Source organism: Pituophis catenifer, unplaced genomic scaffold, assembly GCF_029215685.1.
Source record: "Pituophis catenifer annectens isolate HBS135680 unplaced genomic scaffold, rPitCat1.0.hap2 SCAF_8, whole genome shotgun sequence".
Classification (NCBI taxonomy): domain Eukaryota; kingdom Metazoa; phylum Chordata; class Lepidosauria; order Squamata; family Colubridae; genus Pituophis; species Pituophis catenifer.
The window spans coordinates 38492633-38564721 of record NW_027256888.1 but is presented as its reverse complement, the minus strand read 5'-3'; the positions used below and the strand labels follow the sequence as shown (position 1 = coordinate 38564721).

General features: G+C 37.8%; 2 protein-coding genes across 5 annotated transcripts; one reads left to right on the top strand and one right to left on the bottom strand.

The window, feature by feature from the left end:
- Positions 1 to 26012: 26012 nt before the first annotated feature.
- On the bottom strand, positions 26013 to 60732 carry TRAPPC11 (trafficking protein particle complex subunit 11). Its single transcript, XM_070948381.1, has 30 exons — positions 60652 to 60732; positions 59518 to 59748; positions 58763 to 58932; positions 58344 to 58414; positions 56530 to 56644; positions 56107 to 56206; positions 55361 to 55434; positions 54750 to 54846; positions 52720 to 52853; positions 51712 to 51859; positions 50577 to 50670; positions 49207 to 49286; positions 49053 to 49131; positions 48918 to 48972; positions 47575 to 47720; positions 46881 to 46942; positions 46650 to 46782; positions 45125 to 45255; positions 42711 to 42866; positions 39277 to 39464; positions 38394 to 38542; positions 37372 to 37493; positions 36816 to 36935; positions 36271 to 36336; positions 36034 to 36190; positions 31869 to 31980; positions 30292 to 30383; positions 29105 to 29238; positions 28536 to 28703; positions 26013 to 27189 (listed from the first exon to the last, which is right to left on the bottom strand). The coding sequence occupies exons 1-30, from the start codon at positions 60658 to 60660 to the stop codon at positions 27145 to 27147; spliced, it is 3438 nt and encodes a 1145-aa protein (XP_070804482.1). The 5' UTR covers positions 60661 to 60732; the 3' UTR covers positions 26013 to 27144.
- A 620-nt stretch (positions 60733 to 61352) lies between these two features.
- Positions 61353 to 69886, top strand: RWDD4 (RWD domain containing 4). 4 transcript variants are annotated; one of them, XM_070948422.1, is made up of 7 exons: positions 61353 to 61409; positions 62752 to 62832; positions 63748 to 63857; positions 63940 to 64084; positions 64407 to 64524; positions 65415 to 65464; positions 68256 to 69886. In XM_070948422.1, the coding sequence occupies exons 2-7, from the start codon at positions 62752 to 62754 to the stop codon at positions 68286 to 68288; spliced, it is 537 nt and encodes a 178-aa protein (XP_070804523.1). In that variant the 5' UTR covers positions 61353 to 61409; the 3' UTR covers positions 68289 to 69886. The 4 variants fall into 4 exon arrangements, with proteins under 4 accessions (XP_070804523.1, XP_070804522.1, XP_070804521.1 ...); XM_070948421.1 differs by lacking the exon at positions 61353 to 61409 and adding an exon at positions 61585 to 61640; XM_070948424.1 differs by lacking the exon at positions 61353 to 61409 and adding an exon at positions 61963 to 62027.
- Positions 69887 to 72089: the final 2203 nt, after the last annotated feature.

The following is a 72089-nucleotide window of genomic DNA, read 5'->3' as shown; positions in this document are numbered from 1 at the left end:
CCACATTAGAGGGAGTCTAAGAGAAATATTGGAGTGATGGGAAGTTGAGCATCTGACTCTGTAAGTGAGCCATTCTTGGGGGTGGGGGGCAAACCTGTTATTGGAAAAAAAGATTGAAGACTGGTGATCCATTTAGAGGAAAAGAATTGTGAAGATCATTAACTCAGTGTTGGACTGGTGCTTCTGCTGGAGGGGCAGAGACTAGTAAAATGGATTAAATTATACGCCAAAAATTATGAACTGGTGTCATTTAGGTTATTGTGGATAGAGGAAAATAGAAATCTCTTAATGACAGTTGCATGTCACATTCCAGAAAACATGTTTTTTTGGGGGGGAGGGGAGGGAATTGTAACATTCTGAATAAATATAACCCAATTTTTTTAAAAAAAATTAGATTTGACATTAAGGGGTGAGCAAATAGGGTTAAAGGACACACGATAATAAATGAGAATGATCATTGGGGTATGAGTGTCTTCAAAAATGTCTGTTTCTTTCAAGTACATGGTTTAAATACAGGATATTTATATGTACTATACATACAACAGTGTTGAATATGAGCCTAAAAGCATGATTGATCTGCTGACTTGTGATGAAAGATGAAGAGAATCAGTGAAAGATTCAAGGGTGATAAGAGTTTTGGATCTGGGACATACCATGAGATGATGACAGAAACGTATTGCATAATGTTTACAGAAAAGGAAAAGACTGTAAAGATTTAAGCGAAGCATACAATAAAATGAATACTTTTGAATTATGTAATGTTTTGTATGAATGTGTAGTTATTATTAGTATTATTATATTTATTTGCTGCCTATCTTGCCATGGGGCTACTCCAGGTGACTTGCAACAAAAAACAAAAACAAAGAAATAAAAAGGAAGTTTAAGCAAAACAAAATAATGGAACAATAAAACAAACAAGGAAAAAGAAAACAAGAAAAAACATTGATAAAAATGTAAACATAAAAATGTAAAAAAAAAAAAAAACGGACGTTGCTTACCTGAACGTCCCTTCTCGACGCGCTGCTGGAGAATCCAAAGCTTCGGGTTATTCAATAGTCGAGTAGCCTACACTGAGTGTGTTCCTTTAAATTTCTTCTTCAGACACGCCCACTTGCTTGACAGAGCCTCAGTTTTGTTCACGAAGGAGGTAGTCGTAAGTCGTCAGGGAAGAGTCCACAGCAGCCAGGCTGGGTGGGTTGGATTCTCCAGCAGCGCGTCGAGAAGGGACGTTCAGGTAAGCAACGTCCGTTCTCCAACGTGCTGCTTGGAGAATCCAAAGCTTCGGGATGTACCCAAGCAAGTTCAGATAGGGGGGGTTGGCTGCTGAATGGCGTCTGAAGAAGTACACACAGATTGGAGAACACGGCAACCAAAGGACGCCTCCGCTGAGGCGAAGGAGTCTACTTTGTAGTGCCTGATGAAGGAATTCAATGAGGACCAGGTAGCCGCTCTGCAGATATCAGCAACAGAAGCATTAGTGGCCCAAGCGGCCGTAGTGGCGGCGCTTCTGGTGGAGTGAGGGAGGATCCTTGGAGGAACCGGTCTGTTCTTAGAGGAATATGCCCGGGAGATGCAAGACTTAATCCATCTCCCGATAGTCGTAGAGGAGACCTTTCGGCCCATAGAGGAGGGCAGAAAGGAAACAAAGAGCGCCTCCGATTTGCGGAAGTGCTCTGTCCGTTTAATGTATCTGCGAAGGGCTCGGCGGACATCCAGAAGGTGCCAGTCAGCTTCCAGGGGATGCCGAGGATCCGGGCAGAAGTCCGGGAGGATCAATTCCTGGGCCCGATGGAAGGCAGAATTTATTTTAGGTAGAAACGAAGGGTCCAGTCTCAGCACAACGTGGTTCGTGTGAAAAACACAGAGGTCCTGTCGCACAGACAAGGCCGCAAGTTCGGATATGCGGCGAGCGGACGTAATTGCAACCAGAAAGGCTACCTTGAGTGTCAGGAATCTGAGGCTGACGGAGGCAAGGGGCTCGAATGGAGGATGTAAAAGGGCCTGCAGGACTAAGGTCAGGTCCCAGGACGGGTAGCGATGGACGGCTGGTGGACGTAGGTTGGCTGCTCCTCGTAAAAACGCGCGAATCGCCGGATCTTGTGAGAGAGGAAGATTTGCGAGAGTCGATAGAACAGTACTCAGCGCGGCAACTTGTCTCCGAAGCGTGTTGGGAGCGAGGCGCTTATCGAAACCGTCCTGTAGGAACCCCAGAACCTCAGGAACGGAGGCAGACGTAGGGTCCAGGTGGGACTTTGCGCACCAGGCACAGAAGGAAGTCCAAGACGCGTCGTAAATCCGGCAAGTAGACGGTCGTCTGGAGGCCTGAATAGTGGGAATAGCGCTTTTGGGCACATTGCGTTTCCTCAGTCGGATCCTCTCAAGCGCCAGGCGGTCAACTGCAACCACTGGGGTTCTGGGTGCAGTATGACCCCCTGGCTGAGAGAGATCCTGTTGTCTGGTATCCGCCACGGAGGCGCCGCCGATAGGTCCACCAAGTCCGCAAACCAGGTCCTTCGAGGCCAGTGGGGTGCGATCAGAATAACGTTTGCCCTTTCTGCTACTATCCTGTGAATCAGGCAGGGAAGGAGAGGCAGGGGGGGAAGGCGTAGAGGAGACCCGTCGGCCAGGGAGACGTGAGAGCGTTGACCCCTTCTGCTTGAGGACATGGGTACCTGGTGAAGAACCTGGGAAGATGTGCATTCTCTCGGCTGGCAAACAGGTCGACCAGAGGCATGCCGAACCGGCGAACGAGTTCGGCGAACAGGGCCGGATGGAGACGCCATTCAGCGTGGTCCAGATGCTGCCTGCTGAGCCAGTCCGCCTCGATATTCGATGACCCTGCGATGTGTTCTGCTGCCAGAGATAGAACATGCTGTTCTGCCCAGGTCAGTAGAAGAGTCGCCTCCTCCATAAGTAGCCTCGAGCGTGTTCCTCCTTGGCGGTTCACATGCGCCTTTGCGGTCACATTGTCCGTGCGTATCAAGACATGATGCCCCGCCACCCTCTGCTGGAACCGAAGGAGAGATAGACGGACCGCACGCAGTTCCAGCCAGTTGATCCCTTTGAGGCGCTCCTCTGGTGACCAGGTGCCCTGAGCAATGTGATGGCGAAGGTGACCTCCCCAACCTGAGAGGCTGGCATCCGTTGTTACTACAAGTCTCTGCAGATTCTGAAAGAAACAGCCGCGCATCAGGCTCGGAGAAGTCCACCAGTGGAGGGTCAGAGTGACTTCCGGCGGAAGGGACACCCGAGCGGATGAGTTGCTCCGTCTGGCTTTCTGAAAGGGCAGGAGGAACCACTGTAGCTGGCGAGAGTGGAACCTCGCCCAAGGAACGACCAGCAGACAGGAGATCATTTTCCCGAGAAGGCGGGACAGGAGAAGCAATGCCACACGTCGGGAAGACAGAACTTGAGATGCCAAGGACTGGAGACTGGAGCATCGATCTGCCGACAAGAATACCTGGCCCTTCACCGAATCTATTACAGTTCCCAGGTGAAGGATTCGTGTAGTGGGTTGCAATTGGCTCTTCGGGATGTTGAGAGAGAAGCCGTGTTGGCGAAGGCAACGGCACACTATCTGCAGGTCCCGGGAGGCCCGGGTCGGGGTGGGAGAGAGAACCAGGATGTCATCCAAGTAGCAGTGGAGCCGCACTGGCTGTTGACGTAGGTGGGCCGCTACTGCTGCCAGGAGCTTCGTAAAGGTTCTGGGGGCCGAGGAGAGGCCGAAGGGCATAGCTCTGTATTGGAAATGCCTGTTGTCGTAGGCAAAGCGGAGAAAGCGACGATGTGAAGGTCGAATGGGCACGTGGAGGTACGCTTCTTTCAAATCTATGGACGTCATCCAGTCCGAAGGTCGAATGGACGCCAGAATTGAGCGTAAAGACTCCATCTTGAACTGGTGATAGATGATAAACTCGTTCAGCCTCTTGAGATCTAATATGCCCCTGTAACCCCCTGATGCTTTGGGGACCAGGAAAAATATTGAATAGAATCCGGTCCCCCGATGTTGAGGGGGAACCGGTTCTATGGCCCGTATTTGGAGGAGGTGGTGGATTTCCGCCTCCATCAATTGACGCTTGGGTAGATTGGATGGAAGAGGGCACTGTATAAAGTGAGAAGGGGGACGAGAATGGAACTCCAGGGTAAGTCCAAGGCAGATAGTTTGCAGAACCCAGGCGTCCGTCGTTGAGGCCTCCCATTGGGTGAGGAAGTGTCGCAGACGGCTGCCGATGGGAAGATGAACGTAGTCACTTTCCCCTTCTGAAGGAACGGGCTCCCGTTCCGCGGAAAGGTCTTTTGGTCGTTGGAGGCTTCCGGCCGCGGTCCCTGAAGGAGGGCCTGTCGAAGGAACGATCAAATCCTTGAGGGTAAGATCTGGAGGAAAAGGCAAAGGACCCTGAGGGTCCGGCTTCTGCTCGAAAGGGCTGCCTGGTAGAGTATGTTGAGGTTTTGCGATCGACTCTCCGATAAGAAGATGGCATGACCTTCCTCTTATCCTTGTCCTCGACAAGGATGGGGTCTAAGGCGTCTCCAAAAAGACGAGATCCCTTGTACGGTGTGGAGGCCAGGCGCCATCTGGACTTTGCGTCAGCTCTCCAATTTTTTAGCCATAGTAAGCGGCGCGAAGTAACCGAGGACACGAGGGCCCTAGATGCAAATTTAGCTGCATTAAGTGAGGCATCCGCCGTATACTCAGTAGCCGCCACCAGTTTGTTAACGTCCTTATGGAGGCGGGAGTCCTCTGGCGGAAGACGCTCCTGAAGTTGACGGAGCCATGTTAACGTAGCTCGGCTGAAGAAGGAGGCCGAGGTAGCCGCCCTGACAGCCCATGCAGCAGCATTATGTGTGCGTCGGAAGGTGAACTCCGCCTTACGATCTTCCGAGCGCAGACCATCAGCCACGTCACCAGAGATGACAGACGAGGAGGTGAGATTGGCAACCAGAGCATCTACGGTTGGTAGCTGAAGGATGTCCTGCAAGCTAAGTGCCGAGCAATATAGTTTCTTGTCAAGACCTGTAGGTGCCGGCAGAGACGCAGGAGAAACCCAGGAACGCTGAACCACGTCCGAGAATAGTTGCGGACACGGGATGAAATCTGCCTCAGCCTTTGGCGCCGTAAACAGGGCCTCATGATGGGAAGGGGGCTCCTGTTGATCTACCTGCGTCGATGGATCTGCCAGTTTAGTTGCTAACTTAGCCTTATGTAGAAGGGACTTAAATAGCAACGGTCGGAAGAGGCCAGAAAATGAGGGCTTGTCGGGAGGCATATCCTCGTCCTCCGATAGCTCCATGTCTTGAAGCTCCGCATCACCTTCTTCCGAGGACGACTCGCCGCTGCACCCGTAATCATGATGGGATGAGTCCGGACGCAAGGTGGACTGGTAATGACTGGTCGCCTGATGAGCTAAGAGAGGAGGTGGGGGAGGCGGAAGAAATTGCGCCTGGGGCCAGTTCACATAGTGAGTTGGTTGCTGAGCGGTTGCCGCTAAGGTTTTGGAAACGGTGTCAGAAATTAGATGTTGAATGTCATACGCAGGGGGTGGTGGAGGTGCTGCGACCACAGCGCGTAATCCGGCTGCAGTTGGAGTAAATGTCGCCTCAGGTTGTCTTCTTTGGGTACTAGAGGCCTTGTAAGAAAGGTCAACGGGTCCCATAGGCAGGGCCGAAGCTGTCTCCTGTGAAGGGAGAGCCTCAGCCTCTGCCACAGGTAAGGAAGTAAAAGGCAGGTTCGTGGCCTGGGACCTGTGGGACTGCTTACGTGCCTTTTCAAATTGTCTCTCCAGAGCCCTGTGTCTCCTGGAAGCGTCCCTGTCAGATGCAGTAGAAGATTTCGACCTTTTAGAGGAAGTAGCTGCAGAAGAGGACGATTGATGATGAGAACGCTTCTTAGTTGCCTTGCGCGTCCTCTCTGGAAGTGGTCTTTCTGGAGAGCACTGACCATCTTCAAAATCAGAAGAGAGCTCATGCTCCGCCATCGCAATCAGGTGAGCCTTATATAATTCAGTAGTTGAGTATTTACTTCTATATATATAGTTCTTATTTTTTTTTTAAAGTAATCCAACAGTAACAGTCAGCAAACAAGAAGGTAAGTAAAGAAGGTCAGTCTTGGAACCGCCAGTAACAAGAAGGTAAGTAGAAAGGTCAGGCTTGAAACTTTGTTTCAGAGTTGGAAGAAACAGCAGAAGAAAAAGTCCATTTAAATTTAACAGTGAGGCTGAAGCGACGAACTGCGCCTGTGTAATCAGTTGCCGGGCAGAATAGGAAGCGCCTGTGTAATCAGTTGCCGGGCAGAATAGGAAGCCGTTGGCGCGCCAGAAGCTCTGACAGGGGAAAAATGGCGCGAACCCTCTATGATACAAAAGGCCGGTCGCCTGGAGAAGGCTTGCGATCCCTTGCTAGGCGATCGGCAATGAGCAGTCCAGCAGCGTAGGTTGGCTTAGAGAAGGGGCGCGAGCTGTCAGGTCTCCGCTCTCAGCGCCCGAAGGAAAACAGGGCGCGCGAGTCCCAAAGGCACTCCCGGCGCCGCCCGCAATCCAGATGAGGCGACGGAGGAACGTTCGCTGGGCGCCGCCAAAGCGTGCGAACGTAGCGGCGGGCGAAAGACCAATTCTGCGGTTGAATTTAATGCGCACAATGCCTCAGAAGTGAATTCAGCGCGTCGAGAGATCACTTGGAAAGGAGTGTGCCGCTGAGAGCAGGGCCTTAACTCCGCGCCGCCCAGGGAGGCGAGACAATGGCGGGGGCGGTATTGCCGGTAGGCCGGGGAACCAACCCTCACGCCGGCGGCAAGCAGGGGAGGAAACGGGCTCTCTCTAAGAAGGAGATGATCTTCCTGTCTATGTAGTCCCAATCCACTCACCGCTGCTGCTATTAGGAAAGAATCCAAAGCTTCAGAAGAAACAATAGTCAAGTCACTAAGTGGAGAAAAATTCAGACAGTGTCACAGGCTCGACTGAGTGAACTAAACTGAGGCTCTGTCAAGCAAGTGGGCGTGTCTGAAGAAGAAATTTAAAGGAACACACTCAGTGTAGGCTACTCGACTATTGAATAACCCGAAGCTTTGGATTCTCCAAGCAGCGCGTTGGAGAAAAGATGGGTGAGTGGGGAACAGAGACCGAAGGAAGGGAAGTAGAGTCTGCTTTCAATTTAGCAGCTACCTCCAGAGTAGAATTCCCCCATTGGGTCAAATTGGTAGTTGAAGATTGGTTGCTAAATGCAAGAAGAAAACACATGATAATAAATAGAAAACTTAATGAGAGACTCTACACTGAGCAAGATAAGATTGTATGACATTTCCATAGTGCATATATTTATCCATAAATGAAAGCATGCCTGTGCTGACATCAGGGGTGTGTTGACTGGGGACAGGAAAGTACATGCACTTTCGTATGCAGATGATATCATGTTGCTGGCTAGAAACCTGCATGATTTGTAGCAAACACCAGAAGGTGTTATACTATGAATATGGATGTGTAAATCAATGTACTAAAAAAATTGCCTGACACAAAAAAAAAAAAAATCTACAAACAATGGTAGAAAAATAGTGGGTGGTTTGTAATCTGTTCTGAGATGTGAATGTCAACAAATAACACAAATAGCTGAACATTATGAAGTACAAATCATTGAATTTAAGTAAAAATAGCTATTTCAATCAGATCAGAGGCCATTCTACCAAACTATAAATGGGAATAGAAGTTCTGAAAATGGAAAATCAAACAAAAAGGAAACAATCCAATTTTGGAAAGGTCTATGAGAAACTCAAAAAAACTATAATAAAATGCTGTACAGATAAAAGAATTTGAAGATGAATTTAGTAAAAAATCAAATGGAATTAATAATAATAACAGAAATAGTTAAAAATGGAGTAAAAAGGAATTAAAAACTGGACATTTCCTGGAAATCATCAATTGTGTGGCTTGGGTTCAAATATCTGACTAGTTTACATCCAATTGTAGCTATAAATTATATCTGCTCCGCAAAAATGGAAGAAAAGATCTACTTCAAGTCAAAAACTGTCAAACACGGATTGGCTGATGACATAAAAGACAGCCAAGAACAAGCATTGATACAAGTTAAAAATTGGGATTTATTGAATGTACAGGAAATGAAACATGAATATCGAAACAACATAATAAAAACATGGACAGAATGCTGGCAAGAAAAAGTATCACATGGTCAATTTCTATAAAAGACTAAGGGGAAAGTGGATAAAGATAATCTGGCAAAGGCTTACAACTGGAACATTAAAAAAAGAAACTAAAGCCTTGATTTTGGCTTAAGAGCAAACTGTTCAAACTAATGCAATCAAGGCCAGAATTGAGAACTTATCAACTGATTCAAAGTGCAGATTGTGCAAAGGAATGGAAGATACAGTAGACAATACATTAGGCTCAAGCAAAGAGATCACAAATTGAATATAACCGTGATGGCGAACCTATGGCACGCATGCCAGAGGTGGCACACAGAGCCCTCTCTGCGGGCATGCGAGCCGTTGCCGAACTTAGCTCCATGTGCATGCACCTCCTGCCGGCCAGCTGATTTTCAGGATGTGTAGGAGACAGGGTGCATGCAGGAGACGCATGCGATGCAGGAAGCGGCAGGGGTCATGCGCGCATGCGCCGGGTAGGTGTGAGCATGGCGTCAGCCCCCCATGGCCCATTTTTGGGCCCAGGAGGCTCCCAGGAGTCTCCACGTAGCCTATTATGGATGCTAGGTAAGTGCAGGGCCCGTGCAGAGCCTGAGAAGGGTGAAAAACTGGCCTCCCAGAAGTCCTCTGGAGGGCATGCGTGGGGGGGTCATGCGCACATGCATGGGGGCGCACGCATTCCATTATGGGTGCCGGCACGCACGCACACTGCCACGCACGAGTATGAGCACTTTTGGCACACAAAGAGAAAAAGGTTAGCCATCACTGGAATATAAACAACATAACACAGTTGCCAAAATGATTCACTGAAAAATCTGTAAAATAATTGTGTCTAATTTGAAAAATTAGTGGAAACATATAATTGAAAAACGAATAAAAGCTGAGCAGGTTAAATATTGTGGGATTTCTGAATACAAGTATATAAAGTCTTGGCTCATCATACATCAGATTTAACTGTGATTAAAAAGAAGGAGGTTTAGATAATTTATGTGGCAATACAAAGGGGTAGTTGAGTAAAAGACAAAGAATTGGATAAGTATCAAAATGTGAAAATCAAAGTTGAAAGATTATGGCACAAACTGACTATGTTGGTCCCAGTGGTTATTGGCACTAGGTACCATACCAAAAAATCTTGGAAAGCACTTAAAAATCTGTGCATTGGCAAAATTCCCATCTGTCAATTAAAATGGCCACACTGGATCTGCACATATACAGTACTATGCAGATTTGTTAGAACTCGATACATATGAAAACCAACACCAGCTAAAGAACTGGCATCTGTGACCTCATATGTTATGTATATAATAAAAACTGGAACACCACTTGAATACCATTGTAATCAGTCAATTGCAAAAGGCAACTTTACTCGGAACAGCTTACGTCCTGCAATACAGGTAATCCTTGACTTACAACAGTTTATTTAGGGACCATTCAAAGTTACAATGGCACTGAAAAAAGTGACTTATGACTGCTTTTCACATCTGATCAAACTTCAGATGCTTGGCTAATTTCTATCTATAGTTATGACGTTGCTGTGTCCCAAGGTCATGTGATCACCTTTTGCAACCTTCTGACAACCAAAGTAAATGGAGAAGCCAGATTCACTTAACAACCAGGTTACTAACTTATCAACCACAGTGATTCACTTAGCAACTATGGAAAAAAAGTCATAAAATGGGGCAAAACTCACTTAACAGGAATTTTGGGCTCCATTGGGGTCATTAATTTGGGCTCCATTGGGGTCATAAATTGAGTACTACCTGTACTACCTGTACTTTAACACCATCCAACATCAACATCTACCTATTCCAGATCCTTGAGAAAGACTCAACAAAAATGCCAAATCTAGTCTTAATCTCTGGCTAATTGCAACAAATCATAATTTTTAAACTTGTATGTCATCTGAGTCCCAATGACCCTCTATGGCTCTAATTACAATTTCTTTCAGACCAAAAAATATTTTAGCACAAGATTTGAATGCTAATTAAGATTTATATCATAAAATAGATCCCTTAAGAAATTGATGTTTGAGGATATTAAACATCCTATAGACTTCCAAGTCTGACAGTATAAAAATAACTGGTAGAATAATCAGTTTTTCTTAGCAATCCTAAAACAGATGCAAAAGATAAATACCTTATCAAGATCTACTATTACTATGAAATAATATATATTATTACTTCCTCAGTGAAAGTAAGATTCCGTGGTTCAAGAAACTATTAGAACATGACAGTAACCATTTGTAATTGTTTTTAATGTGATATATCTAATGGACATTTCTACAATGACCATCTTATGACTAGAAAAGTATCACGAAGACCATTCACAAGAGAGAAGATTAGTGGAAAGTTAATTTAATTTGAAGAAGAGGAGAGTGCAGAAAGTGAAAAATGTGCACACTCAGCTTCAGCTCAGAGTGTTGTTTAATAGCTCCTCTCCTCTCACGCTTGGTGGCTTATGAACAATGGACAATATTCCAGCCAAGCTCACTCTGAAGAACTATTTTGGGACCCGTTGAGTTCAATTATTGAACAGACGTCTCTTGAAAATGGATTGTTTGGGAAAGAAAATAATCTTCTAATTGAGGAAACTGGCTTCTGAACTATAGCAGTCATTTACCATAGAATTTGTTAACTTTTCCAGCCTTTCATACCATCCTAGGCTTTAATATTGATATTTTCCAGTAAGTCTATTTCTTTGCATCAAGTGCTAAGCCTTTTAGAAATGTTTGCAATTGGGCACTTGATTCAGTGAGCCACTAAAAGCATCTGTGGGGAGTTAAGTTTTCCAATAAAGGAGAAGAAATCACTTATTATTTCTTATGTCATCCCATGATATGTTTCTGGTTAAGTGCTCCAACCTGGCCAACTGCATATGGTAGATTTGAGATACATCAAAACATCAATCTGGGGTTAGAATATGGCCCATCAAACACCTTTTCTTTATTTTCCTGTCACCGCTTCTTTTTGCATGCAGGTCTCAACATTCTTTTTTTTTTAAGTCAAGTTTTTTATTTATATATAAATATTTTGAAGACAGTGTATTGTCCAGGCATTTCATTTTACAAAAAAAGGAAAAAATAACAGATATACTTATAGTAATAATGGTAATACATGTAATAATTACAACCATATTTATAATTATATTAGATTATTTATGATCATATTAATTGTACTAGCATACTTATAATTAAAAACATTCATATTTTACTTATAACAATAATCTTTCTTCATCTAATTTCTACCTCTTATCTCTAACCATTGATAAAATCTATTCCACATTGAATAGTACTCTGTATTTCCTTTATCTTTTATTTTCAATGTCAATCTATCCATCTCTGCACAGTGCATAATTTTCCAAATTATGTTTTCATCTGGTGTAAAGTTTTCATTTTTCCAGTATTGTGCAAATATAATTCTCCCTGCTGTTAATACATGTAGCATTAAGTATATAGTCCCTGTATCATAGCTTTCTGGTATTATGCCTAACAAAAATATTTCTGGCTTTAAATCTATATGCTGCTTAAACGTCTTTTCCAGCCATGTGTGCAGTGGTGGGATTCTGCCGGTTCTAGGGGGTTCGGCCGAACCCTTTGTTAAATTGCTGGCTCGCCCCGCCCCTTGCCCCGCTCCTCCGCACCACTATTTATTGCCAATAAATAGTGGTGGGCGAGGGGTGGGCGAGCCAGCAATTTAACAAATGGTTCGGTGTTTTTTTGTAATTTTATTGGCCCGCCGAGCTTCACCATAGGCTAATTAGCCCTTGCTTAGATCGGCTCCCGACTCTCAGCTGATTTGCTCTCAGCTGTTTTGCTCAGGGCTCTGCTGCTTGCTTGCAAAGAGTGCTGGTTTTTTTTCCCCTAGCTATGCTGAAAAACAAAACTGAAAGTAAAGCAGGCTGTTGGCTTTGCTGTTGCTGCAACGTTGGAAAATTAGGCAGGCAGATTTCTTTTCTTTTTCCTCACCAAAAAAGGTAGGTGCAAACAATGGGAAATTTAGGGGAAAAGAGGAGAGTTCAAGATTTTAAAACACAAAAGAAAAAAAGCTCTATTTAACTAGGGAATTGTAATAATTGAGATACTATTAATTGTATATTGTGTTGAAAGAAGAAATGGTTAGCTTGTGGTTTGGAGGAATATATGGGGGAAATTATTTGGTTTATTATTGGTAAATATAATTAATTGATTTGTAAGAAATTGGATTGCATGGAAATAATTGGAATATTCATGTTCATATTGATTAATATACAAAAAAGGTAGTTATATAACTAATTGATTTATATTAAAATGTTGAATTTATATTAAACAACTGTAATAATACATAATTAACCAATGTGAGGATGGATATAAAAATAGATGACAATGGGAAGGGGTATAATATAGAATAGAAGGGAAAAATTGAATTTGATTAAGATTAGAGATGAAGATGAAGGGTAATATTGGTTTTTTACAAAAATAGATGAGGAATAAATATGGCAAAAAGGAAATATAGAAATTGTAAATTTAATTGAAATGACTAAACACTGTTTAAATTTGTAAACCGGCCAAATACTCTGTTCAAAGAAAATGCATTGTATGTTTGTATGTGTGTTTCTAATTATTGTTATTTATTCATATTTCTTCTCTTTTATTCTTTAAAGTTTAACAATTCATTCTTTATCTTAATATCTTTATATTTGTTTGGGGTTGGCTTTCTTCCCTTTCATCTTTTTTATTGTACAGCAATCTTTCTCCTCAAACCTACCACCTCTCTCTTTTCTTTCCTTCTTACTTTCTCTTCCTCCCCTTCTTCTTCTCCTCCCTACTTCCTCTTCCTTTCTTCTTCTCCTCCTCTCTTCCTCCCTCTCTTACCCTCACTCCTACTCTAATTTCCCTTCCCTTCCTTCATCCCTCTCTATTGCTGTATCCTTTTATGCATATGGACTACTCAGAGGGCTGAAAAAGTTATTTTTGACTGATCCTCACACTTTTGACCAGTCCTCGAACTTACGACAGTCCTCACATTTTACGTTTTTGCCCTATCTTGTCACCATGGTGAAGAGAAGCAGTTGTGAAATGAGTGACACGGTTGTTAAGAATGCTACAATAGGCATAAATGTGAGGATAAATGTGAGGTGGTCATAAGTGCGAGGACCGGTCAAAAGTGCGAGGACCAGTCAGAAATGACTTTTTTCAGCCGTCTGTAGTCCCTATGCAGATAGCCACGCCCACAGGTCACATGACCAGCTAGCCACGCCCACCCGGTCACGTGACCAGCTAGCCACGCCACCAACTAAGCCACGCCCACAGAACCGGTTGTTAAAAAAAATGAATCCCACCACTGCATGTGTGTATTGTTGTCCAATAATTTCTTGCTTTCATACATGTCCACCACATATGATAATAAGTACTGATTACATTTCCAACATTTGGCGGACATGTTGTTAAACATTTTTGCTAGTCTTGCTGAGGGCAAATGCCACTTCTAAAACATTTTATAAAGATTTTCCTCATGTGCAGTAGCCATTGTGAGTTTGTAATTTCTATCCCAAAATTTTTGCCACTAATTTAGTTCTATAGTATAAGACAAAGTTTTTTGCCCATACTGTTGTCATTCTTTCTTTTACTTGTTCATTTTCCATTTTAAAGCTTAATAGGCAATTATATAGTTTTCTTATCATTTTTTCATCTGTCCCTAATAATATCTTATCAAGTGTTGTTGATTCTTTATAGAAACCCCACATTTTCACATCTTTCTCATATCTCAATTGTATTTGCAGGTATGGCCACCATGGACTCTCAACATTCTTGAATTATGGATATCTATGCCCACAAAATGTACACTGCTCCATCTCCAGGCAACTCTGACCTGTAGACCTGCTCTCCAAGTTCCTAACACTTTAAGAGTTCAGATAATTACAAGGTACTAAAATAGGTTTACTAGCAAGCATGAAGAGAGAGGGACAGACAGAGAAAACCTAAATGGTACTCATTAAGACAAGGAATATTAAAGCTTCATTCCCAGATTTTCTGTAAGCCTTCCTTGTTTTGCTCAAAAAATCTTGCTATTTAGAATTATTGACCAGTCTTAGCTTACTGACCATTTATACTGTAGCTCTCCAGATAGAAATTAGCCACTGTAACATTTTTCCTATATATACAATTAAATATAATTATGTATATACACATACACACACATTCTTACTTCACTGCTACAAATTTCAAAAAGCATGATGATTCCAAGATTAGAAGCAAAGATCATTCTCGACTGCAGAAAGATTTCCCCTTTGGGGACTGTACAATTACTTAAATCTTTCACTCAGAGAAACATGATTGACTCACTAATTACTGTGCAGAAACATTTTTTGCTTAAGGTTCTAATACTTCAACTTGATTATTCTACTTCTATGTATTCTGAATTGCTGGTGTTGCTTCTCTGATTGCCAATTATGTTTATTTTATATAAGCTTTTACTATATAACTTAAATGTATTATATCTTAAAGTAATATGGATTTTCAGTACAAGATGATGAAAAATGCCTCATGTCTTGTATTGTCTTGGGTTCTGATGTAATATCTGGCCATAATTCAGTAATCCAAGTTTCAAACATGGGCACACTATGCCATATCCTGTCATTATGCTCTTTGTTCTTCTGTACTTTTACTAATTCAGCTAAACTGGCATGCTATGGTTTCTACTTGCCCTCAAGTCTAAAATGTAAATCTGATTATGAGTTGCAATTCTTCTTTTGAAGTTAGATGTAATAGCAAACTGTTTTCTGCAAAGGAGACAAGGGAGGGTTCAAGGAGGAAATGATGGTTTGGAGCTCACTTGTTTACGTCAACTCATGGGTCAATGTTCCATTTGAACAAAATCATTGTGAAGATATTTTACAGATAATGAAGAATTTTAAAAAAATTAAAAAGTTAAAACTATGAAGAGGTATAACTTGGCAAATTATTTCTCAGTAATTATCTTTCTATCCTTATTCTTCCATTCATTTGGCCCAATACATATTTTCTATGCAAGAGAATATGTGCCTGTCAACCAATTTCCAGCAGTCCCAGCTGGATTGGCCAGTAATAGGATCTTCTATTCAACTTCTACAAAATCTTAAAGAGACATGGATTTTTTTTACCTCAATCTACATTACAAATAGTATTTTAAAATATATAATTTACAAATTTTGCATTTTGTTTTCATGACAAAATAAACTTAAAAGAGACTTTCAAGCAAAATATATTTCAAAGCACACAAAAAAATCAACTAGGAAAACCACAGTAATAAAAGCCAGCACCTTCCCAAAAAAATTGAAGAAATAGAATGATTCCTCTGTTAGTATTTTATATCAGATATTTAACATGACTCTTCTTGCAGGTCTAAAATAAATATGCCAAGTACTGAAGGAAATAGGATGCTTTACTAATAAAGAACTACTAAGAGATGGATTTGTGACAAGACTAAAGAGAAGCAGAATATCTGAGACATGGAATATGCTTCCTATGTAACCCATTAAAAGGCTCAAATTAAAAAAATAAAATAAAAAAAAGGCTCAAATTCAATTTATACGATGGAGCTGAACTTCCAAAGAGCCTCAACCATTCAGAGAAGACATTTCTACGTTATATGATTTAATACAAAGGAATTTGTTCTGTCTGTACATGTTAGATCTCTGTATAGATTTCTTATTGTCTGACTTCCATATTAGAAAAATCATTATGTGAAAAATCATTGTTGTATAAATGCAGGTGGCAGAAGGTCAATCAGATATGTAAATCCAAAAGCCAGAAAAAACAACTTACAGAAGGCATACCTTGTGTTTACCATCAAAGCTGACACCAGCCAAAGTATAGAAAAACTTAAATAGTGCAAGATCGGAAGATGTGGAAAGAATATGATTTCAGCAATAGAATGGTCAATGCCTGGAATGTTCTACCTGACTCTGTGGTTTCTTCCCCAAACCCCCAGAACTTTAAGTTTAGACTATCTACTGTTGAGCTGACCCCATTCTTAAGAGGTGTTTAAGGGGCATAAATAAGCGCACCAGCGTGCCTACCATCCCTGTCATAATGTTCCCTTTTATTTGTATCCATCTCATGTATTCATAATTATGTCTATACTTATATCTGTTATCCAATACATGCTTGATGAAATAAAATAAATAAATAAACATACAATTTTAGTCCTCATCAAATAGGGCCATTATGGTAATAAAAATGACAAACTAATAACAGACTATTGGGAGAAATGTCTTGATAAATACGGATCACGATGGCAATGCTGGAAAAAAGTTTATAATAGATTTCTAAAAGTATGTTTGAGAAAGTATTGCAGGTACTCTTTTTTTCCTATTTGCTCTCACATTAGGAAGTGTTTTGTAATTTTATTATTATGGGCCTCCCATTAGAGGCCTCAAGATTGCCTTCCCTTAAGGGGAGGAGTGATGTAACTTTAAACATATTAGCTACTGACCATTAGGAGGCACTACATGGGGGTCATTGTTTTGTTCCAGACACTGTGTGAAAACCATTTGATGCAGTAGTTAAGCCATCAAGTCTAGAAGCCAGGAAAGTCAGCTGGCCTAATGACTCTTCCCCAGCCCTAGGAAAAGGCAAGAGTAAGCTATTTTTGAAATTTTGCCAAGAAAACTCTCCAGGTAGTCTCCATTAAAAGGCTTTACCAACCTTCAAAGTTATGCGGGACTGAAAAAAATAACTTTACAGCCCATTTACAACCTTCACAGCTTTCTTCAGTCAAATGATCATTATTACAGTCAGTACACCTTGACCTCTATGGTTCTTTTCTTTTTCCATCCTACATCCTTCCCATCCTACAGAACAGAGAGACTGGAGAGGAAGAGATTGCAAGAGACTAAGGTGTTTGCACTTCAGCACATTGAAAGCAATGGAATGGTGGTAGTGAAAAAAGATCAGGCAAAGGAGAGATTACCTACAGAAATCATCTGCTTTTTCTGAGATTTCAAGAGTTAGCTGTTTGTGTAGGACTCTGGCAGCTTCCAGCCTTGGACTGGTGGTATGATGGCATTGCTTTCAATGTGTACAAGATAAGAAAAAGGATCTCAAGCATTCCAAGAGGTGAAGTGGTTAGGAGGCAAACAAAAACCAAAGGTGTAAAACTGATTAATCTTGTGTCTTTCTAGACAGAAAGCACAGCTGCCATCAAGTTATTTCCTACTTAGATACCACTTTGCTTAGAGGCAGAGTTGTCAGGTCCAATTAGGGTTCTTAAGTGAGGATTAGCTGTAGTGTCTCCTACTGATCAGTAAATAACAAAAAATATATTAACTTGGACTGTTGACTCTACATCCCAAAGAGTATCAATATCAATTCAATATTGCTACTTTGGTTAATTAGGGAAATGCAAATACCAATATGCTGTTAGGCATAACAATAAAAGTTGTAAGCAGCCAAAACCAAATCTGTTCAGTCATCTTCATGCCACATTACTTAATAAAGGGCACTGTGTGAGGGGAGAGAATTATAGTCTTTGTTCTATTCACAATACAATCCTAAAATTTTTTACTCAGAAGTCAGCACTTCTGGAAGTCAAGATAATTTATACCAGACTCTAACCTCAAACCTATTCAATGCAAAAATGCTCAGTGACTGCTAATTTTTAAAATCAGAATTCTCAGCCATTTATTCTGTTTCACTCAAGAGAACCAAGCTAGCAAGTTAGACAAGAAAGAAAAGATAAGTCTATTATCTGAGGTGAACTCCAGAATTACAAGGACACATTTCATGTGCTTTTCTTGGCAATAATCCAGTTTGCTTAATGCCTTCTTCCAAGATGTTTTCCCACCATTTCAATCTTGCCTACGGCTCCTGAAAGTATACCATAATGTGCACACACCACTAAAAAAAAATTGAGCAACATAAAATACTTTTTTACTAACAGCAAAAAATGTAACATTTTCCGAAACAACCTGAGAAAACCACTTATGAAACCTGGTATACAAATTATACCAGATAGGGTATAGTTTATAGATAGGGTTTTGCAAAGAAATCAGCGTTATCTCATTACAAGAAAAAAAAAACCAGTGAAATTTCCAAATCCGGATGGCACTCAGGTACCAGCTCATATCTACCTTTGCAAACACAAGCTCAGGATGCAGTTTTACTATAGCAGATTGTCCTAATGCAAAAAAGTCAGCTTTCGCCTTAGTGCAGGGGGTTGAAAGGGGTTTGGAAACAGGCCGCAAAAATGTGTGTGTAATTTGCCAACCATTCAATTAAAGAGTTAGCTGAAGAGAAGCTTGATAAGCGAAGGGCTACCAGACCTGCCGAAACCTCCCTCAAGTTATGCTTTCTGCTGAAGCTGGAAGGGGGGACAAAAGTAGGCGAGAGTTCGCACTAGTGTGATGGCTAAAAAGGTTAAAAACTTGCACTGTTCCCTTTAGACCACGAAGCGCGCGCGTACAGTACCGCATCCGCCAAAAGCCTCCCCAAAAGTCCACAGAGAGCCACGGAAGAGCAGGGCAGCCAGCGCAAAGAGGAGGAGGAAACCCGGCTCCGGGTTTGCTCACCAGGCCGAGCCAGAGCGCCTCCCTGCCTTCCAACCGGCCAGGAAGGAGCGCGGCGGTTGCCTCCAACGGCAGCGGGAAACGTTAGCGCCCCCGGCGCAGGGAAGCGCGTGGCGCCGGCCCCCGCCTCTCCACGGGGACGCAGCTGCTCCCCCTGTCCTGCCCCGGCTTGTCCCGGCGCCGCCTCCGACTCGGCGCGCTCTTACCCAGGCACTTGATCTGGAAGCCGGCGGGGGGCTTGAGAGCCCTGCGCATCCAACCCTCGCGCAGCACCTCCAGGTGCTCCTCCTTGCCCTGGATCAGCAGCACCTGCTCGTCGATCCAGCCCAGGAAGAAGGTCTCGGCCACGGCCGCCGTCACCTTCTTGTTCCAGAAGTGCTGCATGTTGCCCTGCTTGAAGTCGGCGAAGAGCTCGTAGCCGATGTGGTGCCGCCCCAGCTCGCTGTCCGCCGCCGCCGCGGGCTCGCCTTCCGCTCGGCTTCCCTGTCCCGCTTCCCCGCCGGCGTCGCCTTCTCTCTGCGCTCGGGCTGCTGCTTGTTCGGGCGGCGCGGCTTCATCCCCGCCGCAGGGGCTCAGCACGATAGCCAAGGAATGCGGGGCAATTTGCAAAAATTTATCCAGCCTGCGCGGCATGTCGGCCCCGGAGGAGATTTAAGGGGAGCCGCTCAGCGCCTCAGCAAAGGCGAACAGCCGCCGCCAACTTGGGACGGCCATGAGCCCGGGACAGAGCCCGTTGAAGCCGCTCTGCCGGTCGGGCGCGACTTCCAGCTCAGCCAGAACCTCTCCCGCCGGGCCGGCCGCAGGTACAGCGCCTCCCCGCCCGGCCCGCCTTCTCCCAGCCACACGTGCGGCGCCCGCCCGCCTCCGGGCCAGTGGGCTCTCTGCGACTCCGCCTCCGCCTCCGCCTCCTCGGCGGCCCTCGGAGCATGCCTGGCCGGTCCGGCGCGCTACTCGCCTTCCGCGAGTTTCTTTGCTCTCTTTTAACGTGACGCGCTCGATGTTATGACGTAAACCCTTAATTAAAAGCTTTCCTTAAAGAGTTTCGCAGTACGGCCAACTTTTCTCCCGGAATTAAGTGAACTAGCTTAACAAACATTGGAGCCTAATTAAAAATGCTGATCATGAGCCATTGTCTAAAGACCCTGGCTTGAAAAGTATCTCTGACCATTGCCACTTCATTAAAAACAAGGTATAAATATAATGTCCGCTTCCTGTAGCGTATCAAGGAGCTAAATTCTAGCAAAAAGAATATTTAGACCCCCATAAGTTAATTTTTAGAAGCCAGACTGGAAAAGTTCATTTACAGAATCAGGTGCAACACTCTGCTCTGTAGAACTCCAAATTATTTATTTACTTATTTATTTTATTTCTATTATTAAAGCATTTGGCTCTATCCTCTACCTGAGCATAACCAAACAAGTGGATCTTTCTGAGTAATTGATTCTTATTCTTAACTGCGAGAACTTTTTCCCCCTCACATTCAGTTAGAATGTATCTATCTATAACCTACATTTTGCAACAATGGTTCTATGATAAGCTGCAGAAAATGTCAGTTCTATCACCAAGTTCCATTGTTGGCTCCTTGCTATTCAACATATAAATGACCTTGGTGAGAGGTTAGAAGATGTAATTTTTCACATTTCAGAGAACTTATATACGTGAGTTAGGAAACATCTTGACAAGTTGGCACAACCAGCAAGGAGAATTTAAACCAGAAAAAAGTAAGCTTATATCGGGGTTTGAAAAATAAAAATAGGAATATAACATGGGGAACGTGATATAGGGCAGTAATATATATGAAAAGAGCCTAAATGCTTTGGTGATTACAAATAGTTTGCAATTAATTATTCCAACTTATTTACAAGCAGCATTTCCAAATCAGGTATTCCCTATGCCACAGGTGTCAAACTCACAGTGTCACATTGCCGTTACGTGAAATTTGTGACATTTTGTGACCCTTCACTGAGGTGGGGTGGGCATGGCCTGCACATGATGCATCTGGCCTGTGGGCTGCCAGTTTGACCCCCCGTCAAACTGAGGTGCAGATACTTGTGCATTTGTTTTTGTTTCTTTGTTAACATTTTTATATGAAATATAAAATATGAAAACATTCATATTTTAGCCCATTTCTCTAGCCCAGGGCTGTCAATGTCACATCATCATGTTGTCATCACGTGACATATCTTGACACTCTTCCCTTTCACTAAAATGGGGGTGGGGTGGCCAGCACGTGACACATCCAGCCCACAGGCCACGAGTTTGGCATCCCTGCTCTAGCCTATCAAACTTATTTTGCATTTTGTTACTTTATGTTACTAGGTACCTCAGTTCATTTTGTTTTATCTGCAAATCCAGTAAGAATTCCTTTTTAATTGTTTCATCAATGCCATGAATATGGAGATATCAGATTTACTTCTCTCCAATTTGATGAGAAACCATTCATGAGCACTCTTTGAGCATAATGTTCAAGCTAGCTATGTAGCTAATTTCATGCTGTCCAGCCAACACTAAACTAGTTTACTTTGTCAAATGCTTTGATAAAGCCAACATATACCTACTGCATTCCTAAAATCAATTACGGAAGTTATCAAAACATAAGAGTAAATCTGAGTCTAACTTTACAAATCCATTCTGATTTCTGGGAATTAAACACTGTTTTTCTAAGACTTATGCCCACCTAGCAATTCAAAAACATGGAAATGCCAGTAGATTAATAGGTACCACTTCAGTGGGAAGATAATGCCTTTAGCATATAGCTATGCTGGGCACATGACCACGAAAATTGTCTTCAGGTACCCCTGGCTCCCTCAGCCAAGAAACAGATGAGCACTCTGCCCCGGAGTTTGACATGACTGACAGGGAAACATTTACCTTTACTTTCCTAAGACTTATAACTTATCTTTTTATGATATACTCTTCCTAGTATCTACATAAAAGTTATTGGTCTGTGGTAGCCTGGATGCTATTTTTTTCTCCTTTGGCAGTAACAGACATTTGATCTGTTCCAATAATCTTGCACTCTTCAAGTCCCATAATTTATTTATTTATTGATTTATTGATTGATTTGATTTGATTTGATTTGATTTTTATACTGCCCTTCTCCAGCAGGACTCAGGGCGGTGAACACCGAGATAAAACAGAGCATACAAAATTTAAAAAAAAGTTTAAAAGGTCATTAAATAATTTCGGCCCAGTCTCAAAGAGTCTCAAAGACTCTTGTTTACTCACATTTGTATGCCACCTAGTCTTTGCAATTCTAAATAGCATGTAGACAGATGCAATTTGTCTGGTTTTGGAGTTTATTCAATGTATTCCTGACAAAGTTTCAATCAATCTCCAGCTTCAAACCTGACCCTTACACAGCACACCTTGCAGTAATTTATAAGCTGCAGTCATATGTCATGCATAACGACTGCACCAGAATTGATGAAAGTATGACAGTCATGCTTTTCACTTAATAAACACATCACTTAGCAATGGGCCATTAAGTGAGGATTATCTGTTTTGTTGAAGAACTGAAATAGGAATTGTCTTAACACTGTTAGTTTTTACCCATTAGCCAATAATAAAAAAAGTCTGTTTATTATTCTTGCCATCTTTAACTCTATTGTTTCCTTTATGACCTGGCTTTTTATGTTTCCTCTATGTGTTCTCAGTATGGGTGAGTACACTGAATACACCTCCTACTTGGTGGGATGCAGGCAACAGTATGATAGTAGTATGCTGAAGAGTGAAAAAATGCTATATTGTCCGAGAAAAAAAACTTAAGACACCCAATGGAGAATCTTTCATTCTTATTTTTCTGCGACAATCATTCTCTTGTATATATATTCAACTAGTGTTACAGTCAACAATTCCAGAATTACATAGTCTCTTTCCTCCAATATTTTTGATGGCTCAAGTGTTTGAGGTTAAGTGAAGTAGTGATTGTCTTCAAAAGATAGGCCAGTTAAAATTAATTTTAAAAAGATGTTTCAGTGATCTTGTTTAGCTTGAGTAAGAAAATGAAATTATTAAATAAAAATGTTAGTTTAGTTGGATATTGGTGAAAATAAAGTTGTAATGTTTTCCCATCCAGGTTCATGGACTGTTAAATCTGTCTATGCCCCATCCTTCATGTCAAGGGATCCTGCAGGTCTTGGTATCTCATCTTTGTATTTTCTCATCTTTCCCATACAATGCCTACATTTTTATATATTTTTTTTGTTGAAACTAGACTAAATTAAAGAAATTAGGTGGCAAGAACACTTGAATAAACATTGAAAGGTAATTGTAATTTTTTAAAAATTCAAGATTTTTTTTTTTGCTTAGGATAGTATTTATCCCTGAGGACAAGCTGACATACTTTGAAGATACTACCTAATTTCAGATCTTTTTGTTAACTAACACTAAATCATGTCACTTATTTATTTATTGTATTTATATGGCCACAATCTCACAAGTGTGACTATCATCATACTCAGCAAGATTTATTGTTAAATCAAGTGATATTCATCATTACTTCATTTTGTTCTGTTAGGAAATTTCTCCTTATTTCTAGGTTGGTTCTCTCCATTAGTTCCATCCATTCCTTCCTGTTCTGCCTTCATTTTCTTCATTTCTAAATTTTCCTTTATTTAGATCAGTGTTTCTTAAGTGGGATGCAAGAAACCCCTGGGGGTCCCCCAAGACTCGGGTCCACAGAGTCAAAATATTTGCCAGATACTGAAGATATTTGCAAAAATTTAAAATTATTTCACTCTTCTCATTATGTTTTGTTTAAATTATCATTTTCAGTAACAATGCTAGTATCTAATGGGTTTAGTATTGTTAATTTTATGTCATTAAATAAATATTGTACAAATGTGATTTTAATTTTTAATATGGTAAATATTTATAAATAAAACCAATACAACAAAAGCTGCTTTGTAAAGTGTTAAAAAGTGGGAAGATGTCCTAAGAGTAAAAAGTTTAAGAAACACTGATTTTGATTATTGTTGACTCATATGAACATTAGATTGCTCATTTGTACATTTACAAGGATAATTAGTTGGCATCATGCTTGAGCCTTGACTGAAGCTATTTCAATGTGAGTTTTTAATATACTGGGTGGCTCCCCAGAATGCAGAAACATTAGCATTATAACGTCAGCCAAAATGTCTCACCCCCACACATGTTACTCATCTCTTCCAAACAAAGCAAAAAAGCAAATACTGACAAAATCTTCCTATACAACTTCTTCATTCTTACAATAGTAATTAAAATAGATGCAAATTTAAAATGAAGAGATTAAAAATACTTAATGTCTCTCTAATCTATGAGGTTTATGCTAACCATATTCTTGCTGGGCAAAAAACTAAGATTTAATCTTTTGCAAACTAAGTGGAAAAAATAAGAGTGGAGAGAACAGAGCAATGAATGCTTACATGTCTTACATGTCATCTATTTCTAGACATATGCTTAAAGGAATTTGGAATTGAAGAATACGATCAGGAATGAGAAACCTGTGGTTTTCTAATGCCGAACTGCAATACGCATTGCTGTACAATTAATGTTCCTAAGATATATTGGAAAGAGTAGACAACCATGTGATTGGTTACATATTTTCAACTTGCATTAGACCAGCCAATATGACCAAGAGCAAGGAACTATAATTTAGGTCATCTGGAGAGCACTAAATTGCCTATTTTACCTTAGGTTAAGTGATGTGATGGTTATGATTTGTATGAATACTGTAAAACATTAAGAATCAGGTATTATATTATAGTATAAGAGGTCTAATAAGAACTTTAAGACTTGAGAAACATAAAAATCTTTTTGGGAAAATAACCTTTTGCTGATCCCAATTACATTTAAAAATATAGATGTACTTTAGATGTAAATTAAATATAGATGACGCAGATAGTACAAAAATATTTTTCAAATAAATTAGGAAAATAATTTTGAATGAAATACTTAGCATAAACTAAAGATGTAAAGAAAAGTTAAAAAGCAGCATTTCCAAAGAATGTTATATTTAAAATAGTTTTTTTAAAAAATGGAATGCAAAAGGCTAGAGCTAGGTACCCTAATTGCATTTCTGTTTAGATTATAGCCTTTCACTGAAGATAGACAGCTCGATTGTACTAGTGTCTCAGGTCTCAACACATCCTATAACATCCTGCCATCACTCTGAGAAGATAGAGAAAAAAAGTGGCACAACACAAATAAAATGGAAAAATCAAGTGGATCTTAATTCACTTTCTCAATAGTCTTTTAAAAACTGTAGGCATATATTTTTAAACAAAGTATCAAAAGTTTGCTCATACCTAATAAAATTTCTGAAAATCACCGTTCTACTACGCCTAATGAAATCTCATCAACTGTTCGAAAATTAATGACACATTTTTAACTTAAAAAATATCATTGCTTATTCTTGTTCATTTTCAGATTATTTTTTTTTACCCTTCCTTTGTACTAGTAAATTTTTCAATACTTTTGTTTTCTTCTTTAATGTTAATCTGACATGCCACTGATGTCCTAGTATAGAACAGAGCAAATATTACAAATAGACCTTTTGACCTTACAATTTTTTAAAAAAATGACAAGAAAAGGGAGGCAAAACATAGGCAAGGTAAGAAGCTTGTATTTCAATAATGGATAATGCCCAAGGCTTGAACAAAAAGATGATTTTTCTCAGGGAGGATTAGAAGAGTTTTCAAATGGACTTCTGGGTATTAAGGGCCTCAACAGTAGAGTGCTATTTTCTCTAAGAAGGGCTTTTGATGCCCTTCTTTTGAACCTTTTAAAAGCAATTGGCTGATTACTGCTAGAAGGAAATATCTTGTATGGTATTTGCTTGGCTATTTAAATATTAATTTAAACATATTTAAAATTTAAAAATTAAAGATGGACCATTTCCATCTTTTTGTCCACATGCATTTTTTAATGCATGAAACTCCACAAAAAATCCAAGATGTTCTTTAGCATAAGAATGATTGCTCATATGAATTATATCATTGTATGTTAGTATTGGTAGATATTTATTTACTTATTTATGTAATTGTAGAGCATCATCCAATGACCTCAGTTGTAACTGTTTAGTGGTAACTAAATTTTTAGGATCTTACTCTTAATATTTAGATGGCATTTTGGATATGAAAATGTTTTCCATTTAATATCCTAGCAGTTCTTCATAGACCTGGAATTTACTGTATTTCTTACCTGCATATTACAAAAAAGGAAAAAGAACCAAAATACCATCCATTTATTTAAGGTGGCACAGAAAGTTCATTATTCTGAACTATGAACTATCCCAGTTCACACAATTTGGATATACTGTATCACTTTGGAAAAGGAGAAATGTCATGAGACCAGAAACTAAAGCTTAAATTAATTTATTAAACAATAGAAAATCATTCACAAAACAGGTATTTACATGATTTAATATGAATATTAAGAAGCCATCTTATATCAACATTGATAGGATGAATTTCTCTTATCTGATACGGTATTTGAAAAAACTGATAAAGGAATGAGTACTGATTAGGCAAAAGCTTTAAGACTGAATGCTGTTGAATATTCCTATAGCATACAAACCTTTTCCATAAAATGATCTCCAATTCATATTTAGCAGCCCAGGGTTGTACACTTTTTTGAAACATTCCATGGTACGCTTGCTGTAAATTATTTTAAAAAATATTGACAACTTCAGCCTACTCCAAAAAATCTGGCAGTGGCTTTATGGGATAGTTCCACAAGGATGATCAGCATTTCTTATATACAAGTGGCTTTGTAACAATATTTAATGGCAACATATATAGTTTGTTTCTTCCTATGGCAAGCTTTATTATATTTTTTCTAAAGCACCATAAGCTTCTCAGTATTTTACAGAGTAATTTCTTTATACTAAATAGTATCACTGCCTCTTCCTAACTATGGAAGAGAAAATGTGTCAAAAGCAGTTTCACACAGAGCCAACAAGTATTAACTGGTCTCTCAAATGTAGAAAATGACCATGCTGATGATTAAACACAGCAACTCATCATATGAAAAGCCAGAGCCTACTAAGAAGGAAGAAAGTGTATAAATACTGTTATTTCAAATATATGAATATATTTGATATTCATAATATATAAAATTAGGTTCTGTAAGCATAAAAATGTCAATGCTAAAATATTTGTGATAGTAGTGAAATCAGTAACTGCAACAAGTGACCGATTTGTGTTTTTTTAGCCAACATTTTTTTTATAGTAATTTCACCCAAGTTGTCAAAATATTCCATTTACTTAATTTCAGGAAAGTCAATGATAAAGAAAACTCTTGTTTTAAATAATAGCACAGTATTTTTTATATATTTAATTATTACAATCAAGTCCACAAGATACTTAGTTCATTCCACATTTTTTACCAATCTAAATATAAAGCAATTTTATTGTAGCTGAAGACAAGCAAAAGTTTGAAATAAAAGCTACTATAAATTCTGTGCAAAACTGTTTCCCTTGTGCATGAATCTTCAATTATGCAGCAGCAATAGATGCATCGTCCAATTGACGGCCCTGTGGCTTCAGAGAAATAGACAGCATTATTTCATATATATGTTTTCCCACAGTTACAAAGGGTTCTACAGAGTTACACAATATCTATAATACATTAATTTCACATTATTTTAGGATCAATACTGCAGTATGACACTTAAAAGATTTAGCAGTGATCCCTAATGTTCCATTGAAAGTACTGTAACAGCAAGCAAACCCTATTAAGATTGATAATACTAAATAATTCTTAATTAGACTAAGATGACAAAGTAATTATGAAATTATTATCTACTGATAGAAATGCATAGAAAATGGATAGAAAGTTGTTTTACTTTTGTTTCACTTGATCTATATCTACCATTTTTGGAAACTAACAACTATTACAGCAGAAAACATTTACTATATAATCAGAAAAATTACAATACTGTACAGCGCAAGGAAGATTTTAAGAACCAAATGTCTAGATTTGAAGCATTTGAATTTTTTTAAACTTAGGAAAAACAGATTGTACAACCTAGAAGATATTGCAGTTTAGGAATATACTCATAAGCTTCTTTCTCTGTAAAAAGAAGGCTTACATCCGTAGCTAGCAGTAAATGTAAATGACTGATTTAAGAAGCATTCTGACTGTCAGAATTCTTGAGAAATACCCATCCTTTCTGGTTGTACTGTGATCAAGTAGCCTACAAAGCCCCGTCACCATAAAGGGTGGATTAAGTTGGTTTTACAATGTAATTCACAAAAAGCACATCACATTTTTTTTTCAAAGATTTCATTTACTCTGCCTGGACAGGTTTCTTCCTACTTATTTTGATAATCCCTGCTATGCAAAATGGGGAGGAGGGAGAAAAAAAGAGCCCTTCACTAATGTCTTGGTAGCTAAATAATTATCACATGCACAGTTCTTAGTACCATTACTGCTGCAATGTGACATTACATTATTTCCAATTCCTATTATTTGCATATATGACTGGTCATTCATAATGAGATTTATTCTAGATTAAAAATCTGCTTCAACTAATCATTTTCAAAACAGAACATGGAATGACATTTTCCTCCAGTGTTTAGACCAGTGAATTTAGGCAAAAGCTTGAGCGAAAAAGTTTATTTTACCAAATAGCTAGTTTATCATAATGCTTTCCTAGAAACCGAGAAGTGTTAAATAAAAAATACAGTTGAAGAAAGTCTGAGTAATTGCTGGTTGAGTTACAGATTCCATTCTTATATTTTATTATTTTCAGTAGAAGTTGCACTTATTTCAGAAATCCATTGTAGCATTCCACTGAAAATCATTTTCAAATAACTATCTTTATGAACAAACCACATGTTGAAACAATGCTAAATACTGTCACTTTGTTACCACTATTTGTTACCTTGACGAAGATGTGTGTTGGTATAAATTTCCTAAGCAGTTGGTTAGTAAACTGTGGAAATCGTAGCAGATTGATGCTGAGAGATGGCAGCTGCTGATATCCAGCCATAAGAGGATAGAAGTTGTATAGCATTTCTTGTTCAGTGCCAGGAAGGATTCTCAGTCTTATCTAAAAGTACATCCCACAGTAAGTTCCTTAATAACATGTAGACTAACTGATAAAAGTTTTTTTAACTTTGCGAACATTTTTCCAATTTAAAGTTCTCAACCTTTTTACTAATCTGCAGCATTATCTTTGTAATATCAAAGGCTCGATCAGATGCATGTTCAATATCATTTCATCTACAGTACTTTGACTCAGAAATAGTATTGATTCAGTGGAAGTCACTTTTACTGCATTCAAGTTACATTTAAAACTTCATTTCCTACCCTACATTTAACAGGGCAAGTAGAAGGCAAGTTTCTTTTGTAACACAAGCATGTTAGCTGAATAATTTCTCTTAGGTGATTTATAGTTCATTAACAGAATTAAATGAAGATTAAAAAATCTGGATGCATCATGATCCATACCTGCTTAAGACCAGAAAACATGAAGGCATCACTAGGTTCCACTGTTATTTCTACATCTTGCACTAAATTAGTCTTATTCTGTAGATGAAATTTTACAGGTAAGGATTCTCTGACTCGACCAAATGATGGCAAGTCTAGGAAAGAAAGCACAACAGTAATTTCCATGAGTTTCAATAAACAGGATTTCTTATTTCTGTTTTAGCTCCACAGGAACATATGAATACTATTTAAGATTACATACTCATAAACTAGAAGATTACAAGTTTTAAACGTTATGACTTAGAATAGAGACTGAGGAAAACATAATTCTCTTTTCAAATACTCAGGCACTGAAAAGTGCTGTGAGGAAAATTCCACTGTTAATCATGTGTCAATCATCATTATGAGAAAGTGATTAAAACAATGGTACTGAGCTAGCCAATGGAATGTTTTCTTTTTGTATACTGAAAAGGCAGTAGCAAATCAATTGAAAACAGTTGCCTGCTGGACTTAATTCACGACCTGTCAAACCACAAATACTTTAAGCCTTTCCCATCTCATAGTAACAGTAGCAATAGTTAAAATATAAGCATAATATCAACATATGAACCTGTATGTCAAAAAGCTCACCAAAAAGAATAACCAAGCCAAACAAAGGCAACTTTATCTTTGGAGATAAGAGTAAAGTAGCAGTGACAAGAGCTTTCTGTTTGTATTATTAAAACCAGCTGCAGATTTTGAGTCATGTATTCTATTTTAGACCAGTCCAATAAACTAAATTTTTACTCTCTGAAAGACAGAAACTAAAGTACAAAATTAGAAACTTATTCAATGGGTAATCTCACCAGTGATAGTACAGACTGTAAGAGGAATTCAATGAATAAACTGCAAAACAGTCTTTTTCTAATGATGCCCAATAAATACTCTGTTTGGGTACACTGTAGCTAATAGTTTGAGGAAGGCAAAGGTAAATAGGGAGAATGTGTGACTTACAGCTAATTGTTTCTCTTTTCTTATATTTTAAAAAAGGAGATTTTGAGAATTCAAAGCCTTAAACAAAAATTATATAATGATCCTGAAAAAAGATTTGTTTCCAAGTTTTCTTGATTTTCTCCCAGATACTTTACCGTAACTATAATAAATTTTTCGAAAGTTCTGTAAGTCAACCTATGAGAATTGTCATGTTATCAATAACTCATTAATATTACCTGCATTAACATGGAGTGGGATAGTTTCAGTGATCACATGCGGCAGTGTGATCAAAGTATTAACTACAGGTATGTTCTCCACAGCTGAGCTCCTTTAAAAAATATTAAATTTATTTTTAATTATGGTAATCACTACAAAAGTATCAGCAAATAAACAATTTAAAACAGGAAAATTATAAGAAATCCAAATTTGAAATGTGAGGATGTAACACAAAAAGATATAACCAATCAGACAACTGAATTCTATAAATTTATTTCTAGTAATCAGAGAAATGGCGAGTTGATTAACGCACAAAGAATACTGGAACAAAAACAAATGTGGTTCTCTCATTTATCAGTTTCTCCAATAGGTGGTTTCTTGATAGGCTAAAGGCACCGGTTCTTGATTTGAACTTAGTAAAATGTACAGAAAGGGCATATAGTTAAATATGGGTGAAATACAGAACAGAAACTTTAAAGAATATTTTGTTTTGTGAATGAAACTCTTAATAGAAAATTATCTGCATATTTTCTGGGATTCTTCAGGCCCATTTATCACCAGCCCTATGAGGTATTTTCACAGAATACGAATTAAATCTGGTTCAAAATATTTCAGGCTGCAAAGTCCATAGAATAAAGTATCTGGGATATTGAAGAAAGCCAGGTCAATTCATACTGAGACAGAAAGATTCATGGTCACATGGCTCTGCAATCATGTGTTTGGCACAGAAAGTTTCACAGGAGAGCTAGAAAGTCAGAAAAAGCCAACAAATCAGCCCAATCCATGCTATGCACATCAGTGGCCTTCAGGCATCAATATATATCAAGAGACCATAAAGATGAACTTGTGGAAATCAGTCAAAATTCTGCTTTGAGCAACATTTGCTGTCAACTCTATTCTTCAGCATTACTATTATGGAAACTGTTTTTACTTTATTCCTAATGTCGTTGTTAGAGAAAGCCCTCATCTTTTGGAAGTGCTTGGTACACTTTGAAAGCATACAGTGGGTGCTTTTGCAAAGTGGGTACACAGAGGTTTACTCATTCACAAAATAGGTATTATTTGGAGCATAACCAGTGCCAAGAAATAATTTACTGCAACCACCTATCTGTTTTTATTTTCTAACAAAGCTTATAAATTTTAGTTAGAGCCCACAGGCATTATTAGAGATAAAAACAGTGCTGGTTCTTTGTTTTGTAGCATTCCAGTTTAAAAAGTTACGTTTGGGAGGTTGGCAAGGGAGGTGGAAATCTCAGGCTAATTTAAAAGAAGGGACAAATACCTTGGTCTGCTTGATAGTATGCTTTGAATAACAGGTGACATATTTACTACCTTGAACATACCTGCATATTTTTTCGTTTAAGATTTTGGAGGAAATGGCAGCAGAAATTTAACTTGAAATGTTTGTTCCTTTTTTTTTTAAACAATAATAATCTTGACTAAAAAAAAGGCCAGGTGCCCAGATGTTTTCTCTGTTTTGCCTAAATGGCATACATGAATGTTTAAATTGTAATACTAATGCATTTAAAATAGAATGTTAATCCACTAGGAGAACAATACAATGATATTCTTGAAAAAGTAAATAAGTAGCAACTACCTTTTCCAGGAGATTACATAACATCCGGTAGCAACTCCACCCTGACCAGTTGTAACTGGTGGACAACGAAGGCAAAAGCATTCACTAGCACTTTCACCCGTCTGTAAAACAACTAAAAGAAAAGTCAGGTTAAGTCTAAAAAGTTGAAAAAAATAGTAAATGTTAGGTAAATCTGAAAGTCTATTTCATGCATTATTTATTATATATTATGTACAAACAAAGCAAATATAGCAAGAATAATGAGAATAAAAACATGCAGACAGAAGCACAAGTCCATTTTGTTTTGTTTTTTCTCTTGTGGAAAAAAGGAGGGAACTCTATATAGAAGGAATCAAATGATACAGTCATTTCATCACTTCACAGGTTACTAATTTAATTTAATTTAATTTAATTTTAATTTTATTAAATTTGTATACCGCCCTACTCCCGAAGGACTCAGGGCGGTGAACAGCCATAGAATAAAACATATAGATACAAAATTTAAAATAAACTAAAACGAATTAAATAATTTGGCTGAACAAATTTAAAACCCCAATAATTTAAAACCAAATTTAAAATTTCCATTTAAAAAGGGGAAAGACTTAGGTCAGGCCAGCTTGATGAAATAAGAAAGTCTTGAGCGCGCGACGGAAGGTACGCAGATCTGGGATCCTCCGTATCTCCGGGTGGAGCTCGTTCCAGATAGTAGGTGCCCCCACAGAGAAGGCTCTCCCCCTGGGGGCCGCCAGTCGACATTGTTTGGCCGACGGCACCCGGAGGAGCCCCTCTCTATGGGAGCGTACTGGGCGGTGGGAGGCTATTGGTGGTAGCAGGCGGTCCTGTAAATAACCAGGTCCTAAGCCATGGAGGGCTCTAAAGGTGATAACCAAAACCTTGAAGCGCACTCAGAAGACCACCGGGAGCCAGTGCAGCTCGCGCAGGAGAGGTGTTACATGGGAGCGCCACGTTGCTCCTGTTACCATCTGCGCGGCCGCACTCTGCACCAGTTGTAGCCTCCGAGTGCTCCTCAAGGGGAGCCCTATGTAGACAGCGTTACAGTAGTCCAGACTAAGGCTCTCCAGTTCATCTACCCATATATACTTGAGTATAAACCCACCCAAATATAAGCCAAGGCACCTAATTTTACCACAAAAAACTGGGAAAACTTATTGACTCGAGTATAAGCCTAGGGTGGGAAATGCAGCAGCTACTGGTAAATTTCAAAATAAAAATATACCAATAAAATTACATTAATCGAGGCATCAGTAGGTTAAATGTTTTTGAATATTTATTTCAAAGAAAAACAGTAAACTAGTTCTGTAAGTGGAAAAGAGGGTCAACAAAAACAATATGGTATCAACAATAACTTTATACATTGGGTTAAGTGATATAGGGCTTGATCTAATTTCAGGCAAGTTCAAGCCTCTGTTAAGAGATACCTGCATTCTCTCTCTCTCCCTTACTTTTTCTTTTTTTTCCTCTTTCTTTCTTTGTCTGTTTCTTTCTTCTCTCTCTCTCTTTCTTTCTTTTTCGCTCCCTTTCTCCTTTCTCCCTTTCTGTGAAGAACCCCAGAAGGTCTTTGGTAGGAGGAAGAAAAGCCAGACGTTTTGAAATGTTTTGTAGTTTACCCTGAGCAAGGATAGCTAGTGCAGGCACTTACTATAAGCTCTCAACTCAAGCTCAGTGCATGTGGGGATCCCCAAACAGTGAGGATGAAGTGTGAGTAAAAGGGTTTACCCTTCCCTCCCTCCCTCCCCACTCTCCCTCTTTCTTTCTCCCTCCCTTTCTCCTTCTCATCTGGCATTCTTAGAGCTCCACTATTGATTAGCTTAGCCTAAATAAGGATAGCTAGCAGCCAATTACAATAAGCTCTCAACTGAAGCTCAGTGCACCTGGGGATCTCCCTAAACAATGAGGATTTCTTTCTTTCTTTCTCCCTTGAAGCCCCCCCCCCAGCCCGTTTTTGCTTCCAGGGGGTTGCAGGGAGTCTTGCTAGGCACCCCCCTCATGCCCCATTTTGGCCTTAACAAGCCTCCCTGCAGCTCCTGGGAGCCAAACAGGGCACGGGGGGGGCGCACCCCCCCCCGCCCCATTTTGGCCTTAGCAAGCCTCCCTGCAGCCCCTGGAAGCCAAAACGGGTTGCAGGAAAAAAGGCATTATTTCCTCACTCGAATATATACCGAGAGGGGCTTTTTTCAGCATAAAAAATGTGCTGAAAAACTCGGCTTATACTCGAGTATATATATAATTGAATCTAAGCTGTCTGTGATAGAGGAAGTGAGAAGAACATTAAATGATAGCATATCCATTCACTAATAAAGATGACAAAATATTTAATTAGCTGAGAAAGAGCATAACTTCGAAGTAAATATGTGGTAGAAGAAAATGTTGCCGAACGTGCCACTCTGCTCTTTAAAAAGGCAGTGTTAAAGCTGCTTGATTGGCATGGCTGCTGTCAAGGAGAAACAGCACCTCACTTCCCAAAGATATACTGGAAAAAAGCCAACTAATTCAGCTTGTATCTCCCCATCAAAAAGGAATGGAGTGGAAATCTAGACAAGGGGTTCTGCCATGAAACCTAACCTACTTTGGACACAACTTGGACTGGTCAAGGACAGGACTATATCTTTAGCAGGGGTGTCAAACTTGATTTCACTGAGGACCATATTAGGGTTGTGTTTGACCTTAGGGGGCTGGAGTGAGAGTGGCCAGGGTGGGCATGGCCAGCTTGACATCACTCGTGTTGGGGATGCCTGTGGTGGCTTGAGTGCTCTGCCTGAGAAAACAGGCCTCTGAGCTCTGTTTTTGGCTGCGATGGCCTCCTGCAACCCTCTGCCAGCAAAAATGAAGCTTGGGAGAGCTGCCCGCAGCCCTCCCAAGCTCCATTTTCAGCTGTGACAGCCTCCTGCAACCCTCTGCCACTGAAAATGGAGCTTGGGAACGCCATTTTCGCTGGCAGAAGCACTGTGGGTCAGTCCTTCGCTGTTTCCAGAGTGGCCCCATTGGCCAGAACTAAGCACCCCATGGGTGGCATCCGGCCCCTGGGCCTTGAGTTCGACATCCCTGATCCAAGTTAGCTCACTTTGCCCCACCTGAGCCCTCAGTATAAAAAGGAAAACTAAGAAAAAGTGTGTGAGGACTTTCTTCTTCCCTGGGAAAAGGAAGAAGGAAAAGCAGAAAATGATGTCTGAGCAATTTAATACCAACAGGCACTGCGCAAGACTGCTAGACATCCAGTTGCTAGAGCCAAAAACCACAAGTCTCCTTAAAATCCTGCCAGGAGCTTTGCTTGACACCCAGCACCAGTTCTGCTTAGAGCTCATCTTGGACCTTGACAGCAGATCTCCCTCACAGCATGAAGGGAGTCAGATGTGAAGAAAAAGACTCCATGGCATCCACATTAAGGTTGTATCAAGAATGGGCAAATAACTCTGAAGAGAGAGGCAGGGATTAAGTCCTGCTTTAATCTATAAGGAAAGGGGATGAATAAACTGAAGTCAAGGATCTGGTTACTTGCTAAGTTGGGCAGTGATAACAGGGAAGGTGAAGCTAACCCTATTTAGCCAACTCAAACAAGCTACAAGGCCAAAGGAGAGTGGAGAAAAGAGGATTGCTGGATACATTTTGAAACTTTTGTAACAAACTATCATCCAGCCTACTGTCAAACACCCATAATTAAAAGAACCACCCATGGCAAGGTTAGTTAATTATTTGAACTAAGTATGTTTCTGATATTTCTCAGGTATCAAGAATGGTTAATTGTTCAATCGAAGAAGCAATTCACCTAAATTATGCTACCAAAGAAAAAAAATGTGTAGACATAGAAAATCTTGTAACTTTCAAAGACTGTTGAACTCTAGCAATACCTGGAAGGTTAAATGTTTACAACGTGACAGTAAAACTGAACTGGAAGTTTCAAACTTTTTTTTGAATTCTGGGCCAGTATTTTTATCTTTGATATACTTTATACCAGGTTGTAGAGAAAGATTCATAGAATTCCAGCAAAAAACAAAATAGTGACTGTAAGCTTAGCCTCAGTTTAAAATGTACCTCATACAAGATTTATGTAACTTAAATGATGAAATTAAAGAAAAGTGATAACTTCACCAGATGTACTTTTCCAACGATCAGTAATTTTTTGCCATCCCAGAAGCAGATTATCTAAAACTAAACAATTGTGTCTCACCACTTTCCACACAGGACTCTAGTTGGTCCACTGGAACCACTGAAGAAGCAAGCTGCAACTGGCTGTTTACAATAGTAAGGGCCCAGGGTGAAGCACTGAGGATATCTGTCATCAGTAAAAATGGTACGTCGGTGAAGACTTTATCTAAATGCTCAAACTATCAAGAGGAGAAACAGTGTTATTCTACTGTTCATTTGTATATGAGGCTATGTTTTATTTCAGTATTTCTCTACATACCTTACTTGAGACAAATTTAACAGCTACATCAAAAGGGAATACTGTCTCTATAGTAACGGTCTCATCCTGCATTAAAAAAAAGAGACAAAATTATTTTCTTTTTCTGACAGATTGCCATCTGATAGCAAATGTTTTTAAAATTCCTTTAATTCTGTTATTACTCTCCCCATAAAAAGACTGCAGAAGTAGCAGTAATATCCAGTGTGCCCCTCCCCAAAGCAAAGCACAATTAGAAGGTTTCAAAATGGTTAATGGGTCCTACTTATGCTGAGTACCATCCCCCAAAAACACATAAACATGTAAATATATTATAAATATTATATGCTTTCAATTATACCTTATTTATTTAATTAGAAGCATTTATAAAAGCCCCAGAGTTCACACAAAGACATTTAATAGAAGAGAGTGTATGTATGTGAGTGAATAAATGAATGAATGAATGAATGAATAGGGAAATGAACATTAAAATACCAATTTAATATTATTGGCATCTTAATTTACTGCAATGTTTATATGATACTCAATCAACTGCAAACTTAACATACCCTGTGACACCTGCAAATAATTTCTTTTCCTTCAATGACTGCATTCACCAGGTAAGAAACATACACAAGAAACATCCTACTACCAACTGTTCCACAATGAATATATATAATTTTTTCCAACTGTAAAACAAACAAACAGATAGACTAGTTATAAAATAAATGGTCAAAGACTTTAAAATACTGCTCCATTTAATAATGCACAAAATTTTTTTAAAAATTTCTGGGTTCTGGGTGCAAGTTAATCCAACCTTTTTTCTAATTTGAGTCTAATGGTATTATGAGAAAAGGGCAGATTATTTTTTGCTATTATTATTATTTGCTATTATTATTATTTGCTATTATTATTATTATTATTATTTGAATAAATCTTTGAAGCTAAATAGAAATCAATTTCTATTTTAATAGCTTGCTTATTCACAGGTCTTCATCCTAAGAACAATATACAGAATGAATCCTGTTCATTTTACAAGAATTCTAAGACTAAACAGATTTTGTACTGGGGTTACTGTCTCCAAAATAGTTTTAAATATGTCATACTGATAACATAGCACACTACCTTTTCACCTGGCTGCAAGTCTCCCAGAGGGATATCAGGAAGCAAGGCAGGGTAGGAATCATCACACATTTCTGTTCCATTCAGAGTTACATGTGTTTTTTGAGTCAAATTTGCATCTTGGCCTAGGACAAAACAATATGTATGAATATATGAAAAGAATGTATATATATCTTTATATGTATTTGTGTGTCTCTTGCTTGTAAATATTTATTTAGAGAAAGATTAATGCATTTATCAAGATAATGCAGGTTTTAAGTTTAGTATGAATGTAATATATTTTAATATGAATTATTAAAGTAAACAAATGAAATGCATGCGAGTTTTAAGAATTTCAGATGCATATTTATGTGTTCCTTTTACACAAAACAAAGCTTTAACCTATTTTAAATAACATATTTTGCAAGATTTCAGACAATTACCATTATGTTTGGAGCAAGTTCTCTAATTTTCAACCCAGCATGGCCATATCAAGACAACTTTAGAAATATCAAAATTATCAATGAAGAAAATTATTTCTAGAACTAAAGTTCATAACTGTCACTTAGTGACAACACTGCATTCTGAAAATTCCTGACTTTGCTTTGCCAGTGAAAGAACAGGCAAGTCAAGATACAATATAATCTACACAGTTAAATGTTGCAATGTTCTAAAACCTGCTTTCCCAACTAATGCCCTAAGAAGTGGCAGAATGTGCCAATTGGGCATAACTATAATAGCGCAAAACATAAATAAGCACTATGTTGAGGAAGATTCTGCTAAAGTAAAAGTATACCATTTTATATAAAAGAATGTTATTTTTCAAAGCCATCAAACATTTAAGTTAGCATATCTAAATAATATGCATATCACTTCATTAAATCTAACTATTAAATGGCCTTTTCATTTGTCTTCTACTATCTAATTGTTGAATTATTGACTTGCCCTATTAATAAAAGAGAAGGGACTGGTTTAAACCTCTCCACAATGAGAAGTTCCTTGAGGATTGTGACTGAGCCAGTAATATGATGTTACATAATGAATACCTGGTTTTAAGCCTGCTGTGAGCTTTACATCTTTGGCAATTGTCTTCTCATGTGACTCGATTGTCACAGTCAAACAATACATTTCATTCATTAGGGCAGGAGGTTCATGACTAAGCTGGACAGAAATGTTAGGCACTCTAGAAATGATCCTTGAATAAAAACAAGAAACAAGTCATCTGCTTGCTTAGCTTTATCTTCTTCCTTAGTTGAGCTGTTATTCTACAAGCCTCTGCGTGCGTAGTAACAACAATTCTCTAGGCATGCAAGTAAATTCAAACTATTGTGTGTACTTTTCAAACTCTTCCTATTTTTACTCTCTTCTAATAGGTTTTTTACAGTGTACAAACAAGCATAGATGGTAGTCCTGTAGCCATTAGAAACTATTTTAAGGGCCACAAAATGCTTTAATTTAGGTAAAATTATCTCTTAACTATTATGATAAAAATGGTTGTAAAATGAGATCCGGTCATGTGATGACCCACTTAAGGACCACATCATTTAGCAACAGAAATTCTGGTACCAATTGTGATAAGTTGAGGACAAGTTGTATTGAAAACATTTCTAAATGCCTTTCATCATATAGAAGCATTCCAGAGCTTCTTGCAATGCAGATAATAAATTATCTTGAACAACATCATTAAGAATGTGAAAGCCCTACAGAACATATTAGCAAACTGTTGTCACAGAACCTGGGAATCCTAACTTACAAAGTCATAATCCTTTTAGACAGTGGAATATTTTCAGTCTCCGATATTGCCTCGCAATTTCTGATGAACTTTTTCTTGAAAGGTGGAACAGTGAAAGCAACTCCCTGTTTTATTCTATTCTCAAACCTCAAACATTCATAGAATTATTTCTCTCCATGGAAGCCATTCATACTTACATAGTGCTTGCCTGAATTGTAAGGCTATCCCAGTGAACCTCATTATCTAGAAGTTTGGGTCGTCTTTTGAAGGAACGCGCTGCCAGCACTGCTTCTCGAGAAGCAGCAGCATCACCCCCTCCTCCATGCCAGTTCAAGACCACACACCTGCCAATTTCACTACCCAAAATTAAGTCCACTGAGGTAATCTGAAAAGAAAAAAGATTATATTTGGGTTTCCCATCCTTCAGTTCATTTAAAGCATTATAATACAGAGTAAATTACTGCTTTTAGTATTTATTTATTTATTTATTTTATTTTATTGAATTTCTATATCGCCCTTTTCCTGAAGGACTCAGGGCGGTGTACAGCCAAAAATAAAACCATGACAATATACAAATTAAAAGCAATTTAAAACGATTAAATAAATTGGCCAAAAAACTCTAATAAAACACCCCATTTAAAATAGTACAATGTTATTATTATTTAGGCCAGCCCTGCTTGTTGAAATAATAATGTTTTTAGGGCACAACGAAAGGTACGTAGGTTGTGAATCCTACGAATCTCCGGGGGCAGCTCATTCCAGAGGGTAGGGGCCCCCACAGAGAATGCTCTCCCCCTGAGGGTCGTCAGCTGACGGCACCCGGAGGAGCCCCTCTCTGTGGAAGCGTACCGGTCGATGGGAGGCTATCAGTGGCAGAAGGTGGTCTCGTAAATAGCCAGGTCCAAAGCCATGGAGCGCTTTAAAGATGGCAACCAACACCTTGAATCGCACCCGAAAGACCACCGGGAGCCAGTGCAGCTCGCGCAGGAGCGGTGTTACATGGGAGCGTCGAGTCGCTCCCGTAATTACCCACGCGGCTGCATTCTGGACCAGTTGGAGCTTCCGGGTGCTCTTCAAGGGGAGCCCCATGTAGAGAGTGTTACAATAGTCCAGACGGGAGGTGATGAGGGCGTGAGTGACTGTGCGTAGGGAGTCCCAGTCCAGAAAGGGACGCAAATGGTAAATCAGGCGAACCTGATAAAAAGCCCACCTGGCCACAGCTATCAGATGGTCTTCTAAAGACAGCTGTGAGTCCAGAAGGACACCCAAGTTGCAAGCCCTCTGAGGGGGTCAAGGTCTCAACCCCAATAGTCAGTGATGGAGTCAACTGACTATGACGGGATGCCGGAAACCACAGCCACTCGGTCTTGGAGGGGTTCAGTCTGAGCTTGTTCCTCCCCATCCAGATCTGTACGGCTTCCAGGCACCGGGTCATCACTTCAAGGGCATCATTGGGGTGGTCTGGGGTGGAAATGTACAGCTGAGTATCATCAGCGTACTGATGGAAATCCACCCCGAAGCCACGGATGATCTCGCCCAGCAGCTTCACATAAATGTTGAACAGAAGGGATGAGAGGACCGACCCGTGGCACCCCACAAACTAGGTGCCTTGGGGTCGACCTCTGCCCCCCTGCCAACACAGGCTGCATACGGCTGGAGAGGAAGGAGGTGAACCACCGTAGAACGGTGCCCCCCACTCCTAACCCCTCCAGCCGGCACAGCATGATGCCATGGTCGATGGTATCAAAAGCCGCCGAGAGATCTAACAGGACCAGGACAGAGGAACAACCCCTGTCCCGTGCCCTCCAGAGATCATCAACCAATGCGACCAATGCAGTTTCCGTGCTATACTCAGGCCTGAAACCCGACTGGAATGGATCTAGATAGTCTGCTTCATCCAGGTGCTGAGGAAGCTGTCGTGCCACCACATTCTCAACAACCTTCATCACAAAACGAAGGTTGGAGACAGGACGATAATTTGATAGAACGGCCGGGTCCATGGAAGGCTTCTTGAGGAGGGGCCTCACCACTGCCTCTTTCAAAGCGGCGGGAAAGAAACCCTCGCTCAAAGAAGCGTTAATAATCCCCTGGAGCCAGCCTCGTGTAACCTCCCGGGAAGCCAGCACCAACCAGGAGGGACACGGGTCCAATAAACATGTGGTCACATTCAGCCTACCCAGGACCCTGTCCACATCCTCAGGAGTCACAAGGTCACTCCTCCCAGCTAACACTCTCAAGACCCACCTCCATCACCCCATCTGAACCCATCCAGTCAGAGTCCAAGCCCTCCCGAATCTGAGCGATTTTGTCATGCAGATATTGGACAAAATCCTCAGCCCTACTCTGCAAGTGGTCTTCCCGCGCTCCCAAATGGAGTAGGGAACGGATCAACCTAAACAGGGCGGCTGGGCGGTTATCTGCAGACACAATCAGAGCGGAAAAATAATTAAATTTTGCCACTTTGATCGCCATTAGGTAGATCTTAATATGAGACCTCACCAGTGTTCGGTCAGATTCGGAACGGCTGGCCCTCCAACCGCTCTCCAAGCGTCCTTTCCGGCGCTTCAACTCTCTCAGCTCCTCGGAAAACCAAGGAGCCAATTGAGATCGGCGCCGAGTCAGAGGCCGCAAAGGCACGACGCGGTCCAAAGCCCCAGCGGCCGCCCTATCCCAGGCGGCCACTAGTTCTTCAGTCGAGTCATGAGCCAGAGCCTCAGGGAATGGCCCAAGCTCCGTCCGGAACCTATCTGGGTCCATTAGGCGCCTGGGACGGAACCATCTAACCGGCTCCGGCTCCCTGCAGCGAGGGGTAGCGGTTCGAAGGTCCAGTCAAAGGAGTGAATGTTCAGACCATGACAAGGGCTCCATAACTAAATCCCCTATTTCTAGATCATTCTGCCACTGACCAGAGACAAAAATCAGATCCAGAGTGTGTCCCCTCATGTGAGTAGGGCCTTGAACTAACTGGGCCAGGTCCAAGGCCGTGATGGAAGCCATGAGCTCCCAGGCCGCCATTATGATCTATATGCATTTATAAATGAGTCCTAGCCACTACTTGTTTCTAGCAGAATCCTACCAAAATATATCAATTTTCTGAAACCTCTTGAGCTCAGGTTGTCCTTTTACAAAGAAGCATTTGTCTATTTGTGCACATTCTTAAAAGATGCCACTACTACATGTATATTCAAGAGCTAATTTATTTCTTTTCTTTTTTTTTTAATTTGATTTATATGCCACCCTTCTCCAGAGACTCAGGGCGGCTTACAATGCGTTAAGCAATAGCAATTTGGACTCTTCTTGTTTTTATTTATTTAATATTTTATTAAATAGTTTAAAATATGTAAATAAGCTAAAAAATAAACATGATAAAGCTTAATAACATACAAATGAATAAATTGGATTTAGGAATATCTAGAGGTTATAGCATTCTAATATATGATGATATTAATTATTACTTTTCCAAAGATTAAAGTCCACAATTCCTTTTTCTGATGTGGTGGCCTTGACTCCAGTTCTTATCCTCTTTTTCTCAGAAAAGGCACCCTACTGTATTAGCTGATTACTGTTCACACATTCCTGAATTATAATCAACAACACCATTAATATTTTTATAACACCCTGTAGAACATACCTCAATTTTTTTCCCCACGTCTTCTGTTTTTGCCACAAATTTGAAAGTGAACTTTTTTGTCTTACCAGGGATAAGACATAATGTTCCCTGTGTAGATGGTTCCAGGATGTCACATTTTGGATAGTTTTCTTCCACTACACAATACTGATTGTATTCCTATAGTAAGAGAAAAATAGGCAGAAGTAGACAATGCAAAAAATAAGTAAGATTTACCTGAATTACTATGATAATTTGCTATACTGTTTAGAACTAAGAAATATACTGTGTAGTTCGGATTACTGTCTTTCAAACATTTATTTATATACCATTAATGTTTTTAAAGAAATTTAAGGGCATGTCTTTTAAAACAATTAAATGTAAACATTTACAATATGTTTAGATTTGTCCAATTTGGCTTGGAAATTATACATGCATGATATTTACGAAGAATTTTTCTCAAAGAACTCTCAATTAGATTTCTAAATAAGTGCTGCAGATGACATACAAGTTTGCATGACATACATGTATGCCTGTATACTATACAATACTACATTTCAAATAGATTTAAGCATTTTAATTTTGTCCAATCTACTTAGCTTTAAATATGTTTGAGATAAATTATTCTCATCATGGCTATGCTAGGTGGCAACATGGAATTTTGGCCTCCTATATATGAAATTAAGAAGACTGTGTAGGACAGACTGAATAAAATGTACATTTTGTTCACTTTACAAGTTATTACTATATATATATATAATAAAATAAAAGAAATTCTAAGTCTGTGGAGTATAAAAATAGAAAAGTTCGAGACTGTTAAAACATAGTAGCATTAAAGTGAGAATTCTGATAAAAAGTAGGTTAACCACAACCAGAAATAATAATCCCAGCTATCTGTCAGGCTTTCAGATGAATATGTGAATCCTTTGGTCTTCCTTTTTTAGTAAGAACAAGCAAAATATATAGAAAGTTTGAGAACAAGCCAGAAAGCCATATTATTTCAATAACATATGTCTGTCATCAAATAAGAAAATGATGAAAGAATAAAGGAAGTAAGAAAAAAAAAGCTTTGGGAAATATTACAATTTACACATATAAAGTGAAGAACTTTGCTAAAATTGTTTTGAAAGGAATTTATTACCATAAGGAATTCCAGATTGATTTATCATGTTCAAAATACTCTTCTTATTCTTCTTTTCTGTGGCTGCTCCTATTCCTTGGAATGACCCTCTCTAATGTACAGTATGCCAGGATCCAACTCTTCTTGCCTTTAAGAACGCCATTAAAACTTGGCTCTTTCGCCAGGCTTTTAGAGACCAGTTCAGTGGGAGTCCCTTTCTGATTGCTTGGTTATGTGCTTGACTGCCATTTTATGTTACATTTATATATTCTATATATTCTATTTATTGTTATGTAAGGTTTTTCTTTTATTTTTGTTTTTATGCTGAACACCACTCAAAGTCACACTGGTTGTGTTGGGTGGCCTTCGAAGTCAATAAATAAATAAATGAGATTTTCAATAAAGTCTGCTCTGTTTGATTTGAGAATTTTAAAGAATGCTGAGGAAGCTTTTGATTTTAAATGAGATATTGTAAATATATTGCATTCTTTTAAAAAAAATATTGTCAAAATAGTTCCAATCTGCTAAACAGAAAAATAAATTATTGGAGATTTGTCTCAATTGAAACTGACTGGATCATGTAAACAGTAAACATCTACCGTGTTTCCCTGGAAATAAGACTGGATCTTATTTTCTTTTGACCCCTGAAAAAATGGCTAGGACTTCTTTTCAGGGGGGTCTAATTATTGACTCACCTCAGGTCAGCGGCACCAACAGCCCTGCCTAGCAGGAGCCCGCCACTGGCCCACTTCTGCAGCCGCTTGCCACCGCTTGCAGGCGTTACCCCCGGCCTTCCATTTCACCTTCAGAGCCTTCCAGAAAGTCCTCTGAAGCTGAGAAATGGGCTCCGGATTGACATGCATGACGCCTCTGGATTCTGTTTTGCTTTCAGAGGCCTTCTGGAAAGCCCTCATCTGCAGAGGGTTTTCCAGAAGGCCTCTGACGGCAAAACGGAGGCCAAGGGCAACACATGCGAGCTGTGGCAAGCAGCTGCAAAAAAGTAGGCTACAGAAGGCGAGGCAGACGTCAGGATGTGCGAGGTTTGGTAAGTAGGTCAGCTCCACCACCCCCATTCCCACCTTAGCTTAATTTTTACCTGTGCGCCTCACCCCAACCCCTACATCCCAGGGTGGGCAGAGTCTTAATTAGGGCTAATTTTGGGGATAGGGCTTAATTTGAGCAGATGCATTCAAAAACATGATAGGGTTTCTTTTCGGGGTGGGTCTTATTTTAGGGGAAACACGATACATATTGTGACAACTACCTCATCCCATTAAGCACATATGAATCATAAAAACAATATTTTTAAAAACATTACCTGATTACTGAAATTGACACACAACTTAGAAAATTGGAGAGGATGCAGGCAGTCAGCTTTCAAATATACATCAAACTGAATTGGTACATCAACATGAAAACTTGGAGCAAGAAATTTAGCTTTACATTGCACTAGATGTTGAAACAAAATAAAATCAGAGGACAAGCATGTTACCAAAAACAATGAAATATTTTATATTTAGCAGCAATATTTAACAATTTGGGCTAATTTTCTATCTTGTACGGGTAGTTCTTGACTTAACAACCACAAATGAGCCCCTAACTTCTTTTGCTCAGCAAGGCTGTTATTAAGAGATTTGCACCCCATTTTATGAACTTTCCTGCCACAATTGTTAAGAAAATTGCTACAGTTAAGTGAATCATGTGGTCATTAAGCAAATCTGGCTTCCCCCATCGACTTTGCTTGTTGAAAGTCAGCTGAGAAGGTTGCACATGATGATCACATGACCCTGGGACAGTGTAATTGTTACAAATACATGCCATCTGCCAATTGCCAGAATTTTGATCACGTGACCATGGTAATGCTTTTAAGTGTGAAAACTGGTCACAAGATTGTTTTTTCAGTGCCTTTGTTAAGTTTGAAAGGTCACTAAATGAATGATTGTAAGTCAACAACAACCTGTATTGGATGAAGGTTGACAGAACTTTGACGTTCAAACATTAGCAAAGGTGCTTTAGAACCTAGCAGACCCTCTGCTGAAAGCACTTTCCAAATATAAATAATTTTTTCTCATACTAAGCTTGTTACTACAACTATTTCTAGTCCCTCGTCTGCATTTTTGTATGCAGATGTGCACCTGCACAACTAGTCTGCTGCCCAGTATATTGAAGAATATTGTATTTCAGAGGTACAGAAGATTTTAATTTGAACATATTGCTGCATAAAAGGACCACTAATCATGTGCAAGAATTTTACATGCAATGGTAAGATTATCCACACTGTAATTTAGCAGGAAATTAAAAGCAAATATAAAAATTTGGATATAATTTTGTTTCTAAATCAATGACCTATATCAAAGGAATTCCTTATAAATATATATGCTTTGGAATAGAAATCTTTACACAGCAGCCTAGGATGCAATTTAAAAAACTGTTAGAGATGTCTGAGAGGGCCCTTGGTAATGAATGGCTACCAGTACACCTACCACATTGTAGCAGAAATTATATTTTATTTGGATGATAAGTTATGCATCATATTTCATGTTTTTATAATGTAAACTGTTTGGAATTGTTTTTGTTGTATATAAAAATACAGTAAATCAACAATAAGAAATATTTGACTTTTAATAAAGCATTCCTCTACAATATATTAGTCTCTTTCAGGTATTTAAAAATAATTAAACTATTCTTCAAGTTCTCATTTTGTATCTAATATGGACTTCATTTCATAAGAAAAGGAAATATTGAATATGGATTTAAATTATATCCTGCTGTTTTTACTTCTACCTTTATACCATTGGTTCACATAGGTGCTACTCTTTTGTTATAAAAGTTTTAATACATACCAAAAGGAACAAAATCTTGTACTTCTATTGTAAAGATATTGTTGCCCGCCAGGGATACTCTATCAGCCCACAATTTCTGTGCAGCTTTTACAGAAGCAGCATCGCAGTCAGATTCAGGATCTGGATTCTCATTCTAAATTCAAAACAAGATTATTTAAACTGATCAAATCTATGCATAGAGCTGGTAAACTCTGCAGATTATTTCACATAAATGTGCTTCTTTCTACTGACCATAAGAACTTTGATCAGATTCTTTTCTATTCGAGATTTCTGATCTTCTTTCAAAGTAGATGCTTCAATAAAACACATATTAAAATGAATAAATAACATTGTTATCTTTAAAATATTCCTCTAAATGTTTGGAAGAGGAATTATAACCAATATGTTATCTATATGTTGTAGAAAACTGAGCAACAATTAGGTGAAGAAATCACAAAATCATATAGTAGATAAAAATACAAACAGTAACTATATTTGGGTGAAATCAGAAGCCATAATTAATCACTAGATGAAAATGTTATAATGTAATTTGAACTCACATGGTTGCTTCCCTATATCTGAACATTTTTAAGCATTTTAAGTTTATTATTATTTCCTTTCAGGCTTCAAATCCTTGGACAGCATTCAAAGAATAAATGGTGTCCCTTGTGGAACATGGAAGCACAAAATGGTTTGATTTTTATTACTTAGGACACTTTTATGCCTGGACAACAAAAGTTTACAATAAATTCATTGGGAGTTCAAGTAATAAAGAGAAAGTATGCCTTATTGTTCCTTATTCACATTTTTCTGGGCTCATCTATCCTTTACCATAAAATATCTTTTAGCATAACTGTTCACACATAATTCCAAATGCCTGTCAACTTGCCCACACTTGCTGTTAAAAACTCACAGATTGAAAACAGAATTAAAATGCCTTGCTTACCTCTGCCCAGCAGCTCTAATGAGTATGTAATATAATCTTTTATTTGGGCCATTAGATAGGAACATTTAAGAGCAGTGGACAGTATAGAAGTCAGGAGAGTCCACCATCCTTCACTACGGTAATCACACAAAACATAATCAAGGAGCCTAGAAGACAGAATATTTAAATAACTTGATATATGTAATATTTTCTATAAAGTGAAGAGCCAGACTGAAGTAGTAGTTAAGGCACTGGGCTAAAAACCAGGAGACTGTGAGTTCTAGTTGCACCTTAGGCACAAAAGCTGGAGGATCTTGGCCAGTCACTGCCTCTCAGTCCAGGATGTCACTTCTCTATTAGACTACTGCAAGATCTCTATATAGGGCTTCCTTTAAAGGTGCTTCAGAATTGCACATCTTGCTTTAGTTCCTGATTCAGTTACCAAGGAATTTGGTCAATTACTAAGAAATTTCAGGATCAATTTCAAAATGGTGGCTTATAAAGCCCTGTGTGGTTCAGAGATTTCCTTCAACTCCCTAAATTATCAACTAGAATTGGCCCAACCTGTAAGTTGATTTTTGGGAGTGGGAATGTTTAGGGTTCCCATCCCATGTGACATTAAAAAACAATTCTTTGCAGTGGTGGACCCACCATTATGAACATTTTTGTGGCCTAAATTTATCTTATAAAAGGCTCTTGTGTCGGCAAGCCTATGAATGCTAGTGGCTATATCAGGCTACCTTCAAGGTTTTTTTTTTAAAGGTTTGTTTTGTCTGAGCTAATTGTTTTTATTATATTTGATTTTATGGACTGTGGGAAATGAGGAAATTTTAGAGGTTTATTTTGTTGTAAATTATTTGGAATCTTTGTACTCCAAATAGTTTTCAACAAAACAATACAAAGTTCAAATGTTCCCATTATCCCACAGTCTGTGGCAGTGTATATATTTGTGTAATAAAGAAATAACTACATCTACCCGATGACCTGATGGTGATCAGAGTTAGCTTAAGATATTTAACAAATGTATATGGCGGGTCTACCACTTTATAAGTTGGACAATCTGGTGGTGTTAGAATTAGGGTCAGTACATCCATGAATCCTGAAAAGGGAAAGCTGCAAAACAGTTATTCTATAACTGGTCCTACTTTAGAAAAAGACAAATATTGAGGATCATTATACTGTATATGATGATATACATTATATACATTATATATACCATGAGAACTTGAATTTTTTAAAATAATTTGATCACAAATTATATATTTCACCATATTGATGAGACAGAAAAATCTAATTCTCATAGTTTCTAGGTATATTAAAGTATTCAAAACTATGCCATACTACATTTATAAAGTCACACTTACTTCAAAGCTTTGGTGTAATCTTTAGCATAATAATATTCTTCACCCATCTGAACCACTGAAAAGAAAATGAGATTATTCCCAGTACTTTAACTCATTTAAACATCTTTTAAAGATGTGTTTGAAAATGAAACTTACTCAAGTGACTTTTCATTCTTGGACACTTGTATCTCTTGAATTGCGTAACTGCATTACTCAACAAGGTGATTATTAGCTCCTAATAAATAAAAAATTCTGGCAGTTATATTTGGACTTACAAAAACTAGAAAGTATAAACAGAAATCTAACTTACAGAATGGAGAACTTTCTTCTCTTTCAATTGCAGTGCCAAGATTCCCACTTTCTCCTTTTCAGGATCATTAAGATCAAAACCTGCGTAAGACAATGAAAAATCCATTTTAATGAGTTTTGCTCCAAGAGGGGTACATTATTATTACAACTGTAAGGCACATGCTTAGTTCCAAGCCAGGAGTACATAGATTCCAAACACTTCTGTAACTTAGGAGAAAGAATGTTTGGAATTCTACCATATTCTTAGTTCTTTTGATAAGACTGATCTAAAAGAATCCCTGAAGGAATTAAATGTATATGGAGTATATTCAAAGAGCTCCTGCAAGAAAACAATATTAATAACCTCACCCCAAAACCTCATAACTGTTTCTTAGCAGCAGATAATTTATGGAGGCATTTCTAATAGGCAATGTTCGCTTGATTTATGCTACTTTGCAGATTGCAAATAGGAATGCAGGTTTGGTGTCACATATTTGCCATAGGGCATTTATTTCAATTTTTTAAATCTCTACATTCTCTTATGAGTAACATTTAAGACCAGATGTTGAAACTGTAATCTCTCCAAATCTCTGCATATGCAATAAATTAAACAAATAGTTTTTCTATGGACTCTAATTCATTTCAATATGCAGATCTATTTTCTTCACTAACATCAGTGTAGAGTATTAATAATGCAAAGTGGGTAGGGCAATATATGAATGGAGCCAAAATTTTACAATATTTCCTGGATTTTGGAAAAAAAATATTGTAGCTGTTTTGCCTATTTTAGGGCCTACACACACATTTCCCAGATGTTGTCCATTTCAAAACTGCGCAAAACCATGATAGTAATTTTTTAGGCATCTCAATCACAGAGGGACCAGAAGCAGTCATCAACGGCCTTGGAGTTTTAAGTTGCCCATTCCTGATGTAGCGAAACCTGAAATTTGCCATGAAACATGCTCATAACCTCCGGTAAGTATTTCATCTGACTGTAAAATATTAGTTCAAACTTTAAACAATGTTAAATTATGTCTACTGAGGAAGCAGTGCTTAAAACTACTTCAGGGAAACTGTTTTTAAAAAGTGTCTACTGGAAAACATCAGCTAAGTCATATACTGCTGTTGCAGTAAGTTGTTAAATATTTAGAAAATACATATTAGGGGTTCCTGATATATTCATCATGCACGCTGGGTTTCATGCCCAGTCCTACAAAACCAATTAATTCATTCAAAAGAACATGAACAAGTGCTGAGCTGAACAAGGAAGCACAGAATTCTGTTACCATCTCTGATCAGTTTATAAGAGCTGCAAATTTCTCTTCAGACTTTCTAGGATAAATGTTTATTGAGTTATTTGTTTTTTAATTAAGAAATAAAAAATATATTTACTTAATATTCCCTGCCTCCATGGCCTTTGTCCATAGAAGTCAAGCATTCCAGTTGGTGTTTCCAATGGATCCGGATTTGGATATATCACAGAAGACTGTAAATTCAGCAAATTTTTTCTTTATATTTAATTTTTAATGTGTGATAAAAGCAATAATGAAATAACAAGTCAAGGAAGAAGAACTCTTAAAATGAGTTCATAGAAGAACAAGCCTGCACCAACATAGTATCTCATACAGAATGCAAAAATATCAACTGAATTGTAAGATATTAAACTAAATCCAAGTATACACTCTTCAGCTAACTAAATATCAATGATATTGATAATAAATATTTGAGCATAGGAATCACAATTGATAAGGGGAAAAGTATATGTTTTGCCTGGCAATCTGAACAGCTATACTAAATTCCGTTTTCTTACCAAACTTTCAGTAAAAATACATACTACTGTATAGTCATTCTATCATTTCATGTAGCATGGCTTATAATTAAAATTTGCACACAGGTCTGTAGCTCAAATCTTTCACTTAGTAAAACAGTGGATTGGGACATTAAAAACATTAAATTTAGAGTATCCAACATTTATTTTGCATTTACTATAAAACTTCCAAATTTCAGGTTCCACATTCAAGATTTATATTGAACATGGAAAATGCTTACAACTCAGGTAGGATAGATGATTCTTTAGCACATACACATTAATTATTAGTGTCAACTTGGGAAGGAGAGTCATTTGATATAAGGTATTCTTTATCTGAAATTCATTCAGGTTACTTAATGTATGCCCAGCATTATTTTAGGACCTTATCTAATTAGTGTGATATGCAGATAATCCATGACTAAATTTGATATTTAAATAAACTGCATAGCCATACACAATAGTGCTTGTATGAATGCCTTGTAGACAAAGGAATGAACATGTATCAGTTCTTTACACAATACTGTAATAAGGTACATTTCAATGACTTCAAGAAAACTTTTTTGCAAACAAATGCAAAATACTATAATTCTTTGGTATGTCAATTTGCCAGAATACTAGCTTGCTAGAAAGTAAACAAAGGCTTACTAAAAACCATGACATAGAAAAATATATGATCTTACCACAGAGTTTCATGAGCTGTAAAATAATCTGACTCACCTCATGATCGCAGAGAGTATTTGCCAATTGCTTCCGTTCTTGTGCATAATATGCTGCCTGCTGATAATAGAAACCTGGGTTTTGTGTTTGAATAGCTGTCAACCCGAGCTTAATAGCTTCATCAAATAGATCTCCAAAAGCCTGAAATCTGTTAAGAAACCACAAACATCGACTCTAATATTTTACCAAAAGTTGAACTGAAAATAAAAGTAGTGGCAAGAGGCAATTCATGAATATGTAAGGTCCTAAGAATCTAAATTTAAAGAAGCACCCTAAATTTTCCAGCTTTCATAATTATATAAAAAAAAACCCAAAACAATGTATTATGTGTCACAAAATGTAAAAATAAGAAATTGATTTACAAATTTCTTTTCATTGCTTCCCTAGACTTCTTTGCAGGGTTGCAGTTGTAATACATCAGTTATTAATGACAATTTTAAAAAGGAAAGACAATTTTAAAAAGTGAGTATTAGTAAGTTTTTATCATGGTGACTGCTAATTGCACTAGATTCACAAGGCTCACTAGATGATTTTCTCAGCCAATTTTATTTATATATTTATATTCATATTCATATCCATATATGAATACACACACACATACATAATACATACAGTATATGTACATACATACACACACTTATATATATATGTAAGCTTGTGTGTGTGTGTAAATTCCACCTTTATTATGTTTACAAATAACTCAAGGGATTGAACATATGCAACACACCTTACTCCTCCCAGACCAAACTGGCTGTCATCTCACAAACTGTCACTGTGAGAATAAAATTATAGAAGACACCTTCCCCCAACCCTGCATACTTTGAGTTCAGAGAAAAATTAGGATATAAAGTCAACAAATAAGACATTATTTCATTATTTCAAGCTTAATTCTGAGTCTAACAGTCTTCAGTTGATACTAATGTAGGCAAAAAAAGAACATTTTCCAGTTTGAACTACCTAAATAATTAATTAGCCAAGCTTAATACTAAAAATACTTTAAAAACATACTGTTTTGACATCCAGGCAGCATGCTCAAAAGTCAACTCTGCACTTCCTATTTTTTTCTTGCATAGATCTATATGTTTCCTAAACTGTTCAATTGCATCCAGTGGTGTATTATGCTGAAAACACAGGCGACAGATCTAAAAAGATGAGAAATCAGAACACTTTATGAAGGTTAGAAACTCAAATTCAGTATAATGAAATTGTATATTCATGTCGCAAAAAACCATACCACTTTTATGTTTTTACATGAATCTTTCTATATCCAACCCTTAAATACCTTCATTTTTTAAGTGTGCTTGGGTTATGAAAATGATCAAACTGAAAAGGCTAATAATTAAGGAATAAAAGAATGGATTCCATTAATTCCCAAATAATCTAGATGTTTAATCCCAAAGATGCCAAGAACAATGCTGAAAAATCTGGTCTCCCCAGAAGGGATAGTCTCAGATTTCTTTTATCTGAGCCAGTTTAAGTAAGGTCTGTCCACAAAGCTTTTTATCTTAAAGGCCAGTCCTTCTTTTCTATTGCTAAGAAGAACAGAACAGGCATCAAATGTCTTCCAGAATGCTCTAACCTGAACCACAGCAAAGAATGGTGAAGCTGTAATCCAGTGGAGGCATCAGATTGTCCACCCCTTTAATACAGTATATGAAGAAAGGCCATGTGTTTAGCAGAAGCATGGCTTTTCCCTTGCTTTTCTGCCCTTACTCTCTCCTCACCCAGCTTCAATCTATTCAACAGATTATCCTAAGGTGCACATTGCCCTCAAATCACTATTTAAAGAACTCTATTGCACAACCAAAAAGGTAACTAAATGTAAACAAAAAAACATGATATATCAATTTTTTTAGTAAAACAGGATGAATTATAAGTGATTTCCCAATAAAGCTATCTATTAAGACTTCAGATCTGAAGACAAAAGGCAATTTAGAGCATATGTGGGCTCCCACACAATTCATGGAAGATACAGGTACTCCGAAGAGTTCTCCACATGCTCTGAACCAACTTTGTGATTTTGAATTTAAAAATGCTGCAGAAGCCTAGAACTTAAGGCCAAATCTTTGCAGTTTCCACATCAACTGATTATATCAACAATTTCTGATAATCAATTTTTTCTTAAATCAAAGTAGCAACACTTAGAATTCTCCCTTTAAAAGTTCCACTGGCAGTGAATTTGAAGAAGTGAATATTGCAGTCACTCAAAATGGACAATTTGCATCCCACATGTGGATCTTGGGAACCTTGACTGGTCATTCTTTATCTTCCAGCTCCTGAACTACCCTCTCTGATGTCTATGGAGATTCTCAGTCATCTAGATAAAAGTCCACATTCTGGACAGAGAGGATCACTAGTTTTAAAGAGGAGTAAAAGAGGCCATCTGTGTTAAAATTTAAACAGCACTCTCTCAACAGATGGGGAGGAATATGACCTACAGTATCTTCTGTTCACAACACAGTCCTTTCAGCAGTTCCAAAAAGATTCCAGACCCATTTGCACTCTGATTTAGATGACCCTCAGGGCATAGATAAACCCCCAAGTGGCCTCAACAGCTTTCAGAGAGAGTGCTAAAGACCAGATAACAGAAAATGAATCCTTCCATCTCCCTCTCCCCATTCAGTCAGAACTGAAGAAGCTTCTTGGATAAGAAGCGAAATGTCTTCCTCAAGGAAAAAACAAACAGTTGATGTTTGAAAAAGCACTTTTGAGATACACTCTCCGATGTATACACATTTGCCATCCAATTGCTTTATAAGTTAGAAGGATCAGGATTGTAACAGCCAGTGTGTAGTCTCCTTAGTTAGAAATTGCACTGGCATCTTCCTGTCAGTCAACTGACTGATTTTCTGAGAATTACTGACATGTGGTCAGCAATACATCGCCTATTACCACATTCCAACATAAAGGATAAAAATGTTCTTGTCATATATGTTTCTAGATATCATCAACTACAACATTTTAATACATGTATAAATTGGTATTATTCTACCTTTAGCCTAAAAGTAGTACAAGTAAAAATGATACATAGTTGTTACCTTGTAATTTATAAATCCTGCCATAGTTTTGATTTCCAGCATGTTTGTTTCATGAGCTCTCAATTCATGTACAAGATTAAAGGCAGTTTTGTAGTTTCTAAACAAAAAATAGTATTCATTTGGAATACAAAATTCTGTTAAACAATCCCAAAATCCCAAAGTTTAAATGACAAACATGGTAACCTTAAGTCTAACTCTAACCCTTTCCTCAGTCAACAAGTTTTCCAAAAAAGCACTTCTTCACATCTTTCAAGTACTCCCACCATTTAATTATTGCCATCAAATTGGTGTCAACTCTTAGGTACATTTTCTCTAGGATGAATCCCACTGCCTTTTGATTCATTTAAGAAATTAATCCAGTTGGATGGCTAAGAGTTGTGCTCATCATGCTGAAATGAATCAATATTGTTGATACCATACCATAAGGCAGTTACTATCTTTGAGTGAAGTTATTTGAGAAGAACAACATGCAGTATATACTTAATCCTGGAAAATAGCAGGAGGTGATTTAATAATGACCACATACAAAATCTTTCTACTCTTCTACTACCCATTCCCTGTCTTTGATGAACATTCACTTACTATTTCAATATTTGAATAAAAATACTTACTTTAGAGCATTTAATGTGTCTTGCTTCAACTCATTGAAGAATGCTATTTTGAACTGGTGTCTAACAAACAAAAGCTGTAACATAACCAATTGACAACATTTTAAACTATGTTAATTTTAACTGTAAACTTTCTAATGTAGGCAACATTAAATGCGGATCAATATCTCTTCATACTTAGCTAAATAGTAAGCCTGACACATTTTCAGTGGATTTCAATTAATTTTGTTCACTAGCATAAGTTTTATTTTTGCTACTAGATTGCACTTTGTAATTTGCTTTTATAGGGCTTCTAAAATTTGCATTTGGATGTTTTATCACTATGTTTTACAATCTCTAGGCAATTTTAGTAAAACAGCAGGATATAAATAATTTTCCCAAACTGCTTTTCATTTCTTTATCTTTTTCTGATACACAAACAGATATACATATGCAAACACAAGTCATTCCTTCTTCCATTTTTCAATATAATGAAACATTAATTTTCTAATAAAAATAACAGTAAAAGTAGTATTACTTGTTAACAGGAATTAATAAACGACAGCACTGAAACATCACAAGAATGCCTTGGTGAATAAACTTTATTTTAATGGTGGTTTACCTACTGAAATCTGAATAAAGAAAACATTCTATAAGTAACTCTTATACTAATATTAACTTTTAATAATGTTATATATTTGTATTCTTTAAGATCTTACTTCTAATGCTTCATCAATAGTAGTTTACTTTATCAGTAATCTTAATAATACCTGATGTGTTGTTTTGTTCAAATACTCTTTATGAGATTTTACTCTTCGCATTTCTGTGTAGTAATAGGTCTGAGCATGTTCATAGAAAGCATTTTCTAACCTATGAAGGAAAATCACGTATTTTTTTTAGAAACAAAAACAAGAGACATATTTCAGAATATACAAAAAATTACAGTTAGGGAAAGTCCTACACAGACTGATAATATTTCTCTGAAAGCATTTAAGTTATATTTGTATTTTGTACTAAACTCCTTCTAACTATTTAAAGGATTGTAAAAAAAAATCTATGTTAACCACCCTTAAACAGTTACTATTTATTTAATGGAAATAATCTCACCTGTCTTTCTCTAATCCTAACCCTAACCCTTTCTGCCTCTCAAGAAGTAATACAGAAAAGCACTATATTTTGCATTATCTGCTTACCTTATAATGTAACCTACAAGATGATCAGTGTGTGGCAAAACAAATAGGGACTTTCCAGAAAGGTCACAAGCATTACATAAAGCTGCTGCCCTTTCTGAAGCAATAACATCTTCTCCTAAAGCAAATACAAGCACATTAAAAAATGATTTGAATGATCTTAATACAAATATTTACACACTTTATTATGATGTATCTAGGAAATAATGAAACAACTCAAAGCAAGATCAAAAATTGTGAAGGAAACAGTACACATAATCATTGATAATCAACACGATTAAACAATATCATCATCACCAGTCAAGGAATATTGATGTGTTTTGTCTCAAATATTTGTTATAGGTAATAAGAGATTATGCCTCTTCAATTGGTCCAATTTAACTAATCTACAAAACATATAAATGTTAATAAATAGGATGAAGGGTATCTAACTGCACAAGATATGACCTTCAGCAGAGAACAAATATCTTTTAATAAATGCTTTCTCTCTGTATACCTCAGAGGGGCAAATTCTATTCAAAGCAAGCTGCCTTATAGATATCCAAGTCCTAAGCCATGCAACACGTTGAATTCCACCCAGAAAACAGAAACAGGTAATGAATGCAGCTCCCACAACACAGAAGTTATATGGGAATATCAAAACAGTCCCATTAATATGCAGACCACTGCATGTTGCACTAGCTGTCATTTCTAGGTGGTCCTGTGTAAAGGAAATCACAATAATCCAGCCATGAGGAGTAAAGGTATGAGTAACTATTACTATTGTCTCCCACTCCAGGAATGATCTTAATTGGAATACAAGCCCAAATTGAGCAAAAGTCCTTTGGGCACACATTGCCCCTCTTTATCTGGTATAAATTGTTAGCCTGAAAGACACCAAATTATGACCCATGCTACTTTGGGAGATCACAGGCCTAGTCACAAGTAAAACTGGAATTGTCTTGTAATCAGTTGGCTTTTAGGATAATAGCCAGCTGTTTGATTTTTAATTTATTCCTCCTCTTTCAAACCCATAACAACTTCCAAACACAAGATCAAGACTTCCACCTTATCTCCCATTCAGTCTGGAGTTGTATAGCCAAGTATTATCAGTACTGATGATACCTTATCATCTGAGATACTCAGTAAGATCAGGGAGGGATCAGCCCTGTGGCAATCCAGACTGGATGCCCAAGGCTTGATCTCTCTTCCCACTGACTGCAACCACCCCCCTAGAAAGAATTACTGCTCCTCTGAACACAGCTGTAACCAATAAAGGTGAATATCTGTAGCTCAGGGTTGAACTGATGGCTCTTGGTGCTCTCTGAGCTTGCTTGTTTTCTTTCCAGCCGTTAACTCTTTTATTCATTATGCAAAAGCTGAAATAATTAACTGATTCATTTCATAGGAAAAGCTGATCCATTTTATAGTCTGATATTTTTCCTAACAAGTAAAATTGTACTGCAAAATTGTCAGTTACAAATTGTAGTTGTATTATAAACAAAAAGTTTCTGTTTATTTTAACGCATCTAGTCTTCTCTTCCCTTAACAGAACTGTATTGTCAAAAATGCAATGGGGCAAACTTTTACAAATCTGTTTCCAAGGATATCCAATCATCCAGGACAATCCTTCTGGGTTTATTGACAACCAGAGGGGAAAGTGTCCTGCTTTTATTGACAAAAATTTTATAAATGGAAGATGAATACTGGATTCCAACCTAAACTATTTCCAACTGTTTTCACTGCTCATATTTCTGGTCACTAAACAATAACAACATTCCACAATTCTTTAGATTATCATGTTTCAGGCACACAACTCTAGTTAAATTGTATTTTACCTGGAGGTAAGGGAGTTTTCTTCTGAATTAAAACTACAGCAACTTTTGTGTTTCTGCCCTGCAAACTCTGCCTGAAAAAAATAAAGACATCAAGCTAACCAAAAATTATAAAGACTTAACAACTAAAATTTATTTGTTCTTTCAGATGGGTAATAACAAATATACAGATTTAAAAACTTCACAAGACTCAAAAATTGGTGTTTTGCCATTTAAGATTCTAAAAAGGAACTGCAGAGTAAGACTTTTTACTTGACAGGTACTTTATACATTGTAAAGCTTTTATTTTAAAGAAGCATTCAGATAGATAACAGCTCCTATGCTAAAACCAGAAGAAAAAAAATGAAAAAAGTGAATTATATCTTCTTTCCCTCTTCAGTATTACTGTAAAACAGTATTTTATAGAATACATAAAATAATACCTGACAATTTCAACTCTAGTAGCACACTCTGATTGTTTTTCTTTCCACTGTGGCTCATCCCAGTCTAGCTCATAAAATACCACAACAAGTGCAGGAACCAAATTCAGATGCTTGTTCATCCAACCTGTTTTCAGGATACCCTTTGGAATGTACCATTCATATGACAATCTCTGAAAAGTTGAAAAATTGTATCATCACTATTGCAGACAGGTGGCATTTTTTTGGTCCCTTCAAGTAAACATTGACACCTGGTGACTGCCTGGACTAATTTTTATATTTTTCTTGGCAAAATTTCAGAAGTCATTGAGCATTGCTTTCTTCTTCTAAGAGACAATGACTGGCTTCATGCTTAAGGCAGGACAAGAACCTATAGTCTCCCAGTTTACACTAAGAGCTAGTTCTCTGTATTTTTCTTCCCTACTTATCATTTAAATCATATCGTGCATATGTATGGCATGAGTTTTGCTAAACTTATTCCTAACGAAGCCGGTTTAAAATTATGTTGCATTATTTCTTCAGCTTGATATAATATAGCTGCACATCAACAGTATGTTTTGTTTAGGTCATAATCAGAGAAAGCCTCTTTAAGGAGTTCTACCTTTGCTTTTGAAAGAATTACTTTACCAATGTTAATTCCAAAATAACCCTGGAAAAGGATTAATACTCAAAAACAGAATTTAAACACTTGAATCTCAGTAAAATAAATTTACATTAAAATATGATTTTAACTCTTACTGTAAGATTTAGAGTAATACCTTTACTCTGCATTTGGGATACTCATGATCACCGGGAAGTACTTTAAAAGAAATTGGTACTCTGTCTGCTCTCCTATTTGCACAAAATGCATCCCAGACAGCTCGATGAACAGCATTATATACAACATCCAAACCAGTGAGTGTAACAAAGGCCATTGGTCGGCAACATAGTTCCACTGGAAAATCCCATTGTGAAGGGCTCATATTGACGGTTCGAAATATACTCTGAAACTTTAAGCAGAAAAATGTTCAAAATAATTTTATTTATAAATATTGTAATATGTATAATATTTAAAGTTGTTATTCTCTAGACTTGTAACAAGCAGACATAAATTCAGGTGTTTCGGTACAGCAACATATAAAGTTTGAGAGTATGAGACTGAATAATTCTAGATTCTATTAGACATTCCACTGCAATATTGTGTGCCTTAAAATGGTTTTGCCTGTAGCTAAATTGAACCAGATAGAAAAAAAAATTCAATCTTAGGCCACAGCCTAGTTTCCTGATGTTATCTGGAAGGCCTTCAAAAAAATTACTCACTTGTGAACTTTAAAGACATTCAAATAAATTTACTAATGAGTCCTACTTATTCACATCAAATATGGCTACATTTATAATCTCCATAATACATTTATTTCTTAGTAATTTTTCAAGATTTGGGAAGCCATGGCCATAAAATAAAATCAATAAACCTTCTAAGGCAGAAAAAGGCAGTCTATTTTCAGTTTTCTCACCAAACCATATTTCTATTCTTTATTTCATTTTACATTAATACATTGCTTTGCATTCATTTATTGCATAGTAATGGCAGCCATGCAGGCTGAAGGCTATTCAATGCAGGCTAAAACACATTGAGAGGGGGTTTACACATCATATAAAGTAAGAATATTCTTTTGCTTTTCTACTGCATGAAGGCCAACCCTGCGATTGGCAAATTACCGTTGACGGTTTAGCATACTTTGCAATTCCAGCAAATAGTAGTTTATTCTATTCCCCAGGAAGAAATTTAGGGAATTAAATAAAGCTTGCTACAATCATACTCAAAGCCAGTCCAATGCACTTAATAGGTCTTCCGTTATCTCTGATTAAAGTGCCATTTATTTTAATAAGTATAACTAAGTCTGAACTTATACCCCTTTCATTAAAATCTTCAAGTCTCCATTTCACGTTCCGCGTAAGGGAGGCATCCCTATGAAACCGAAATGCTTTCCGAAAAACAATGACAGAATGTCTTGTGTACAATTTGAGTCTATTTCTCAGCCGCCGCCGCCGCCCCTTGTGCCTTTGCCTAAGAGGATCTGCTCACGCTGCAAGCTCCGTCGCGACCCCGTTCTCAGTTCAGCTGCCTCGCACCTGCACTACGACCTCCCCGGGTATGGAAGGAGCACCTCGCCGTCAGCCTTCGGTGACACGATCCATACGACAAGCGAGCGCAGAGGAAAGAGGGGAGAACACTTGGAACAGAAACCCGAGGCCTGTCTGAGGAAACACCTAGAAGGGAAATTAAGATTGATAGCCATAAATGACCAATAAGCACTGCGGCTCCTGAGCGCCTGGCGCCAACTATTGGAACGCGCTAGGAGATGGGCAGAGCTAAAGTGCCGCGAAGCGGCAAATGAAAAGAAGAAGAAACAAAGAGGCGGAACCGACCGAGCTTTACTCCAGTCTAGGGCAGGGGTGGGCAAATGTGGCTTTTACAACCTGTGGACTTCAACTCCCAGAATTCCTGAGACAGCCAAGCTGTCACAGATTGTAAAAGAGCCACATTTGTCCATCCCTGGTCTAGGGTAAAGGACGTGCAAATCAGAAGGTATGGTGAAAAGAAGCGGCCAATAGTCAGCTGGGGGAAGTGGAGCGAGGAGGATCACACTGTCCAATCACTGCTAAAGAGGTAGCGCCTGACTCCCTTTCCGCCTTGTCATTTTTGGCGCCTGCGCACTGAGGAACATCTTCTGTATTGATCTGGCGTGCGCGATTCCCTCTCCGACTGACAATTCTGTGGAATTTTTTTTTCCAGGAGACCGCGGAAGGGGAGAGAGAGCGAAAGGAAGCCGGGGGAGGGCGGGGGGGGAGGTGTCTCCTTTCCCGGTGTCGCGCCATGACGGCGAACGAGGACCAGGAGGTGAGGGAGACGAAGGCGTGGAATAGACTGGCAGTGTCCCGGCAATGGAAGGCGTAAAAGCGCCCTGGGCTACGTGAAGCCCGCCCCTGGAGGGGCGTGGCTAGAAAGGACCGCCCCCCCCCGGGTTTCATTGTGGTAGCTGCTGTGGGAGGGATGGATGGTCTGTGTAGCGCAGGGGTCCCCAAACTTGGCCGCTTTAAGACTTGTGGACTTCAACTCCCAGAATTCTCCAGCCAGCATAGCTGGCTGGAGAATTCTGGGAGTTGAAGTCCACAAGTCTTAAAGCGGCCAAGTTTGAAGACCTGGTGTAGCGGATCAGCAATAAGCGGGAAGAAAGCTCACCTGTGGAATGTTTGCCTGTGTCACGCGGGGAGCTTTGACGGCGGGGTAACCGCAACGTTTTGACAGGGTCCTCAGCTCCACCCATTGCACGAAAACCCTGGTTTGATTTCCTTCAGTAGAATTCGGATTGGATCATTTTTAAACCAGTGTTTTTCAAACTTGGCAACTTTAACATGCTGGCTGGAGAATCATGAGAGTTGAAGTCCACCCATCTTAAAAGTTGCCAGGTATGAAAAAAAAACACTGGTCTAAATGGACCTTTCTACTCCATGGTTGTACTAAGGATGGCACTATAAAAAACCCAGTCGGTGCATTTGTGATGCGTGAATGTAGCTAAGATCTTTTTCCCCCTGGAAATTAGAGTTCTACAGCTCTACACACTATTTTTGTAGATATATTTTCATGCATCACAAAAAGCAATTTCTGGTGGTTTTCAGCCTTTTTAAAACCAATGCTACTGATTATACTTTATGGCTGATGACATCCACCATTGAAAACATGTATTGGCTTATCACATCCCTTTAATTTTATATATAGCATACATAGCATGGTTAGCTTCCTAGGATTATAGAGTTCTTTGAAGATGTTTTTAAATATTTTTGAAAACTACTAAAATGTGATTTAAGATTATATTCAATCATATATTGTTTATTTATTTTAAATATTTTACTAAGAATATATACTATTCCACTCATGCCTGGCTGAGTGGTTTATAGATCTCCCAGAACAGTTTAAGATTAAAATTAAACATGTGCTTTTTTTTTTTCAGATGGAGTTAGAAGCATTACGTTCTATTTATGAAGGTGATGAATGTTTTAGGGAACTTAGTCCCATTTCATTTCAATATAGGGTGAGTTTTTAGAAATCATATTAATTCAAATCAGCCTATATTAATTTCTTAAACTTTAGGTTCTGTCTTTATCAAAGTAGTCCTCACTAAACAATGGTGATTAAGACTGGAATTTCCATTGCTAAGCAACATGGTCATAAAACATGAAGCCTCATGAGCACAGCATTTACCGATTAAAATACCAGCACTTCCAGTTGCGAATAAATGGATTCACCAATGTTAAGTGCAATGCCATGTGATTGCTATTTACAACCTCCTGCTAGTTGGACTTTGCTTGTAGGAAGTTGGTAAAGAAGGTGCAATAGCGATCATGTGATTGCAGAATAATACAACATAATTGTGACTCAAGCTCCTGGATTGTGATCACATGACCTTAGGGATGCTGCTAAGTCTAAGGATCAGTTGTAAATACCATTTGTTCAATGCCATTGTAAGTTTGAACGGTTGCTGAATGAGTGATTGTTCAGCAAGGACTTCCTGTATATATATTTAAGACAGTTTGTAGTTTAGCTACAACACCAAGGCATACTAGTTATATAAACAGGAAGAGTTCAAGACTATATACCAAGTTTTACACTAAATTTTTCAGATTGGGTGTACTCATTTTCATAATATATCTAGACATGAAAGATACTGATTCATAGTTTATGAAAAGGGAGTATAACATAGTAAAAAGGTTCTGCTGATCATTTATATAATCATAATTTATTAAATTGATATTCTGCCACATTTCCTGCGATAAGCTGTTTTGTGGATTCTGGTGATGTCATATTTGTATTTGTAATGTTCATATAGCACTACTTGAAAATTCCTTCTAAAATTGACATTGAATGAAACATCTATTTCAGTATTTTTGTTGATTAAAGCTTGAATTGACTGGATTCCTGCATAGACATGACATATATGTGTTTTTAGATAGGTGAGAGTGGAGACCCCAAAGCCTTTCTTATAGAAATATCATGGCCAGAAACATACCCGCAAACTGCTCCAGTCATATCAATGGATGCATTCTTCAACAATGCCATGTAAGTGGTCCAGTTCTTAAGATGTTCAAGAAACAATCTTTCTAGAATTAACTTTTTATCTCTTCTTGGTCATCTGCCCTAGATCCTCAGCCATAAAACAAGGTATATTGGATAAATTAATGGAAGAAGTTGAAGTTAACCTGGGAACCTCAATGACATACACAATATTTGAATATGCTAAAGATAATAAAGAGATTTTCATGGAGAATCAACCAGTTAATACTGTGGTGAGTTTATATTTCCAAATGTTGACCTATCTCAACATATGAAAATGTTTTTCTATGCAATCTATCAGTTTCTTGATATTGAATTGCTACTATAAGATTGAACTCAATTCCTAGCAATGTTTGACATTTCTATATTAATCCAGTATCCCAGAAGCAGTGGTTAAAGTTATTATGTATTACATCATACAAAAATTTTTGTATTGACAACAGAAACATTTAAGCACAGATGTAATCAGTTTTTATCCCATTTAATGCAAATATCAAGTACAGAATTAATAAACTACAGCAACTTCTTAATAAATAATACATTTCATTTCTTTAGACAACATTAAATAACTGCATCTCAACTGGACATTCTGATACAGCACCACCAATTAAGAAAAAGGAAAAAAAGGAACAATTGTCCAAAACGCAAAAGCGGAAGTTAGCTGACAAAACGGGTTTGTATAACTTACTCCTAATATAGCTTAATTTTCTTTCTTTTAATTAAAAAAGTATGGTATAGAACAGTGTTGGCGAACCTATGGAACATGTGCTGGAAACGGCATGCGAAACCATCCCGCAAGGAATGGGTGGCCTCGTTGGGTCCTCTTCCGCGTTCGTATGCACACACGCATGCCGGTCAGCTGGCTGGTGCACGTGCGGGAGCAACGAAACCCAGAAGAGCGGCATTCCATCGTGCATGTGCAAACACCCAAACTTCCGGGTTAACATCACACGCATGTGTGATGGCCAGCTGTTCACTGGGGGCTCATCCATGCCGGAATCTGAAAGTTTGGGTGCCGGCTCGCGCATGCGCGAACGACTGCTGCTCTTCGAGATATTGGCACTCCTGCATGTGCGAAGGCTACCGGGGCCACACATTCCTCACGTGATGGTTTCACGTGCCATTTCCAGCACGCAGGCCGGCATGCAGTGACGTAAAAGGTTAGCCATCACTGGCATAGAATATATGTTTTCTATATAGAATATAGCAAATACAGTTTTTTTCCTGTATTGTGATTTATGCTTAACTTTTGTGCACAATAGGTGTTTCTTTGTTTCAGAATAGTAATGAATCCTGTTCTTTTGTGGAATTTATGTTGCTGAACCAGAACTATCAGCATGACCAATAGTCAGGGATATTAAAATTCAGAAACATGTGGAAGGCCTTAAGCTCCCTTCCTCATCACTGCCAAGCATTACCCAGTTATTCATAACAGTTTGCAATAAGCCAAGTTTGCTATTTTAAGCTTAACCACAAACTATGATATAAATTAATACCTTAATTTTAAAACACATGCTTGAATTCAAATTGCAAAAATACATACAAAATTTTTATTTTGACTAGATCACAAAGGAGAACTTCCTCGAGGATGGAATTGGGTTGACGTAATCAAGGTAGGAGTGTTGAAAATTAACAATATTGGTAACTTTGGGGGAGATTTTAGCAGTATCTAATATTTTTTTCTTTTTTCTTTTTTTAACCATTTTGGATATGAATGATAATGGGATTTTCCTCGTGTTTTTATAAAGCATGTAAGTATTTCAATCTTCTTGAACCATTTTGAACCATATTTTTAGTTCTAAGCATTGATATCTGTATGTTTTTTTTTTGCCTTGATCAGTGTTTCAGAAATTTTGTACTCCATCCTAAAGAAAAAAATTTAGATATTTAATTAAGCACTAACAATTTATATCATTCTGTAGAAGAGTGTTACAACTGTTTTCAACTAAATCTGAGGCATATCTCATAGAGTATGCAATAATGAAATTTATTTATTTATTTTATTTTATTTATTTAATTTAATCTCCAACAGGACTCAGGGCGGTGAAATAAAAATATTATAACAGTTTTATGATTTTTACAAACGGGTTGTTAAAACCAGATAACTGTAGTATAAGGCAGGTTGAATGCAAAATAGGCAGCCACAATTTCCTTTCACATTTATATCAGTTACTGGTTCAAATCAGCTAAAATAATTGAGAACAAAGCCAAAGATTTTCAGCAAATTCTCCAACTCTCTAAAAAGCACAAAAAGGGGCCTAACTTATTCAATCGGTGTCCCAAAGAAGTCACGTTGTATCCTTCATATTTCAAAGATTAATTTAAAAAAGAAGGAAGGGGTTCCATGTTGCCTTTGGAATCCATTGAAAAGAGTATCCAGAAGAGTATTTTAAGCATTTTAAAAAAATATATATTTGCATGCATTATGATTTTAAAAGTTCCATACAGATACCATTGTTCAGCAGCCTCTCTTTCAAAAGCCTTTCAAAGTTGCAATAATGCTGATTGAGGGTGCTTAACAACTGTTCTTCATAGTTGTGATTATTGCAACCTGCCCATGATCATGTAATTAAAATTTGGGCGGTTGGCAACTAGCTTGCAATTAAAACAGTCCCAATCCCATGATTATGTTTGCCATTTGTAAACCTCATTGTTCGCTTTCAACAAGCAAAATCAACAGGGAAGCTGACAGAAGATCGCAAATGGGGATCATGTGACTGTGGGACACTGCAACCCTGCAGGATTCTCCTAATGATTTCTACTGAAACTGGTACAATTGCCATTGAAGTCAGAGTAGTCATGTGACATTACGCTATATGACACTTAGCATTGAAGTTGTTGCTCCCAATTACCATTTTTAAGTGAAGACTATCTGTTACCAATCCATCATGCATATTCTAATTTATCACATGTCTCCTAGTCTCTTTAAGTCCAACTGAAGCCATATCGCCTATAGCCAGTTATGCCCATTTTGGCAGAAAATCCATATTTACAGCCCATTTACAGATAAGCTTATTGTTTGCATTTCAGAAGTGTTTACAAAAAAAAAGTTAATAACTTTTTATGAATGTATGGTGTTTAGTACAAATAAAAGAAATAAGTACTGTATTTTTTGGACCATAAGATGCTCTGAAATATAAGACGCACCTACCTTTTGGGGAAGAAAACAAGAAAAAAAAATCTGCCTCTGCCTCCTTGCAGCAAACAGCAAACAGCGTGGTCAGCTTCAGCACAGTCTGATTTAGCACAAGCAGCTGATTGGCGGTTGGATCTGCCTCCCGGAATACCTCCTATCAACGGTTCCAGGTTGCGGGGATCGCTACCGTCCATCGATGCCGGTGGCGCCCATTGGCACTGTCACCTATTGCTGCCTCTGCGTGCCCCATTTTTGGCCTCTGCGAATCCCATTTTAGGCCTCTGTGCGTCCCATTTTTAGCCCATTCCAGGAGGCGGGGATTGCCATCGCCTATCCCCACCACCTGGAACGGGCCAAAAATGGGGCATGTGGAGGCTGAAAACAGGATGCACGGAGGGCAAAAATGGGGTGTGTGGAGGGAGCGATAGGTGACACTGGTAATGGGCAGTGGCAATCCCCGCAGCCTGGAACAGCTGATAGGCGGTATTCCACGAGGCCGATCCAACCACCTATCAGCTACTTGTACTAAATCAGGCTGTGCTGAAGCTGACCACGCTGTTTGCTGCAAGGAGGTAAATTGCTGGGAGGCAGAGGCTGAAGGGTGAGGGCCGGCGGGTGGGCGGGGCTTCAGCAACATTCGCTGTATAAGACGCACAGATATTTCCACCCACTTTTTTTAGGGGGGGAAGTGTATCTTATACTCGGAAAAGTATGGTAATTTATATAAAAACTGGTAACATTATCTTTCATCTAAAAAGATGATATATATGTTCCTTAGATATATCACAATGTATTACTCCAATTCAATTGCTGATCCAGGACATAAAGGTGTTCACTAGGAATAGCCGACATTGTTAACACTGTAACTTGTATATTACAATTTTGCGAACTTATACTATGTAGGACACAACTCAGTAGAGTAATGCTATGATGAAAATAGCAACAGTTGTGTGTTCTCAGTATAAATGCATCTAAGAAGAAAAACAGAACTGCACCTACAAAGCATATGATACTTTCCCCACAATATTTGTTTAATATATCCTTCTGTTATTATTTTGGCTCTTTTCTATTCATTTTACAGATAGCTAAATACATGAGAACTCACAGTAACAAAAAATCTTTTTTTAACTTTAAGTATGAAGACCTAGTCTGTAAAGAAAAAAAAATATTTTACAAACTTCAATGGTCTATAATAAAATTGTCACATTGATTTTAATTGTTCTTTATTGTCACAGAAAAATGATAAAATTATTTTTGTCTTTTTACAGCTGAGCAAAACAGGTTCCAAGGATGATGAATAGGAGGACTTTGATATAGGAAAACCTTAGCTGAATCCACATTGTAATAACATTGATTTTTTTTCACAAGTTTTATAAATAACAGTTCCACACATGTTTAAATGTGTTAAAATGTACCCATCAAGAGCAACATTTTTCTGACTTTACGATTTTCATCCAATCACATGTTTTCCTTTAGAGGAAATATGTCAAAGGCAGTGTTGATGTACTTTGTCATGACACTGACTGTAACAATATGTAATTTTAACGTATATTGTACTAAATCATAAAAATCTTTGGTGGTAAATGAAATCAACATAGCTAATTTTAGAACACTTTAAATGCTCTAAAAATTCTAGACCTGTTAATCTTTATATTTGTATTTGAATCCCATAGTTGATTCTTATATATTTACTTCAGTATCATTTCAGATACTATTCATAGCATTCAGCCTTTATTGGAAGGCTGAAAATTTTTTATTGCAGCTGATGTTATGAAAAATATGCACCAGCTTAAATTACATTTAAAAAAAGAATGTATAGCCCAATTCAAATGGGCATCCCTTTTGTGCATAGCATATTCATTATATATATATTCTTCAGTGTGAAATATAAAACAAAACAAGGCCATTAGTTACAAAAAACAATGTAGCAACAGTGATTTCTATTTTCATGACAATTTTGCTACTACTACATTGCATACTATTGATGTTCCAACACTGGTGCGTTCATTCCATGGCAATTAGCCCATACCAAAGAATGACTCCCCATTATTTAATTGAAAAGTGTATATCTGGTGTACTCTAGATAATACCAGTCAGTAAAAAGAGAAATAATATTCCTTTGGCATAACTGCTAATATTTGAAGAAAGTAAACAGTTACAAAAGTGGAGCCTACAGATAGGAAAGAAGAAATGATCTGAACTCCTAAGACAGAAATACTGACCCATTTTTCTGCCTGTTGCTGAACTTTCACAGCCAGTTTCCCTTATCACTGGCCATGCTGTTCTTGGCTGCTGGGAATTAGTAACATCTCACTATGAAATAAACTCCATTATAAATAATTGAATTTATCTCTGCGTAGGATTACGCTATATGAAGAATTTTGAACAATGCATATTATAAAATAATTACTGGCATTGCTATTGAAAATGCCATTTCATGTAATTATATTTGTTTTGCAAAAAATAATGGGATACTGGCTTCAGGTGCTGCCCCATTTTATTTCAGTTTCAATTTTTTACTTGGAAAAATAGATACTGTCATTAGTTTTCAGCCAGATTAATAGCTAAGATGGTACTTCGATGGATCAGATATCTTGTATTTGAGGCTTCTCTTTTATTAAGTCAGTAGTGATAAAGAATAAGATGCCTTAATACAATTTTTTTAATTGTTGGGAGGGATTAAATAAATTTCTATTTATCTTTGTTGTGTTTTTATTTATGTTTGGGCTCTTTCTACAGACATTGGACATGTGTATTAAAAATAGTCTAAATGAAATGTTCAGTTTTTGTTAAAATAAATGGAATTGAAATACGTAAGTTTGATTTGGCAGAATTATGTATCTAAGCCATGTTAAATATTGCTACCAAATAAAATATGGTAACTATTAAAACATCTCAATATCAAAAAGGTTATTGATATACTAATAAGTGAACACATCTAAAAAGTCTGACTGAATAAAAAGTTAAATTGAAAGATTTGTTGGTGAAGGAAGAACAGAGGGAAGTATGTAAGAATTCACAAAAAGCAATATACCACTATAGCTACTAAATTCAAGCTTCCTTTAAAAACAAAGGTTTTTAAGTGAAAAAGGAAGATTTTAAATATAGGAGAGCTTGTTCCAGATATTGGGTGTTAGAAAATAGTAATGGAAAAATAGAGAAACAGCAAAAATATGGCCCAGTATGAAATACAGCAAGCGAGGGGTCACAACGCAAGGATGACTTGATGTCAAGGGAGACCTAAGTTAGCCTGTGTTTGAAGCAAGACAAAGTGGCAGAAAAGAAGGATGATGTGTGCAAGGAAATGCAAACATACCACTATTTGTAAGAACACAGATGCTGTGCTAACATCAGGCCTACAAAACATCAAGGCAAAGAATTTCAGGTTTGGTATTTTTCCATAAGGAGTTAAGATATTTCAGGAACAGCTTTTTGTACAGTTTTAACTACGAAATATTTATGACACAAGGGTTTTTGTTTTTTTAGGGAAAAGCTAATGTATCCGTGGTTCCACAAAAGTTTAATTTAGTGAGGAAACTAGTTCTTTACAGTTTTGTTTATGTCATATTTGGCAAAGAAGAGCTACACAAATTTTGGCAGATTATTTGTATAACAATGTGATTTATATGAAATGAATTCATCGTAGAAAAACTAATATATTTGCACCTCTGATGAATCAGTATATTTTTCTGAAGAAAGAAGGAACTTTTTTCTCATCTCTCAGAGTCCACAATTGCGAAGCTTCAAAAAAATACAGTCCTTTTATTCAATCAGTCCCTTGTTGTTTGTTTCTATGGAACAGAAATCTAGTTACCTTGACAATTTATTTGAATAGACGAGTTATGGGGGAAAAACAATTGGAATACCCTATCTCTCTTCTGATGTTTAACATGCAAATCAGATCTTCTAGGTGCAAAGAGAATATTTAAAAGGTAGGTATCTGTGTACTCATACTGTAAACTGTTTTAAGCTGTGAATTATGATCAGTTTAAAACCTGTAAAAGTAAAATGATTTCCTTAAAACTTAAAGCAATAAAGAATTCTATTAAAAACAAGTTATTATTAACTATTATCACTATTATATATTAAATTATTAAAATCAATTAGTAAAAGATTTATCTGTGAACTTAATCTATTTAAGTACCTAGAGCTATTTTGATACTCTAAATGGATTAAGTATATTATTCAATACGCTTAATTCACAATCCAATAAATAATTTATCTACAGTAACCATCTTACTTAAACAGCCACATAACAAATTTCAGACAAGATATTTATTTTTCTTTTCTCATCAAGTTTTATGCTAATATTGGTAATTTAAGTTTTAAAGGCAGATTACAACATGGTACTCATTCTAGTTATTAAGGCAGAAAATCATACTGATATGCTAAAGTCATGATCCTGAGTTCCTGAATAATGTTCACACACAAGATTTGATTTGTGATTCTACTTCTAGTTTCTTTCATATTTGGGCTTGGGCTAATGTCAATAGATCTTCAAAAGACTGAAACCTCAATTGCAACTCAAACAAGTTATGCCACTAAACGTTGCTATGAGTCTATGCTGCCTCGGAAACACCCATTTCCATAAACCAAGAGCAGAAGGATAAATAGAAGAGGGCATATTCCCAAGACTGCTGTTTTTTGGATGTTTTATAAAAATGATACTTCTAAAGAAGAATTTTGGAAAAAAATAAAGTATAGAGACCTGTTGATAAGAAATGTAGTTATGACAGTAAAGGTAATCCTTGTGATCTGCCTTTGATTGCCAGCTACTTATTTAAATGATCTTGGAAGGAAATATTTAGATATATGTTTATATTATAGGTAACTGATTCTAAGGTCTGGAAAAAGAAAAATTACCTGGAAAAGCCAAAGAAACAATAAAATATAACCTTAAATTAGCTCATTCAGCCATGTTGTCAACGTACAGAAAACAAAATTTGCTTCAGAAGTCTTTACATTCAGTAAGTACATTTTTAAAGATGAAAAATTAATTTTAACTTCTCTCTATTTATTAGTTTATGTTTCATATAATTATTTCAAACCAGTAGAAGTAACAATGAAACAAATGTAATAATGATTTCGGATATATGTAATGT

Excerpts from the sequence above, each read along its gene's own strand:
- TRAPPC11 (XM_070948381.1), bottom strand. Across the intron at positions 58,415-58,762 it reads ACTAGAGTTGAAATTGTCAG|GCAGAGTTTGCAGGGCAGAA; the intron begins GTATTATTTTAT and ends TATTTTTTTCAG. Across the intron at positions 56,645-58,343 it reads GAAAACTCCCTTACCTCCAG|GAGAAGATGTTATTGCTTCA; the intron begins GTAAAATACAAT and ends TATTTGCTTTAG.
- RWDD4 (XM_070948420.1), top strand. The coding sequence starts at position 61,617 with ATGACGGCGAACGAGGACCAGGAG. Across the intron at positions 61,641-62,751 it reads CGGCGAACGAGGACCAGGAG|ATGGAGTTAGAAGCATTACG; the intron begins GTGAGGGAGACG and ends TTTTTTTTTCAG. Across the intron at positions 64,525-65,414 it reads GAAGTTAGCTGACAAAACGG|ATCACAAAGGAGAACTTCCT; the intron begins GTTTGTATAACT and ends TATTTTGACTAG.